This window comes from Microtus oregoni, unplaced genomic scaffold (assembly GCF_018167655.1).
Source record: "Microtus oregoni isolate MIOR12 unplaced genomic scaffold, Mior012 000082F_ref0000272, whole genome shotgun sequence".
Lineage (NCBI taxonomy): Eukaryota > Metazoa > Chordata > Mammalia > Rodentia > Cricetidae > Microtus > Microtus oregoni.
Window position 1 is genome coordinate 4,503,619 of NW_024544542.1, and position 72,089 is coordinate 4,575,707.

Genomic DNA, 72,089 nt, shown 5'->3' on the forward strand with positions numbered 1-72,089 from the left:
GATAAACTACTGGAAAGGGGGTGTTGGTCTTGACTGAAAGAAGAAAGATGAATTTTGCAAGACCTTGTAGATATCAGAGTTAAGACTGGAATATGCAGCTGAAACCTAAAAACCAGAGAGAGATCTGCAACAGATTTAGAGATGCTGGTCTCAGCATCCTGCCAAGACTTAAAGTTGGAGACTGGAGTGAGAAAACTGGGAACCATGATGTAGGAGCAGCACTAAGTCCCATAGCACTGAAATATTGAGAGGTCATACAAGAAAAGGCATCAATATGGGACGGAAAAACAGAAGTCAAGAGAAAGATATGTTTCAGTGATGGGTGGACCAGCTTCTCTTGCAGTTCAGATACTAGAGCAAAGCTGAAAACAGTCTGTTCCACTCAACATCACTTTATCCTTGGGATGGGGTAGAGCTGAGTAAGGGCTTCCTTGCTTTTCTTTTCTTTGGGGAGTAGAAAAAGGAAAGAATTATTTGTGAAAAATATGCTCAAATTGCTGTGAATTTGTCATTCACCCATTTGCTCATTTGTTCATTCATTCCACAAACATTTAATTGTCAGCTGTTTGGGAAGTGTGCTCATGTAGGAGATGTAGGGGTGAACCAAAACAAAATAAAGGCATAGAAGTTAAGTATAATCTTTGGTGAGGAAGAAATATTAATTAATTTATTTACAAATTCATCATGATGATTGTGACAAGTCTTCTGAACTAGTTAGTGAAGAGAGTTTTACATTGTTAGAGGATTAATGAAAGCTGATACACAGTGGACAGGAGTTAGTCTGCCCAGGGGTATAGAAGACATCTTCAAGAGAAAGAAATAACACACCATAGCACCTATAGCAAAAGACACCTGTGAATGCAGAGACCTAAGAAACACAGATGTGTGTGTGCATGTGTGTGTATGTGTGCATGTACGCACACATGTGCAACACCAACACTTAGAGTGTAGTGATACTTCCAAGTTAGATAAGGCACGAGGGCAGTCTATATCCAATCTGAAGAGAATACACAGGCACAGTCAACGAGAAAGAAGAGAACCTGAACAGATAATCTTGGCTTGTTTGGCCTGGGATTTATTCTCAGACACATTAACCAGTGGCTGCTATGTATATATTCCACTTCACTGGCACTGATTTTGAAAAGCAGGTTTAAAGAAGTATGTGCCACAGTAGAACACAAATAGTTTATTTAACAGAGAGGCAAAAACACTTTCCTTGTGTTACAAAAGAATTAAAATTGGCGCATATTTCTAAAAATACACAAACCTTATATAGTCTTATTTTAGCTTCATATAGTTAAGTAGTAGATGCCTGTGGAAGTCTTTGCTTGTGATTAAGAAGTGAAGGAAGGCTTAGAAGTGATGAGTGAATTTGCATTAGAACTGAGTCCTAGACCAAATGGACAGTCTCATTCCGAAGCAGTAGAAAAACAGGGGGCAGTCACAAGAATGAGATGGAGCATGTGATATAAGGGACAAGAGATGGGGTAGTACAGTTTGGAGAAGCGGGTGCCCATGATAACAGACCCTGAAGGAATTAAAGATCATTTATTCCGAGTTCATCATACACCGCATCATTTAATCTTTAGGAGAACTCTGGGCAGTGAAGAGGTGTGTCTTTGCTGTTATCACAGAGCTGGCTCCTTACATCCACCTCTGAGCTCTGTGCAGTGAGTTTCAATCTTGTTTTCTTTTCCACCTTTGATTTGTGTCATACTTGCTCCATTGTCAGTTCTGGGTAAGGGACACACCTTGGATAGCGTCCTCCTGAAAGCCACATTCATCTATGAGTTTCTTTCAGAGACCCTGGCAATTGTGGGACGTGGACATGGGGAATTACTGAGAATTAACTCGCTCAGTGACAGGTGACTTTGCGCACAAATCTGTGTAAGTGGGGTTTTTGTTTGTTTGCTTGTTTACTTCAGTGTATTTAGATTCTGGACTCTGAAACTAGAAGTCTGTGAAACTATTGGGTAGAGTTGGGCCCTGGAGTTAGGGTTGTACATTATTCCTCTATTTAGGGAGTCTTTGCTTCTGAAGGTCTGTGATATCTATGTAACTATCCTCTGCCTCCAACTGTCTCTTGGTAAGTCTTTCAGGAGCAGTCCAGCAGTTTAGTGTAGGTGGAGGAGGTGGCATGGGGTTACCTTTCTTATCAAATGTGAGTGCCGCTGCCCAAGGAGTTCTCGAAGCCGGGCAAGATGGACAAGAAACTGATTTGACTTTTGATTCACTGCTAGGGTAACACAGAGCTGGCATATGTCTGCTGAGTTAATGTTCACAGCCAATGACACTGTCAAAAAAAAAAAGAGTCACGTCTTCTACTCTCACACCTTCATGGTAGGATGTTTCAAAACTGGCTCAAGGAGGAATTCGCGAGGCTGACTTAGAATGTGTAAATTTTATCTAATACTTTGAGTAAATTTTCAAGAAGAAACAAATGAAAACTGCCCTTTTATGAGCTTTAGTTATCCGGCATCTGTGAGATGAATTGTTAGAGTGCTCTCTCACCCCTTTCTGGGATGAGAAAGAGCATGAGGCATCCCACAGGTATTGGAGGTTGAAGGTAGGCAAGAGTTTGGCAATGCCCTATTGTCAAGAGCTGTGATGCCGAAACCAGTTGGCTTCTGTGCTTTCTGGAAAGCTTGGAGCTGGACAATGTGATGTCATCACCAATGAGCTGATAGGCATTTATGAAATCATCATTGGGCAAACATGAAGTAAGTAAACAAAAGCATGACACTCAGACTCATGATCCAGGCTTATTTTACTAGCAATCGCTGATAATTTTATAGTTATGGAGACGACAGGACACTCACTTATGTAGCATTCATTAATAAAAATCAAGAGGTCAGGTGTTTACCATTAGACATCAGTGTTGAATTTAACATACGACTGCTGTTATCACCATTCCGGGTCTGCTCATCACAGGAAAACATTTCCATTATTAAAATGGCACTGAGTGATGTGCGCATCTCTTTAAACTTGTTTTCTGCGGCCATCTTTAAACCAGGTGAGGGAAGGGACACATTTGTCTTCCTGGTGGAACTCCCCTGGCATCTTAGAAAAGAGGCACAGAAGGGTGAGTCAGAAGCCCGTTCTGAGGAGTGCGCAGCACAGGGTTCTCAAGCTTAATCTTCCTGGCTAAGTGCTGCTGTAATTCCTAGGCTTAAGTGCATGTCAAGTCAGAGAACAAATTCTCCTGTTCTTCTTCACTTTCCACCATGAACTCTAATCCCGATGACAACATAAAAAAAAAATTGGTACCAGGATGTCCGGGACTCTCATGTGGGAGATGGCTCAGGAGAAAATCACAAGAAAACATGTTCACATACGACAAAGTTCTTAGAGAAAATCAGTAGCCCACATTTAGCTGATGGCTGGGCCTCAGTTGATGTGTTTTCTGTAGTAACTTCGGTTTTGTTATGTCCTCTTCCCTCCCTCCCTCCCTCCCTCCCTTCCTCCCTCCCTCCTTCTTCCCTCGCTCCCTCCCCCCCTCTCCTTTCTCCTCAACTTCCCTTCTTTCCTTTTTCTCCTTAAATTATAGAACCTGTGTCACTGTCAAATAGTGTAATTTCTGAACCTTGAAACCCTCTAGGATGGAACTCCTGTTGGAACTGTATTTACCCGTCTGTCTGTGGGATTTTGATTTACACAGTAGAATCTCCCTTGAGTCCACCTCTTATCAGTATGGCTTCAGGCAGCTGTGAGTAACTTCAGCCAGTTGATGCAGGGGAGTTGTGAGTCTGGGAGTTACCCCCAGGATAGGGTCCTCCACTGGCTGGGGGCAGTGCACTGGGCGGGGCCATGACCTGAGCTCCCCAGTGAGTCTTAGTATAGTCAGGGCTTCTGCTGGGCAGGGCCAGCTGCTAATCCTACCAGACGGTCACCTGGGCGGGGTGGGGGGGCGGTGGTGACAAGGGACATATAGGTGGCGTCTGCTGGTGAGAAACACATAGTACAGGTGAAAGGGTGGCTGTGAGAGGGAGTTCCAACCGGCTGAGTTCTTAAAGCCATGAAGACACAAGAAAAATAACGAGGAGTGGCCAACAGGAGTCTTTTGGACTTGCCTGGAGCTCCACCCTCGGCCAGAGGAAAAGTCCCTCGGGACTGAGGCGGGAGCATCAGACAAGCGCGAGAAAAGCGCCTGTGCGCGCTCCACCTCTACGCAGCGGGTGCGGGGCGGCGACCTGTCCTTTGGGCTGGTCATGGCGTCCGTAGGACCTGTGCGTTCCGGGAGCCCAGCCCTTGGCCTTCCGCACCTACTGACCCTAGCGGTGAGCTCCGGGGACCATTCGGGGAAAGGGACATCGGGGCCAGGGCGGCTGGCGTAGATAGGATCACCGGGCCTCGCGACCTCTTAAACTGAAGTTGTTGGAGGTGAGGGAGGGCAACAGGAAGCTAAGCGGCCGGCGCCAAGGTCCCGCAGGGGAGGGAGTGTGGCCGTGAGCCGTAATAGGCACGCGCAGCGGCTGGAGACGGGGGCGGGTTGCGAACGCCCAGCCAAAACCCTGGCCTGGGGGTTCCCTAGGCAGAGCGGGGTGCGCCGAGGTTGTGCTGGAGCTGGAGCACGGTCCTGGAGCCCTGGGTGCTGGCCATCCTGACTAAAGGCAGCTGCCCAGGAGCCGACAACCGAAAGCCAGTGTGGTGTCCTTGGGGGTCAAAAAAAGAGGACTTGTTGCTCTTGAGGGTTCTATGCTAGGGTTGGGATTTGAGAGCGAAATGAGAGGTGGAAGAAGAGAAGGAGAGAGAGAGAGATAGAGAGAGAGAGAGAGAGAGAGAGAGGGAGGGAGGGAGGGAGAGAGAAAAAGAGAGAGAGGCCTTTCTCTCAAAATTAGGAGATGGTGGAACAGAGATGACCATTGATCCCCTATAATCCTGGGAAGAGAACTTTCTGACCCTGAGATCTTGTCCTGGGAGGGGTTTGGATTCCTTATCTCAACTCTGCTCGGATTCATTCTCCTTTAAGTAGTAAAACAGCCAGGACCTCGAACCCTATCGAGGAACCAAAAAAATGGCTTTATTTGGACAGGACTGGATTTCTCTAGGAGCCAAAAGACTCCAGAATTCACCCCTTATAGGCCTTTGGGGAGTCTGGGGAGCCCCAGATTGTAGTTTTATATGGATCCCTTGGACAAGGAAAAAGTTGATTGTGCTAGGTGAACAACTTGATCGTGTTCTTTTACCCATGCAGTGTAGGCTCAAGCTGTCCCTGAAGGGAAGCCTGGCAGAACCCAAGGAACCAAGTGTTTGTGTGTGGTGGGGAGGGGCTGAAGGCGGGGGTTTCAAAAGGTTAGGACATCTTCCATTTCTCCTGGACTCTCTTTTCACAAGGGATTCCTGCATTTTTAGTTATTGAAAATGTAGTTGGTTACTGGTTAGAATGTCAGTTCCAAGGAATGAATGAACTTTAAACTTTTGATCACAATTCCCAGGGACTATTCACAAGCACAGGTAGGGACAGGTACCGCTGCACTCCAGATTTTGTGGCTGAAGAAACAGCCTAGGGCAAACAATGGTCACAAAATAAGCTGCTGGTGACAAAGACTGAACTTTGGCTGGTATCTAGTGGGGGGAAGTTGCCACTTCCTTTTATACCGCAGGACCTTATTCTTTGATAGGAGAAGCATCCTTAGTCTTTGTGACATAGCAGTGCCCAGTGCAGACCGCACACCTGGGTGCACACGCCTCAGATCCTTTTAAAAAGAGTGAATGCTGGGAGGAAGGAGGGGAAGTAGAATCCTCACTCCTTGACCTCTCTTAACTTCAGAATCCAGGAATGGGTGCTGGGGTGGGGGCAGGGAGGTTCTGGTTACTGGCAGTTTGCTTCCTAGCAGGAAAGTGTAGCAGGAGTCCCCTCAGGTTGTTCTAGACTCCAGTGTGGTGCGGGTGAACAGGGTTGTCGGGCCTCAAGGGCGTGGGAAGGTGTGAGGTCTACTGAAGAGGAATCACTCTTGGGGGAAGGGGTGCGGCTCCTCCACAGCTCCTGTTTCCCATACACTCAGGTAATCCCTCCCCCACATTCCACATGTCAGCTTCTCTCCCCTTCTTAGTTCTGCCCCACCCGGTAGTGGTAGTGTCTTAACCACTGGAGCTTTCTTCCTGAATGCCCCAATGGTGCTTTGTTCTCTACAGCCGTCTAGGATCTCCCGTGACTAGTTTAAGTGACATGTTCTACTCCGCACTTAGTCCTACCCTGACTGGTTCCTAATTCTGGATGTTATCACCTTAGAAAAAACTCTAACCCTCAGAATCTGACTTCTTACCCAGTTTCTCCACGCCCCCACCCTCCCTTTTTCCTGTGTATGATTTGAAGACGTAAGCATGAGATCTTCCCCTTTGACAGGGTTTTGAGTGCATAGTAATAGAAAATTAACCACAGGCACAGTGCTGTGCATCAGCTATTTGGACGTTTGTGCCTTCAGTGACAGAAACGGTATAACTGTTAAGCAGTGGATCATCTCTTTCTGTGCCTCGTGCCCTGACCACTCCTTCTGTTTGTTACTTTTGTCTTTTTGGCCCCTGTTATTCTCACTTGTAAACACTAATTGTCTGTGTGGCCTTGTTCTAAGTCCTGTTTCCTGGAGTGTGTGTGTGTGTGTTCTAGAGGCCATTCCATCTACTATATGCTTTAAAATATCTCATTATCCTAAATCAATACTGCTGTTTCAGACATCACCTTCAAACAAGCATTTATATTTCTGCAGCATACTGTTTTTTTTATGTTTCCAAACAGTGTTTTTCCTTTGGTGTCAGAGATTTCAATGTACAGATCTCCTGTGTACTTTGCTTCTCATGGAAAAGTCTAGACGCTTGTCTCCTCATTACCCTTCTTAATCCTCCATTATCACAATAAGTTTATCCTCAAAGATATTGCATGGGACTGTTTATTGGTATTGCTTCTGTTGCTAGCTTTTGCTCAGTGGATACACCTGGCTGTATACCGGTCGTATATGAGCAGGCATTCTTATGGGCGGGAGTAGCAAAATTGTATACAAAGTACAGAATTGAATACAAAGCCAATGATGGTGATTTTGGAGATGTCCTCTCAGGACGGGTTGTATATGATTAGACAGAAAGCTGTTTACTAGTTGACAGCGTGTTATATCAGTGCTTCTCAACCTGTGGGTCGTGAGCCCTAATCCAATTGGGAAATTTACATTTTGATTCACCAAATATTTACATTATGAGTCACCACAGTAGCAAAATTACAGTTAATAGTAGCAATGAAAATGACTTTGTGGTTGGGGGGGGTCACCACAACCTGCGAAGCTGTATTAAATGGTCACAGCGTTAGGAAGGCTGAGAACCACTGTCACATCTTGAAGGATAGCATCAGTATAAGAGTGGCTGAGATTGACCTTGAGGGTACTGGAGCTAGGCTGAAGTTTTGCAGACGGTAAAACTGAACCCACACTCTATGCAGAGCATCCCAGGAAACTCCAAGTAGATGAACTATTGAAACGTAAGACGACACCATGTGCAATTCAGGAGAAACATGATGAATCCTACAAATTTGCAGTTAAGAAAGCCTATGACCCAGATTTCAACTTTTTTCAAGTTGAGAAAAGCAATGGTATAAAAACAAACAGAATTTCCATAGTACAAACGCAAAAATAAAACCAAGCAAATCGAAACAGCTATATATTTGCCTCGTAACACAGATATTTTAAAGGTGAGTGTAATACATTAAAAAGTTCTTATAAGTTGTGAAGGAAAATTCTAGTATGAACAAGGAAAATACAAATTCTAGAAATTAAAACGTCATTAAAACATGAAGTATAAAAATAAGGAAAAGTGAAATGCCATTTCACACCTAAAGGTGTTTGTGCGCGTACTGTGTAGGTGAGGCTTTGATGAATGGAGAACTCGCACGCTGTTGGTGACAAACGTTGTGTATGTCATGTGTGGAGTGTGAATAGAGCAGGCGCAGGCAGGCTTGGCATTTTTCCTTTGTAAACCATGTAACTGATGCTTTTGTATCCACATACTGATAGAGGGCCCTGTTTTATTTAGTAGAACTTTGTATGATTTTAATATCTACATATCCCTTAGTTGCTCTTCTTTTTCATATTTTTCCATGACCTTTTGAATCAGATTGTTTAGATCCAGGAAATAGTGTTGAGATTTTATGGGGACCCTAAAGCCATAATTTAATTTTGGATTAATGTATGTATGTTGCTGATTTTTCTTACTGCAGACTAGGTCTACGTTTCTTTCTGTGTAAATCCACCTATCTGTTATGCATAAATGTGTTTAGGTTTTTCTGAAACAGGTGAGTCTTTCATGGTGAAGTCATGGAAGGATGAGAAAGAGGCGTTTGGCAGTCCCAATCAGGAAGTAGACAACGTGGTCTTGCCACTCAGCCTTGTAGGTGTCTTACTGAATTTACTCGCTGGCATTTCCACACATTTCACTGCCTTTTTAAAAATACTCTATGACTGGTTTCATTTATGGACAGGAAGAGTAGCGATAACCATATTTTAGTAGTAATTTAGTAGTTGATTGGTTTGCTTGAGTGTTGTAGGTAAAGTCAAAGCAAATAGAGATATTTCCCCCTCTCTGCAAGCCCTAGCTCTTTTGTCTAAGATCTCTTCAGTGTGTCCTGAAGTGCACGTGCTGACCTTAGAAAACTTATTATGTTTCTGGGTTTCGTGATGATGTCATCTACTTTTCTGGTGGCCGTGAACAAATACCTGACTAGAAGCAGCTGGAAAGGGAAGAGTTTATTTTGGCTCTAGTTGGAGGTCACAGTCTCCCTTGGTGGGAAAGTCGTTGCAGAAAAGTGAGGCATCTGGTCCCAGGTAAGGGGCAGTCAGGAAGTAGAGAGCATGGGTGTTGGCGCTCAGCTTGCTTCCTTCCTATTACTCAGTCCTGCACCCCTGCCCTTTGGAGAGTGTCACCACATTGGAAATGTCTTCATAGACACACTCAGAGCTGTGTTTGCACTAAGTCCATGGAGAGGAACCATCACTGCTTCCAGTGCTTTCCCTCTGACCCTGTGCTCATAATATACAACAAATTTTTTACACAAGCCATGCATTTGAACATGGATCCCAAACCCATGCAAAGACTGGATTAACCGTGGCTCTGTCTCATACTAACGGTATAATGGAGAGTAGCTCCCTGCATGTTATAGGTGTAACCTGCCTTTCATTTCCCTCCATTTCTATCGAGGCCAACAAGGCAGAGCCAGTCTTGGCAGGTCAGAAGTTATTTCTGGTTCTTCTTCCCTGCTGTCTGTGTTTCAGTTTTATGCACAGACCATGACCTTCGATTCCTTGCTGCTTTTGTTCTCTCATCTGTAGGATGTTTCAAAATGATGTTACTCATTGTTGCTAGTTAGTTTTCTCATGACATTCTCCAAGTTTTCTTATACGTCTCTATTGAAATGAAAGTTCTTTGCCCTGATTTATTTTTCCACAATGTTCAGACTTACCATACTCCACTATAAAAGCTACTTAGACAATAGATTTACTGGAGACAAATCTTTGCTTTTTTATTGGTCAGGTTTTTTTTTTTTTCAGTGCTTTGAGAAATACCAGAGAAAAAGATGTTAAAGGAGAGAAGAGGACTTAGAATTTTAAAAACGTTTGTCTGTGGTTAACTGATGCCGTTGCTTTTGGGCTCATGCAAGGCAGAAGCACCATGGGTGAAAGTCATAATGGAGGGAAGCTATTCATCTCACATCAGACAGTAAGCGAAAGGGAAAACAGGATGGAGGAAGGACAGGCTCCATCATCCACAGACTTCCCTCCTTACATGAATTAGGAGCCAGTACAAGCTTCCCACCACCTCCTAACAGTGCCATCAAATGAAGCATTCATTTACAGCCACTGATTAACTCACAGTCACACTATCTAGTTGCCTCCTAGTGACTGGATGTCGCATCCAGAAAACAGGCCTTGGGGTCCCAGCTTATTTTTAAGCCATAGCAGCCCTTATAATGTGTAAAAGAAAGTGCGCATGACCATTGACTTTATTCAGAAAGTGCTCCACACTTCTTCAGAGTCACTGGAATTGTTTTCTCCTTGTAGTGTACACATCAGTCACTATAGCAGTGGCTCTCAGCCTCCCCAGTGCGGTGACCCTTTAATATAGTCCTTCATGCTGTGGTGACTCCAACTATAAAATTATTTTCTCTGCTACTTCATAACTGTAATTTTGCTACTGTGATGAATCGCAGTGTAAATACCCATGTTTTCATCTATATCTATATAATTTATTATTTAGCTTTCTTTCTTGTGAATTGGTTTGAAGGTGTCAGATTTTTGGAACTAGAGTTACAGACAGTTGTGAGCTGCCATGTGGTATTAGGAACTGAACTTGGGTCCTCTGGTAGGCAGAGGACCTTAACCACTGAGCCCTCTCTCCTGCCCCAATATCTGTGCTTTCTGATCGTCCTGGGCGACCACTTTGGAAGGGTCTGAGAAGCACCGTGCGATGGATTTCTATCGCGGTTTCTGTCATCTGTCCTTCTGTGCACTTACGGTTTCAACCTTGCCTTTTTCCATCGTGACTGACTCATGGCCACTCCTCAGCCGACCTCATCTGGTTCCTGGGTGAGCTGGCTTTCCCTGCTCTCCTCTGCTCCTAGGTCAGCCTGTACTTCCCTGCCATGCCACTTCCACACCCTATTGAGCTTACAAATATGTCTATCCTGGGCTTCAGTTTTCATTCGTGTCGTGTTTGCTACTAGGTGTCTACTATACAGTAGGCATTCCTTGAAATGTGTTGTATGGATGCATGAATGGGTGAATGTCAGCAACATAGTTTCCAAAGGCGCTTGTCTTAATTGGGCCATTCAACACCTTTACCACTAAGACTTAGTACAAGTACCATGGCACTACCTGAGAACACTGCTACACCACTGCAGCTGCTATCCTGTCTCCTGTCCCCATGTGTCCACAGTCTTGGTGGCCACACCACTGTAGCTGCTATCCTGACTTCTGTCCCCATGTGTCCGCAGTCTTGGTGGCCACACCACTGCAGCTGCTATCCTGACTTCTGTCCCCATGTGTCCGCAGTCTTGGTGGCCACACCACTGCAGCTGCTATCCTGATTTCTGTCCCCATGTGTCCGCAGTCTTGGTGGCCACACCACTGCAGCTGCTATCCTGTCTCCTGTTCACATGTGTCTGCAGTCTTGCTGGCCACACCACTGCAGCTGCTATCCTGTCTCCTGTTCACATGTGTCTGCAGTCTTGGTGGCTATACCGTAGCAGTGGCTATCCTGACTCCCGTTCCCAGGTCTCTGCTGTCTTGTGCCATGTTGATTGACTGCCTGTGAACACCAGATAAGGCCACTTTGAAGCTTCATGCGTTGTTGCTTTTTTTGCACTCTGAACAAAACCTGCATTTCTCATCATGATATTATAGATCCTAAGCAATATGTTCCAGACTGTTCTTTAAGTATGGAACTGTTTTTCCCCCAGCTTATCTATCCTCCAGCCTTCTCTATCATCTTCCTCGGCTTTATTTCTCCCATAACTGTTATCTGTCTTGGTGGGATGTGACATTTGTGCACTTGTCTGTTTGCTCGTTGGTGCATTGGAACCTGATCTGTTGAGGGCAAGGTCTTTGCTTTGCTCGCTGTTGGAGCCTGTGACTCAGCTTGGCACCTCCTTACCCTGAGTGTTGGTTGAATGGATAAGTGTTGACTAAGTGAATGAGATATTCTTTGTCAGTCTCCTTGAGCCCCGATACTTAAAACATCTGACTGCTCCCCTGCTCCCTTGGCTATGCAGCCTATGAAAATTCTTTTGCTTTCAATTTAAAAGTCTTTTTTAAGGGAGTGATTTCAATTTTACAATTAAAAGATGATCTTTTCCTTATTAGATCCTTCCTATATGGCTTAAATTGAATAACTACAGGTGCTTTAAGATAGACTGAAAAAGAAAAATTTCAACTGATCTAGCTGATTTTAGTTCATACTAAAGGACTTCATCCTCGGCACAGGTGCTGGTTGGTTTCCCTGCTTTTGGCCAGTCATTTGATGAGCTGAAGAAAATGGAACACACATCTTTCAGAGGCATCCACCGAAAAAGTTCACAACATAATAAAATTTGGGTTTTCAAATGTATGACCAATGCTCACGGTTGACCACTAAATCATTTAAAATATTTGAAGTCAAGTGTTTTCTAACTGTGAGAAGCTGTGCCTTCCGAATAAGGTCCCATGCTTGCGTGAGCTGATATAGCCCGCCCCTCCCAAGCAGTCCCAGTGCCTTCCAGCAATGGTGTCCAGGTTTGGTTCAGCAGACTTCTGCTTTGCCTCTGTAGCTCCTGGGATGCTGAACATTCATGGAAACAGTGTGATGGGATGGCGGTTCTAGTTTTTCTCTTTCCCATGTGTGTTTGGTGCAGTCTCTCACATGTTGTGCTGGATCCTCGCTCTGCTGTCCCTGGCAGTGAAAATGCTAGTAAATTCATATTACAAAATGAAGTAAAAGCAGTTCTAAGAAAGAATGTGGTTTCCTGAGTATAAAGTGCCGTGTAAAAGAAGGGAGCCATGGGGACCTGTTATCCTGTGCCCATCTCCTTCTCGTATTTCAGGTTTCTTACCCTGGTACATATTTCTTATTTTATTTTGTTACTTTAAATCAAATGAATTTTGTGTAACTATACATATACTCAAGTATTTAATGTTTCTTTTATGTAATTAAGTGGATATTACTATGTAGTAGAGACTTAGGTAAACTCTCTATTCATTGGAAAGATTTTGTGAGTGTATGACACTGATTTGTTTGTTCTAGATCCTTACACTTGCCTCTGAAGCGTGTAAAGAAGTGATCCTTCGGGTTCCCTCTGAACTACCTGCTGAGAAATTTGTTGGCCGAGGTAAAGAGCAGCTGCAATGTGTGATGATCCCTAGTGTGGTATGCTTTGTGAAAAGTTACTGTGACTGTTAGAACCACGAGAGATCCATGATCAGGAGTTAAAAGCGAACAGTGCAATCAATTCTAATATATGTTATATCATATTTTTATTTAAGAATAGGATTACCCAAAGAAGGTAAGTAGATTAAGTTCAAATCATCACATATTTTTTGATATGTATATTACATGGGGGATATTGTATATGCTAAATATGTTTCTAAGCTTTTGAAGAATAATATTGAAGTTATTTCTTGATTTTGTTCTTGGATTGTCATCATTAAAAGTTCTATGTCTTGCTTCATTTTGCTTCCACTGTCTTTTGAGGTGTGCTGGCCCTCAAACCCAAGCCAATGCACGTGCTGGGCAAACAGCCTTCCCCGAGCTGCATCTGTAGCCCCATGCACTGCCTTACACCAATCAGTTCCTTACTCATGTAACTTATGAAATAAGTGTGTCTGTGCATGTGTGCGCATACACAAGAACACACACAGAGGGCAAGAGATTTACCCCCTGACATCTTACTGGCCTCTCAGTTCATTATAGGACTTAGGTGTATAAGGAAAAATGAAATCAACCCAATGTGGCCCACAGTAGGTTAACTAGTTTACACGTGGTGTAGACTTCAGTAGTATTCAGTTTAATAACTACTGACTTTAATTCAGGTAGTATATAGTCTCTAACAGCTAATTTTAGTTAAGAAAGAAAGCCCATTTTTAGTGTTGTATCAAATGTTCAAATACTAGAGTCCTCATGTCTCCTTTTCAGAAGAGATATCTCTTCAAACAGGTGTAAAACAAGCATTAGAAACAATATGGATGTTTAGGGAGGATCTTAACCATAGCGTCTCATGTAGCATTGTAGCAGTACTAAATATAATGGTGGGAATGTGTTTTTCATGTTTTGCTCCCCTTGCACATGCATACTGTATATACTGTTGAACGCTATGCTGCTCAGTTACTGCTGTGTGTATTTCCTCAGTGAACCTGAAGGCCTGCCTGAAATCGGCAAATCTCATTCATCTGAGTGATCCTGATTTTCAAGTCTTTGAAGACGGTTCTGTGTACACAACCAATTCTGTTGTTTTGTCTTCGGGCCAAAGAAGCTTTACGATATGGCTTTTCAACACGGACAGCCAAGAAGAAAGAGAGCTGTCTGTCCACTTAGAGGGCCCAGTAGAGGTAAATGAGATGACATGCGGGAGATGTAATGGCGTGGGCTCTTTGGGCTTGACTGACGCCACCAAGGAAGGTGTGGAACCAGAGAAGATTGGGTGGTTTGGGTGAGGGGAGAACAAAAGCCTCAACAGTGTTGAGTGAAGGAGGGTTGCTTGTGCAACACATGTCATTACAAGTTGTCACAGCTTTCATTTGGGATACGCTACCCTAAGAACTTGACATAGGACACAAATGACACTTCAATTTTTGGAATGAATTTCCAAAAACAAGTTTGGAAACTACCACACCTTGATTAAATTCTTTTCCCTCGTGCATATTAGTGTTAACAGGTTCTCTTGTTCTTGTCTTCTTGAAGAAATGAATTCAGCCAAACGACATAGGTAGTTTAAGCAGCTGTTTATTTAGACAGCCAAGACAAGGAAACAAACACCGAAAAGAGACAATGGACTGGGCTGCCCCAAGGCAGTCATCAGCCCAGTGAATTCTGGGATTTGGATCTTAAAAAGATTTATGAATATTTATGAGACAGGTGGCATACTCTGGGGGAAAGGTGGTCCATTTTTGGTCAAGTTATGATGGACCACATATATTTTTAGGAGTTTTCTTTCCATGATCCTCTAGGAAAGCCCACACAAAGAGTATGTGGCGGGGTTCTGGGAGGGTTAAGCTACAATGTAAGCAATAACATGATGATGTCTGGATATGGAGGATGCAGACCCTTTGCTAGGGACCTGTGGGGCAGAATGGTTTTTGCCTTAGTTTCTAATATACCAAGAACAAAACTCAAGCTGTGCCTTCAAGGTGCTTAGCCTCAAAGGGCTTCTGACTATCAGGAGGCTCAGCCTCGTGGACACAGCTGCAGCTTTCCTGCTCTGCCCCATGGTTACCATCCTGCCGTCTTGTATCATTAGCATGGCTGGAGTCTTAGAAGACTGAGAACAAGGAGAAGGTTTGGACCACATTATGTGCCTGCCTATTGACTGTGACACCAAAGGTCAAGGCAACCTCTCCTCAGTCCCTGGGCCTTATTCACTGAAACTGTCTCTGCTCTGTCACCATATTTATTTCTTCGTTCTGACAGATGTCTGTTGGTCTCCTGGCTCTGGCTAGTTGCTGGTGAGTGGACTCTGCTTATGCTACATATGGGAGTGAAGCCATCCCTGTCATTCTCATTGCGTCTCTTCCTCTTGCATTCTTGCATGGCAATGTGGCAGCAAGAATTTGCTTTCCAGTGTGGCATCTCTTCTTCTAGCCCATCTCTCTGCCTTCTGTATTTCCACCAAGGTATTTTTTTTAAGAGGATGGCTGGTATAACAGCAGAAACAACAACAGTCTTGCCTTTATTCTTATTATTTCCTGAGTATTGCAGATTTGTTGATTTTGACGCACTACTATGAGTTTACACCTTTCTACCCAACCTTCATGAGAAGAGACAACTATATCACTTCAGCTCTAATGTCTGGATATGAAGTCGTCATGGACTTTTACAACTAAGGTTTATCTTTCTTGTTTTCTAAATCAAGGCACTAAATAAAAGACTGCATGCAGAGAAAGTTCTCAGTCGTTCCAAGAGAAGATGGGCTCCTATCCCCTGTTCCATGATGGAGAATTCCTTGGGTCCCTTTCCACTTTTCCTTCAACAGGTATAGTTCACTTTGGCTGCTAAGATTCGTCATTTCCATTTTAAAAAAATAATTAATGGCTATTTAAAATTAATTCTGTGAGGGCTGGGAATGTATCCCAGAATGCTTGCCTGTCATGCTCAGGACCTTGGTTGAATCCTTACTAATTAAAAAGATGTAAAATAGTTGCATGTGACCATCTGAATGGAAAGTTTAAGTATCATGTTTCAAGATATATGTGTAAGTAATTCTTAACAGTCAGTCATGTACACAGTTTTCAGCTTTAGTCATGACAAAGCAATCTGTAAGAACTGTAAAGCTCACCATCAAGCACTCTAAAACATGTTTCTTTAATTTATTACCAGTCAACAGGGTATCACACAGGTGGGGCACAATCTATAAAGTCTAAAAATGTATGCTTCAATAAAGATTAAAATTGAGTTAGGATAAAGGCACGTGTGTGCGTGCACACTCTCTCTCTCACACACACAAATACATATGCATTTATATATATATATATACACACATATACATACACAAAAATATATACAGTCTAGATTTATAAACGAGGACAAATGTGATGTTTGTCTTTGGAGTTTGTCTTATCCACTTAGACATCAAGCTGACCTTACCTTCAGTTCTCCCATCTCTACTCTCCCTGTGCTGGAATGACAGGCATAGGCCACCATACCTGGTGAAACCAGTTTTTAAAATGCTTTGCCAAATACAGTTTAATCTCAGGAATTAACTAGAGTGGCCGCCGATAATCGTTCACGCTCGTATTGCTGCACTTTCTAATGCAGAGAAATCTCAAGCATTTGCTTCATGTGTATAACTTTCAGCTCTCACAATAGTCCTTGATTTAGAAGATAAGATTCTTCTAGAGGATTTTGCAAGTGTCTTGTTTTTTGAAAACTTTCAGTCATAATTCCTTATTCTATTGCTGCATTTTTCTAACACTGAATAAGACCGGGTACTATTGTTATTCTAGTAACCGGCAGTGTGATAGCATAAAATACCTGTGCAAATTCTGCTGAAATAAAGATATGTCTCATGCTTGGAATTTCTTCTCTCTAGATCCAATCTGATACAGCTCAAAACTACACCATATACTATTCCATCAGAGGCCCAGGAGTTGATAGAGAACCTCTAAACTTATTTTATGTGGAAAGAGATACGGGAAACCTGTATTGCACTGGTCCGGTGGATCGTGAGCAGTATGAGTCCTTTGAGGTAAGGTCTAAAAATCAAGTATTATATTAGCAGTTGTCGTAGTTTGGGTTTCTACTGCTGTGATGAAACACTGTGATCAAACAAGCTGGGAGGGAAAGGGTGTATTTGGTGTCTGTTTCCACACGATAGTCCATCATGGAAGGGAGTCAGGACAGGAGCTCAAACAGGACAAGAACCTGGAGGCAGGAGATGATGCAGAGACCATGGAGGGGTGCTGCTTACTGGCTTGCTCATCTTGGCTTGCTCAGCTTGCTTTCTTATAGAACCCAGGACACTGTCCCACCAAGATTGCTCCACCTACAATGGGCTGGGTCCCCCACCATCAATCATTATTTAAGAAAATGCTCAAAGGCTTGCCCACAACCCGATCTTTCTCACTCAAATGGGGTTTCCCTCTTTCCAGAGGACTCTACTGTGTCAAGTTGACATAAACCCGGCCAGCATAGCAGTTATTACCCTTGGCCACTGTGTCTTTCACTCTTAGTTTATTTACTTTTCTTATATTCCCTGAGGTTTTCACTGGTGTTCTGGCTACAGTCAATGACAGAATTGACTTAAAACAAACAAATATTCAACGGAATAAATAAAATTCAGTTCTGTTAGGTTATTCCTGGTTTTATGATTTTTTTTCCCCTGTTTTTCCTATTTTCCAATGGAGCAAACTTTGTCTGCTCATTTGTCTGTTAGAGAAGCTCTTTGTGGAGTGGGGATGATGCAGGAGCTGAGGAATCTCAGCAGCTGGCTTAACCTCAGTGCTTTGCAGTGGGAGAGATGATTACAGGGAGACCAGGAGGGCTGGGCAGCCCCTAATAAAGCTCAGTCAGTCTTTCAGGTGCTTCATGGATTTCCCCTGCGGGGTCCTCTTTCTTCTGGGCCTGTTGGCCACCAGGTCCAGAGGGAAAAGGGGCAGAAGGGACAACAAACCTTTGTATGTGGCCCATGAGCATGAAGGGAGATAGCCCTCTGGGAGACAGATTTTGGTGAATCAGCTCAACTTTGTTCCAGAGTATAAGGAATGTATAGGACTGGGGAACCTGGAGACAAGCCCTAATTTGCATTAAGTGGCAAGCTCCTATTATAAGGCTTAGTGTGTGGCAGTAGGGTCCTATAGCAGAGCTCCCTAACAGAAGCGTTGAGCAGGAATCTGTGCCAAGGGTCAGAATAAAGATGAGCTACCATCTAGTTTAGAGATAAGCAGCTGGTTTAGAGACAGCTTTTAGAAAAAGTCAGTCCTCCAGACCTAGGGACATTCCAGATAAGGGCAGGTAGAGAGCCGGAAACCTTTCTGTGGAGGAGGGAGGGAGTTTCCATATTGCTGAGCTTAGAGAAAGCGGCCAGGCTGTGGCAGACTGCTACCTATAACCAGCGAGCAATGTATTTCAACAGGAATCTGTGTTTTCCTCTAAAAACCTGACCTCATGCTGGCTTGATTTCCAAGCAGGACCTGCTCATCTTACTTATCTGATTTTTCGTTATTTTATACAATTTTTGATGAGTCATTCTTTATTCACGAGGAAAGCAAACTAACTGTATAGATACACAAACTATGAGTTTTGTGTTTAAGTTGGGGATTGCTACTGTGTGGCTTTCATAATGTTCTGCTGTGTCTACGACAGTTGTTATATAATGGTTAGATCTGGAATATAGATTATAAAATTATAAGGAATAGATTGTATGGGAGGGTGGTGCCCCTGAGTCCACCCAGGACATACCCAGACCCCATATTCTCAGCACAAAAGAGATTTATTACTCCTGAGGGCCAATCATGGGAGGCGGTGGTGGACTCTGGATTGGGCAGAGGCAGATAGCCAAGCAGCAGCAGCAAACAGCAAGCAGGTGGTTTTTGCAAGAGTAGGTGTTACGAAGAAGGGGGAGTCTGTGCTATGGTGATTGGTAAATCCTGATTGGACAGGTTAGCCAGATAATAAATTCTGACTGTTCTGTCTCAGGAATGAGTCAGTGATCAAATAAGGAAATGGACTTTGACAGCTAGCTTTAAGAATGTAGCCTAATAGCTTTTAGCAAAGAAGAGAGAAAGTAGGAAGAGAGCAAGACATGTTGGCACTGTGTTTGCCATGTTTGGACCTGTGTTTGCCATGCTCAGGCCTGCTAGTACCTTCATACAGTATCTGTAGCCACACATGTGTTCTCTTCCTAATTCCTGCTTTTCAAATAAAAACATTTGGGTAAAATATTATTTGTACATATAACTATGGTGGTACCTAAAATACTAACAGAAATTAAAATACTGTCTCAGTTAATTGTGTCCAAACTTTGTAGTGTAAATTAAGAAATATCTAAAAGTTGTACTTAAAGTCTATGTGTCTGAAATGGTCAGACAGAAAAAGAAATCAATATTTTTTGGTAAATAATAACAAATATTATACTTATGGATGACGTACAGTAGTGGTGAGGAATGCAAACTAAGCACATTAGTAGAGTAGATCAATATAAACATATTCTACTAACACAGGAAATCCGGGTCTCTTTCCACCTCACTGTCATGGCTGCATCCTGAAGTAATAACAGTGGAAGGCAAGTGCTCCAAGCCTCAGAAGTCTCCAGATGAAAGCCTCATTTGAGGGGTTGTTGAGGGTGTAACTCACTGGGGAAAGCATGCTTGACCTGTGTGAGGCCCTGAAATCTATCCCCAGCTCCACACTAGACGATTCACAGATGATTTTCTTTGGGTTACAAGCTCCACAAAAAATATGACATGGAGACTTATTATTATTATTATTATTATTTTTTAACATTTTTTTATTGAGAAAAGGAGAAAAAAAAACAAGTTTCCACCTCCTCCCAACCTCCCATTTCCCTCCCCCTCCTCCCACCCTTCTCTCCCTCCTCCCACCCTTCTCCCCCTCCCCCCACTCCTCTTCCCCTCCCTCTCTAGTCCAAAGAGCAGTCCGGGTTCCCTGCCCTGTGGTAAGTCCTAGGTCCTCCCGCCTCTGTCCATATCTAGGAAGGTGAACATCCAAACTGTCTAGGCTCCCACAAAGCCAGCACATTACGTAGGTTCAAAACCCCGTGCCATTGTCCTTGACTGGAGCACTGGACTGAGCTCCCAAGGTCCCAATGAGGAGCAGAAGGAGGGAGAACATGAGCAAAGAAGTCGGGACCACGAGGGGTGCACCCACCCACTGAGACAGTGGAGCTGATCTATTGGGAGCTCACCAAGGTCAGCAGGACTGTGACTGAAAAAGCATGGGATAAAACTGGACTCTCTGAACATGGCAAACAATGAGGGCTGATGAGAAGCCAAGGACAGGGACTTATTATTAATTATGAAAGCTTGGTCTTAGTTTAAGCTTGTTTCTAACTAACTTATAACTTAATCCATTTCTATCAGTCTACATGCAGTGATGTAACTCATGGCTTTTGCCTCTCCTCCTGCATGTCCTGTTTCCTCTGTGTCATGTTGATGGCTCCCTTTGCTTCTTCTCTGAGACGTCTCTGTCCCCCGAAGCCCTACATAACCTTTTCCTGTCTCGCTATTGACTATTCTACTCTTTATTAAACCAATCAGAAGGCATCTTGGCAAAGACACATCTTCATAGTGAACCAAAAGATTATTCCACAACAACTTGACTTTTTCCCGATTTTCCTCTGATCACAGCTGACGGCGTTTGCAACAACTCCAGATGGGTATACGCCTGAGTACCCGCTGACCCTCATCATTAAGATCGAGGATGAGAATGACAACCACCCGATTTTTACAAAGACAACATACAGTTTCACGGTTCTGGAAAACAGTGCAGTTGGTGAGTTCCTACACCAAGGATCCAGGGCAGCTTGGATGGACTTTGATTTATAAACTGAGAGTCTCTGTGGCCACAGGAAAGCCCTTCACACTGGTGGCAAGAAGATGGGTCCTGGGAGAAGGTTTCTTCTCCTTCACTAATTTCTTCATTTGGAAAGCTTCAATTTCTTAGTTTCTCATCCAGTAAATGGGTTGTCTGTAGACTAGATTATCAAACCGACTACGTGTATCCCGTTGCCTCAAGAAATAAATGACTTGAGTGGGCATTGAAATGTTTCTAAGGAGTCTATAAATGACATCATGCAGCACCTGGACACCTGTCTACTGAACTCCTAATGAGTAAATAGGATTCTGGGCATGATCAAGAGTCACTGAAAACAACACACAGAATTTCCTACTCTTATCCTCAGGACTGCATTGGTGCAATGTTAGGCTGAAGTTTTGGGTCTTACCCTAGAAAGACTTGACTGAACTGATTTTTAGAGAGAACTGGCTAATTCAAGAGCAGGCCTGCAAATGGCAAAAGAGATTTAGAATAATTAGAAAATATCAGTAGAAATTCAGAATTCACAGAGGGACAGTGTAGTCATTTATAGGAGCCCACACCAAAATACAGTGAAAATAAGTCCTGGGATCATCATTTCCAAAAATAGAACGTAAATGTATTTACAAGGAAGTGTTATTGTATGTAGATAGCAATTAACTTCTAAAAGCGGTGATCCTGGTCTGTAATAAGGTACTTCGGAAGGGTTCTGAGCTAGGCAGAAAAGAGCGAAATAAGAGACACGGAGCACTTAAGGATTTGGAAAGTCAATGGCAGCTTTTCCTCCGCAGGCTCTGTTGTGGGAGAGGTCCGTGCGACTGACAGCGACGAGCCTGATACGATGCACACTAGGCTGAAGTACTCCATCCTGGAGCAGTCGCCATCACCGCCCACTTTGTTTACCATGCATCCCACTACGGGTGTGATCACGACCACATCGTCTCAGCTGGACAGAGAGGTAACAAGTGCCAGTTGGGACAGCTGGATTAGAACAGCTGCATTTGTGTGGCTCTTCCGAGTGCACTGTCTCAGTTGGGCAGGGTGGTGACAAGGGTTAGCGGGTAAATCTGGGCATTTAAGAGCACACATATATTATCTCTAGTCAGAAATATCTCAAAGTGGAAATACCCCAACACATGAACTGTTTTGAGCAATGATTTGATGTCACAGATAGACAGTTCAGCAACCAACCTCTCATGGACAGATTTCAGCTAGGACACAGGCATGCTAAAAATATGGCGTAAAATTCCCTTTGAGCTTTGCTTGTCAGGCATGATTAGAAAACACAACAATTTCGTGTCTATTTGTGGGTCTGACACCGAGATATCCTATGTGGATTCAAGTGTTCTAAAATCTATAAACATCTGAAACACTTCTGGTCCCCAGACCCTTTAGATGAGGGATGCTTATGCCTGTCTATCTCAGAGCATTACCCGTCCGTGTGTTTCTGAAGTATGATCAGTTCCCAACTTTAGGAAATGTATCGTTTTTATTATGCAGAAGAAGGTCATTCAGTGGTTACTTAATGACATGCTAATTTAGAACACTGAGCTTATTCTCTCCTGACTTTTATCTTTTATGAAATCAAATTTTTCATAATAGTGTATTCGTAGTATTAAATGAGGAAGTTTCAAAAAAAAAAAGAGCAGACCTTCTCAAGATGGGCAGAAATGTGTTGTCTACAGAGAAAGAATTATATTAACACGGGTCTCTTCAGCACTCTTCTTTATGTCCTTCCCCCTTGCATAGGTAAAACTATCTACACACGTGTAGCCTCTGGCTTTCATCTCAACTAACTGCTCAGATTCTTACCTGTCTGGACATCTGAAATCCATCTTAGATGCAGTATATATAAGATGTGACTTGGCAGCAAACTCTCTTTCCCATATTTTCTTGGTAAAATGGCTTTAGTAAGTTCCCCTGTTGATGATTTTTCTAGTATCACCATGGAGTCATGTTCTCAGACTGTGTTAGATGTCATCCTTACATTCTAGTTTAAACTGTCCTAAGCATGTTAACATTCTCTATGAGAATATTTTGCATGGATGCTCTGTACTTGTGAATACCCTAAGCCAATTACTTAGTGCCAATAAACTATTGCATCCCCCAGCAAGTACTAGTCACCTAGATCCTTACAGCATTTTGGTGTGCTTATTTACCATCTATGATCTTTAATCTTGTAGAAGTACATGACTATTGGGTGTTACTTTGAATCTCAAAATTTCCAACAGGGGCTGGAGAGCTGGCTCATCAGTTCGATCTTTCTGCACTTTCTTCTGGGACCTGGGTTCAGTTCCCAGCACCACACTGGGTAGCTCATAATTGCTTGTAACTTTAGTTCCAGGGCATCTGACACCTTCTTCTGACTGCATGACCTCTGTGACATGTACATACTTGCACTCAGGCACATGCATAAAACTAAAATAAATAAAATAAAAATCTTTAAAAAATGACTCTTTCTATTAAGATATATATTTTCTGACTTAGTGCAAATTTCCAGATCTTGACAAATGATTAAACAATATCAAGCTATCATGTGTACACTTCCCTTCATACCTTAATGGTTGAAACAGTTCATCCAAAGTTATCTTTGCCAACAAATGGTTGTTTTTATTGAAGTGATTTAACAAAATGTTTTCTAAATATTCTCTGGACAGCTTCAGGTTCCTTTCGTGTGTAATTACTGCCCTTTGCAATAGAAACGGCAAGCAACCAAACGGCAGTAAAAAAAAAAAAATCATAATGGCTTGTTAAACTTCCAAACCAAACCTTTAAGTAAACACTTACGGGGTTGAGGAGTAGGCTGGGCAATTAAGAGTACATTCTCGTGTGTGTCGTGCCGGGAACCTTAGCCCATATCAACTGTACCACCAGCCCCAAGGGATTAATACTCTCTTTAGAAATCTCTGGTCACCCCTCTCCCCAAACACACACATATACGTGGTGACATATAATGAAAACATTTCAGAAAGTAAATGAATGTTCCTGGCAGAAACGGTTATAAACATTGAACATAGAAAGGAGTTTACTGGATAGTACTTGCCTGTAATTTGTTGATCTCGGTTTTCTAGTTTTCACTTGTTCAGCCTTCTTAAATGTTGCAGTTTCTCTTTCATCTGCACACAACACTAATCAGCCTTGTAGGAGAGTAAAAGCCTGGTTTGTTTTCCTTTCTCATTAACTGACTGTTTCTGATAAATCTCAATGCGTCTTGATGCAAAGGAAACATGCTCGCCTCCTGGCAGACAGCAGCATTAGGTTTGTAAGGACAGTCAGGGGAAGTGAGCTGCAGATGTAAGAAGAGGTTTGCTGGAGGGGACATTGGAGAGGTGCATGTGAGTAGCATAGCTACTGGGTGAAGACAGGGAAGATCAACAGGGACTGAAGCCATGGCATGAAGGTGGCTGGAGAGGAGAAGAGCACTCATTTTAGTTATTACTCATTTGAATGTAAAAATGTACTTTGGAGGGACATAGAACCTTTTCTGCATTGCTACGGAATATTGAATGCACTCATGACACCTATTTCCCTTTTGGAAGTTGGTAAAGCTTACTAATTATAGTTCCTTGAATTGATAGCACTTTCCACTTGAGAAGTGACTAGTTTTCATGTATTGATTGCATAGTACTAGAGCAAGGCACCTTCTCTGGCATGTAAATGCTGTTAAACATCACAACGTTCCCCTAAAGAAGAGCAGCAGAGCCAAGGTTCTACTTATAAAGATGCCGCGTTTGCCTAACAGTTACACTTTCTTTGTTTTCAGTTAATTGACAAATACCAGTTGAAAATCAAAGTGCAGGACATGGATGGCCAGTATTTTGGCTTGCAGGCAACAGCCACCTGCATCATCACTGTCGGAGATGTGAATGACAACCCTCCAACCTTCACTCGCACTGTGGTGAGTGTGTGCTGTTTGTTAGAGAGAAATGCATGGCTGGTAGCTTGAAGGTGTGCACATCTCTTTGTGTCCCATTGTTTGGCAGGAAATGCTCACAATGACATGAAAGTAGCTTGGGGTTAGTTTTAAACATGAGAACATGTGCTCTGGGATTTGTAAGAATGAGCTTATTTCCTGTGGTGATCTTGTTTTGTGATGATTAATTGATGAAGCTTTTCTCTTTTTTTTTCTTTTAGTATGAGACATCAGTGGAAGAAAATACAATTGATGTGGAAATCTTACGACTTTCTATCCAGGATAAAGATTTAGTTAACTCTCCTAACTGGAGAGCTAATTACAACATCTTAAAGGGCAATGAAAATGGAAACTTCAAAATTGAAACAGATCCCAAAACCAATGAAGGCATTCTGTGTGTGGTTAAGGTAAGGATTAATTAGTAAATTAGATATTTGTGATTTATAATAGAGAATCGCAGGCAAAGATTTAATGGGCAGAAAGATATTTTGGTTAATGGAAACATGAAATACATAATATAGCTAATTATACTATTTTATTCATATAGATTAAATGAAGTGAGCATGTTCACTGTGAGTAGCTGTTAGTTCGCTTTCTATAGCTGTGATAAACATCATGAACAAAAGTCAGCCGGGGAGGGAGGCTGCTTTTTCTCCAGGCTTCCACTTCCATGTTTTTATAGCCCATCACCAAGGAACTCAAGGCAGGACCTTGGAGGCAGGAGCTGGAGCAGAGACCGCGGAGGGACGCTGCTTATTGATTTCCTCTTTCTGTTTGCCTAGTTTGTCTTCTTAGATACTTCAAGAACACCTTCTCTGGTGGCCCCACCTACAGTGCGCTGGGCCCTCCCACATCAATCGTTAATCAAGAATATGCCTCATTGGTTTTCCTACAGGCTAGAGTGATGGAAGCATTTTCTCAGCTGAGGTTTTTTTCTTCCCAGATAACTCTAACTTGTAGGAAGTTGGAGAAACCAACCAACAGAGCCTTGACAAAGACATAATTTTAAAATGTGTTTATTTGTGTTTTATTCATGTGGCATAGTATGCATTTTCTTACATATATTTTAACACTTTAAAACTTAGCAGAGCGTTCACAGTAATGGACAGAGCCAGTCTTTTACAGACTATTCTTTCTGTTTTCAGGGCAAGGAGTAAGTATGTATTGAGTTTCTTAAATGAGTCAGAGCTGGTCAGACCCACAGGGAGACTATCACTGGGTCTATTGCTCTGTATCTTGTACATAGTACAGTCTTATCATGCAGGGTCTTAGCATGCAACTCAAGCAGTCTGTGACATACCCATTTCCAAAACATCTTTCGGATATTATTTTGCACATAAGAGTCAGTGAAGCAACCCAAGATGTTTCGACCTTAGATGCTTATATGGCAGCATTAAGTAGAACATAACTCCATCCTGGTCTGGAGCAGTGGTTCTCGACTTGTGGGTCAAACAACCCTTTCACTGTGGTCGCATAGCAGATATCCTGCATATCAGGTATTTATATTACAATTCATAACAGTAGCAAAACTACAGTTATGAAGGAACAATGAAACGGTTCTATGATTGGGGTCACCACAACATGAGGAACTGTATTCAAGGGTTACAGCTTTGGGAGGGTTGAGAACCACTTGTTTAGAGTGTTTTCCTTTTGTACACGTTCTCCAGGACTGTGGATCAAAGAGGATAAATCCATTTTCCTCGCAATGATACAAATTAGCTTCAGTTTCTGGGTCAGTTTCTGTTTCAAAACAACAAAGAAAGCCCTTTAAATCCCATGCCTTCTTTGACCCCACTGATGCCCAATCCCAATACCAGACTTTATCTCTGGGTCATTTCTGTCAACTGTTCCTGTTACCTCAGCAACCAGGCAGATTAAAGGATACTTGCTCTTGACTTTGGAGGAAGAGATTTCAAAAAGGAACAAATAATGTCTCTAAGCTTTCTTTACTCTTGTTTCTCCACTGTTGTGGTGTTCAACTCTGTTGGAAAAGACCAAAGACGTAGACTCAATTTAGATTGAGGTTAAATGAATTTATTCTTACTGATAGCAGGGCAGCAACCTTGGAGTCAAACAGCATGCCGTGCTGAAGGCCCAAAGGGAGGGCTTATAGGTGGATACTAAAGGTGTACATTATAATTATCTATGGAATCCACAGCTGGGCAAGAGGATTGTTTCACCGCCCTCAGTTGTTTCTCTTTCCCATTGTATAGTAATGAAAGGACCACTTCATCCCAGTCCTGCAGTGATAAGCAAGTTTACAGAAGCCAAAGGAAAGCAGTTCATATCTCGCAGCTGGAGCACCATTATCTAATTCTTATCCCATTTTAATATGGCACCATATCAATTTTCTTTAGTCCTCACAGGGGAGTTATGTGCAAATTATTACACAGGTCTGAGCATTCTGGGGCAAGTATCACTAAGGGCTGGGATACAACAGTTTATTTCTGAGCAGGCAATAACACAGTCCCACCAGCTTAGGGCTGGCTGTCACATCCCCACAACACTCCTAAACACTTTATAGGGCTGGGGCTGTAGTAGTGTGATGGTCTAGCATACCCAAGGTTTGGATTCAAATCCTAGACCAACATAAAGTGGGCATGGCGCCACATACCTATAAACCCAGCATTTGGGAAGGTGGAGCCAGGAGGATGAGAAGTTATTTTCATTCTTAGCCCTACAAGTGATTTCAAGGCCAATCTTGGATACAGGAGACAAAACAAAACTGAAACGAAAACCGAAAAACTTCTTTAAAATTTGACCCAGTTTTTCACTCCCAAATCTAGTATAAATAACTGTCCTTCTGAGGACTCGGAGACAAGCTTTCTAAAGTAACAAGTGTAAAATAACTTACAGTCCACACCCAAAATTGGAACTTGGTTAAGCGTCGTATCCAGATCTCTGATACCTTGTACTTTAAACTTTCAATTTTCAACTTTTTCAAGTTTCAAGGGAAAGTTAAATAATTTTTGTTTGTTGCCAGTCCCGCCCAAATTCTCGCTTGTTTGAAAGACTCCCCGCCCCCAGCCGCCATGCAAATGGTTCAAGCTTCTGTTTAATATTCTCATGATTATTCCAGCCTGGTACTTACCTATTTTCAACTCAGCAACTCCTGTGTGTAAGGAACTTCACCAGCTCTTCCAGGGATTAATCTGATTTTCAATGCATTTCCTACAGCCTCTGAACTATGAAGAACGAGAACAGGTGACCCTACAAATTGGTGTCGTTAATGAAGCCCCATACACTAGAGAGGCTACTGCAAGGTCACCCATGAGCACAGCTACAGTGACTGTCACCGTGAAAAATGTGGATGAGGGCCCTGAGTGTATCCCTCCAGTCCAAACTGTGCGGATTCGAGAAAATGTGCCAGTTGGAACCAGAAATAATGGGTATACAGCGTACGACCCTGAGACCAGAAGCAGCAGTGGCATCAGGTATGGTCTTACTCTTGTTCCTTTCACACTTACAATACTAGAAAAGTCCATAACTTCTTTTGTTATTGGCATTATGATTTGACTCATGATACTTCTTGCTGTGTTACTTCACCATGGTGAATAGGTACAGGAAGTTAAGTGACCCAAGAGGGTGGGTCATGATTAATGAAGACTCAGGATCGATCTCCATTTCCCGAACCTTGGATAGAGAGGCTGAGACTGTCCGAAATGGCATCTATAATATTACAGTTCTTGCATTAGATGCAGGTAAGAAATCTGTTTTTAAGACTACTGATGCATCTTTGATTGTATACTTCCTCAGTTTAAAGTCAATGACATATTTTATGTTTTAATCTCATGGTGCAAAGGATCAGACCTGGGTCTTCCAGTTGCTAGGCAAAACCCTTGACTACCTTAACCCAAGAGCACACTTCATTTTTGAGACAGGGTCTCACTGTGTAGCCTTGACAAGCCTGGACCTCTCTATGAAGACCATATTGGCTTTGAACTCACAGAGATGCGTCTGCAACTACTTCCAAGAGCTGCGATGGAAGGTGTTTGTCATGCCCTGCCTACCAAACATACATTTTTTTTTAAAACTGGCTCCATATATTCTCCGTTTATTTATCCCCAGTATAACATACAGAATAATTAATAAATTAAGTTTGCTGTCATTTATTAACTCTTGTCAGCTAATGGTATCTTTAGTATTAGATGCAGTTATAAGATAATGTGGCCTAGGATGAGGCCAGGGAGAGGGCTCTGCTGGTTAAGGTCCTTACTACCAAGCCTAATGACCTCAGTTTGGTCTTCAGGTGAAAGGAAATAATGGACTTCTAAACACTGTCTTTTTGACCTCCACTGTCATTCATTAAACAAATGCAATAAAAATTAAAAGAAAAGTTAATTTTGTCTAAGAAACAAAGTTATTGTATATTAATGATAGTCATCAAAACATGGGAAAACTACTATAGAAAATGTATTCATTTATCTTGCAACGTTCAGGAGAGTCATAAAAGGAAGAAGGTATTTAGTCTCTTAGTACATTTCTAGATAACATTTTACAGGAAGCTAACAGCAAACTTGGGGGCTAGAATCCCAACTAAGCACATTATACAAAATTAAACCACTCACAATTCATAGTGTGTTATAAAATGAGAGGATCAAAGTATGCGCTCACTTATACTACCCTTGTTTCTGTTGCTATGATGAAATTACCAGATAAAAAGCAACTTGGAGGAGAAAGGGTTTACCTCATGATTCCAGGTTATAGTTCATCATTTCAGGCAAGTGAAGGCGGGAACTTGAAGCAGATAGTTGTGTCCACAGTCAAGAGCAGAGAGAATGAGAGCACAGATGCTTAGGGCTCAGCTAGCTTTCTCCACTCCTGTATGGGCCAGGCTTTGCCACGACTGGATAGCTGGGTCTTCTCAGCTCAATTAAGGTAGTCAAGGCAACCTCCCAGACATGCCCACAGGCCACTCTGAATTATCTGCACCATGACAAGCTGACAATTAAAACTAAGCCTATACCATAGAAGAACATAAAATATGTTATATATTGTGCATCCTGAAAAATCATTAAAAATTTGGGTACAGTGATTATGTATATAAAACCCATACAGTATATAAAATATAATTTTGGTATATCTTTGTTTGGGCATGGTACATACTGAAAATTCCAGTATTTGGGTATTGGAAGCAACAGGATCAATTCAAGGCCAGCCTCAATTACATAATAAGTTTAAGGCTATCCTGAGATACCCAAGACACTGTTTCAAAAAAAAAAAAAAAAAAGGAAAGAAATAGAAACAAGAAAAAAAATCCTTGAAAACCAAAAGGTATAATTGAATTTTTTACATTTGTAAAATGAACATGCAATTAAATAAGCATAACTCATTATGCTCTAGCTTGCAGAATTAAATAGTATACATGATTTTAGTACCTGGAGGCATGGCATGCCTAGCCTGTGAGCCTGTGATGGCTCTAGAACTACCATGATCCAGCCACTGTGCCAGAGGGCCCTTGGTTAAGGTTCTGGTTGCCAGGCAAGCTTGGTTTCCATTGTCGTAGATTGACAGCTGCATGTAAGATGTGGCCACAGGCACTGAGTGGTGCAGTTTTTGTTTTTCCTTTTTCTCCATCTCTAGTGTCCAAATCCTCCTTATTAAGTAGACAGAACAAATGATTTCCAGACAGGAATCCTAGTTTCATGTTTTGCTTTAGACTTCATAACCTTCCGGACCTTCGTCTGCTTCATCTTTGTTTTCCCAATGCTGTACCTTGTATAGAGTTGTCAGGAAGATTTATATATGTATGACAGGCTAATTACAGAAGTTACACCCTCAGTCCTAAGTTCCATTTACTTAGATGACCTTCATGAGGTTACACCTGTAGCCATCATTTCTACATTTGGAAATACCCCTCCGCCCTTCAAACATGTCCATGAACCATTTTCTGTTAAAATCTTCCAAATACATCCCATCTACTATTCAACTTCCCTGTTTTAAACCCTTAAGCATTCTCTTCATGTATGCTAAACTCCAAGTTCTCTACTCTAGCTTTCAAAGGTCTTTATCTCTTGTCCATGTCAGCTCCCACCTGCCCACTTTCTCTATTTTCTTCCCCTCACAGGTGGGTGTGACATGCTGTCCACACCCTGAATTTGAAGTGTACTGTGTACCCTACTGTTCTCTCTTTTTGTCTCTTCAACATCAGATAAAACTTCTCTGTCTAGAATTTTCCATGCCTAATGTAATGACATAGTGAGTGGATGAAGTTTTTCCTTTGGTGTTCCCTGTGTCACTGCTCATGTCTGCATTTGATGTGGTAACTTATGCACTGTAATTAATTAATATAGATATTAATTTTCAGAGTGTGATTTTCCAGCAAAAAATAAAGGCACTAAAAATGTGTTCTTATTGCTCTGTGTCTAGCTGGGAGAAGCTGTACTGGAACTCTGGGAATTGTTCTTGAAGATGTGAATGACAATGGCCCCTTCATCCCCAAGCAGACGGTGGTAATTTGTAAGGCCACCATGTCCTCCGCTGAAATTGTTGCAGTTGATCCTGATGAGCCAGTGAACGGCCCACCATTTGATTTTAGTTTGGAGAGTACCGATTCAGAAGTACGGAGGATGTGGAGATTGACAAGGATTAACGGTGTGTGATTTCAAACACTGCCTTTCCTTTCTACAGCAGGCTGCTCTCCTCTCTCTCTCTCTCTCTCTCTCTCTCTCTCTCTCTCTCTCTGAAAATAAGAGAAAATTTCATTATATGAGAACCACTCAGGATAAAGATCTAAATTTTGGTGTAATAGGCCATGAGCCTCTCCAGTATTTGCTGTTGATATCAGGATTCTCTTAGGTTGTCTGGAGATTTTCATCAACATCCAAGAACCCACCTGCATGAGTGTTTTTTTTTTTTTTTGATTTTTCAAGACAGGGTTTCTCCGTAGCTTTTGGTTCCTGTCCTAGAACTAGCTCTTGTAGACCAGGCTGTCCTCGAACTCACAGAGATCCACCTGCCTCTGCCTCCCGAGTGCTGGGATTAAAGGCGTGTGCCACCACCGCCCCGCTTGCATGAGTGTTTTGTAACTGCTGTCAAGCAGCTGGGAAGTGAGCCCCTTCTTGCAGGGGTGTCTGTCCCTGACAATGTCCACCACCCCTCTGCTTCTGTCTGTCGCTGTGCTGACATCTCATTGTTTTGTTTCTAGTTCTTCTTGGGAATCTTTCTCGTTTTGGTTTGCAGTTGATGATAGCCCAGAAGGGTCCTGTGGTACAGGAATGGCTGAAGTTAAAATGGTTTTTCCCCAGTGCCACATTGCATCACACCTGTACCAGAACTTAATTCTTGCCTCCTGTCACGCTGCCATGGATTGTGACATCATGGCCTCATAGTTTTCTTAACTCAAGGACCTCAGTCACCTTTTGGGTGATTTGAAACTTGAAAACTCCAAAATATTTTCAACCTCAGCTCTCAATGGCTATGCCTCAGTTTCCTGCTATGACAAATTAAAAGGTTAAGAAAAAGTTGAATACAAGCAGAGCCTCAGATGGGGAAAGAAAAGCAAGGGTGTAGCCAAGCAAGTCAATACAACCTGTCTTGAACCCTAATAATCTACAGACTGATAAGATATACATGTTAAAACAATATTTTCCTGTGTGTCTTAGAGAAGAGGAGAGAGATTTTTATTTATTCTTTCTTAAGAAAAAAGAAAACTTTATTCTTGGATTTTATCCTTCCTATTTGTTTGAAGTCAGAGTGCTTTAGTTTAAATGATATTAAGAGAAAATGTGGGCTTTTAGACGTTTCTCCTCAACCAAGCAATGCTCTAGTCAGAAGCCTTGTGCCGTCTTGTCTGTGTGGCACAGGAAGTGAACCCATGCTGGGCATGAAGTCTCCTACTAAGCTGTAACCCAGCTCCAGAACTTTGTTATTTTATAAATACCAGTCCTTGATAACATATGAAAACTTGGGCGGTGCCAGGACAAGAAGAATGTACCCAGCAGAGGTCTTTGCGTTCCATGGTTTCATGTCAAGTGCCAGATCCACCAACTGTTACATAAATCTGACCATGCTATTTACTCTCTGGGAGAATCAGTTCATTCTTGTGTAAAATTGGATTATGTCTAGAAGTCAACAAGACAATGAAAGAAATAGACATGACTCACTCCTAGTTCTGTGTGTTGGCTCATGATTATGTCTTAGATAATACACTGAATATATAACTGTGGTTTCTATTAAAATCCCAGTTCTGTGGTTTCTTATCATAGGTAGCCTAATTCCCATTGGAAACTTCAAACACTATACTGATAGTGAGCAGGCCACATCAGGGAATTAAGTAATGGAGTGATTGCCCTGTTGCTTGTGTTAGTCTGCAGTGAGTGCAGTGAGAATCATTTTACAAATTGTGCTCTGAGCCTGGGATCTGGATTTTTGATCTGAATATTTCCTACTTTTAATCTAAAAAAAAATCCATGTAATCAAACCGCAACAAAAACATTCACTTGGTCCCAGTGACCCATAAGCATAGTGTGCTTGTGTTCCTGTGGTGTGCGCATGACCTGCTCATGGAGTACATTTCCTCCGAGCTGTCAGAACACGTTCTTGCTGATAAACCACAAGTATTCATGTCCACTTGGCAGAATTTATGAAAACAAATGAGAGATACCAAATTTTCAGCCCTCCAAGTCCCCGATGAATGGAAATCTAATATGACAGGTTTAATTGAATATGTTAATGATAGGACAGAAACTAACCTCTTACCACATCTATTAGTTATGATAGGAAGGATTTGTTTATGAATGGATAAAATACTTTATTCCAAGAGCCAAGCACTGCCATAGGCAGTGTACTAATTTCTTTCCTCAGTGCTGAGACAAAATAGCAGGCGGCAGACGCGTGATCCAGCTGCTCACATTCCGTCCACTGTCAGGAAGCAGTGAGCGAGGAAAGCTCATGTTCCACTCTTTTCTCTCTCTTTCTCTCTCGTCCAGGAGCTCAGCCCACAGGATAGTGCCACCTGCATTCATCACTTCAACCTCTCTGGAAATGCCCTCAGGAGCGTCACCTAGGGGACTTTAAAATCCTGTCAGGCAGTGCACGCTAACCATTGCGGGCAGCATTAGACTAACTAACCACAGTGCGTTTGCGGTGGCTGTGGACCAGAGGCAGTCAGTCCAGCCACAGCCAGGATTGCAGTATTTATGATAACCCACGAGTGTCCATTTTCAGGGAAATGGCTATCTGTTTGATAACTGAATGATTTTGCTGAAGAGATGTTGGTGGCTTTTGTATCACCTGGTTTTATTGTTTATTCAGATACAGCGGCTCGTCTGTCTTATCAGAATGACCCTTCATTCGGATCCTACGTAGTTCCTATCCGAGTCACGGACAGACTTGGTCTGTCCTCAGTCACTTCACTGAATGTCCTCATTTGTGACTGCATCACTGAAAGTGACTGCACAGCCCGCTCAGGAGAAAGGACCGGCTATGCCGACGTGAGACTTGGACCATGGGCTATTCTTGCTATACTGTTGGGCATAGCCTTGCTGTTTTGTAAGTCCTTTCTTGAATCTATTCCAGAACCTTTAAAACAATGCTAAAACATATTTTTAGAATGAATGTTAATACTTTTTGGGTGATGATTTGGACATAGATATATTTCTATATGTTTAACATATGTAACACAATATATTTAACATTTATTTAAAAATTTTGCATATATCTCTTTTATTTTAGTGGAAATATGCCCTATGTGAAGTCAGAGAACAATTTTCAGGAGCTTATTCTCTCCTTCCACCTGTGGAATTCTGGGAGGGAACATAGGTCATCTGTCTTGGTGGCATGCACTTTTTCCTAGCGGGCCACCTCAGCAGCTCATATATTTAATGCGTATGTTTAAATGTACTTATGTGTCTACTCAGCCGAATATACAGCTCACTGGAGAAACATACCATGTGGTATGTGTTTGTAGCATTTCTGTTAAGGACACACATGCTTTGACACATGCAATCATATGTTCTTGAAGGTGTTTTAAACCTTTTGATCCATGATTTATTCATATCAGATGCTGTCAACACAGTTTTCCATTATGGATGAGAGACTTAAGGGAGCTCCTGACTTTTCTTCCTTTCTCCAGGTATCCTGTTTACGTTAGTCTGTAGTGTCTCCCAGGCAACGAAGCAGCAGAAAGTTATTCCTGATGATTTAGCGCAGCAGAACCTAATTGTATCCAACACCGAGGCTCCTGGAGATGACAAAGTTGTAAGTCACTCATCTGTCCCTTTAAACCAAGTACAGAGGACAATTTAATCTATACTATGTGTTCATTCTAAAACCAGTTTTGTTTGGTTGTTTGTTTGGTTGGGTATTTTTTCTCAACAAACTTCTTTTGGTGTCTGGGGACTTAGCAGCAAATGTCATCCATCCCAGGGAATCAATAAAACACATATGGGTCCCATGGATGTGCGGTATTTCAATTTGACCATCCAATGCTGCTTAATATTAAAAATCCTTTAGTATGCATTTTTTCCCATTTCATGTGTCTCATGGGTTCAACACTAGGCCTGTATTTCTTACAAATCTATTTAAACTGATGTTTATGCTTTAAAATATCGCATTTAATTATGAACAGTTCACCAGTATAATTGTTTTTTTTTTTTTAAACCTGGCTCCAGCAATAAAGTCTCTACAGACTTTGATCATGGTGGGAAAAGGTTTATTGGATTCTTCCTGACTATAATGTGGGTTAGAAATGAGCCCGAGGCAGGCAGTCCAAAGCAGCAGCCAAACAAAAGGCTGCTGAGTGGCACTGATTTTCTATTCTAATATGTGAAGAAAGAACAAGTAAATATCTCCCAAAAAGCACAGCTGGTGATCAGAGCAGGGAAGGTCTAGAACCACAGACAAACAAACTACAAAAACAAAACAAAAACCGGACCATATCTGAAAAAAAGACTGAGGGGAAAAATTTAAATTATATTTCAGGATGTAAACACATAACCTAGAAGAGGAATGTTGGCATTTTTGGTATTTTTTTCTGCCTAGTTCATTCCTTGATTTATGTAGATCTGAAGGGATTTCATGTTTATTGCAAATTTTCTTTGTATTTGAGTTGGAAGGAACTGACTTCGTATAGACCAAGAAAGCTTATCATTACTTCTGTCTCTTATCTTGCCTGTAAAGGTGAATGGGATGGGTTTAGCTGAGACAGAAGTCCCTGTGACACAGGAATGCTGCTTCGAAAGCATTGGAAAGCTGTACTGGAACCTGCCCAGCATGCTAAGGAGTGTTTAAAGGCGGAACCTACATCAAGCTTTGGGATTTGTGCCTGCAATTTCTTTCTTGTGTTAGACATGGCATTTAGTACAGGGCGCATGCTAGAGGTACTCACGGTTGCAAAGACAGACAGCCGATCCAGTCCGTGTGTTTGGAAAGATTGCCTTGTAATGCACCTAAGCCAGGGCGTCGTCTGCACCTGCCTACTTCTACTGTGTTTGCTCCTCTGTATATTTAACTGATGCTTGCCATTATCTTTTCAGTATTCCACAAACGGCTTCACAACTCAAATGGTCGGAGCTTCTGGGCAGGCAGCTTTGGGAATGTCGGGAGCAGGAGCCAAAAGTGGAGGGCAAGAGACCATTGAGATGGTGAAAGGAGGACACCAGACCTTAGACTCCTGCCGCATGGCCGGCCATCACCACACCCTGGATCCCTGTAGAGGAGGACACGTGGAGGTGGACAACTACAGATACACTTACTCCGAGTGGCACAATTTCACGCAGCCCCGACTTGGTGAAGTGAGTTTCTGAGCTGTTCCCCAAACTTTTGTTGCTATAATTTAAATTTTACAAAAGGTTCCAACTTAGTGTTTGGGTAGACAGCTACTTTTAGTTAATGACGAATATACTTATTGGAAGGTTACTATTTTTAATTAATTTGGGCTTAATTATGTTCATATTAATGTGGTCATTCACTTTCCTGAATATTTTATTGATTTTATTACTCTTTTTGTTGCTGCTTTTTGCTCTTCTGAGACATGGTTTCTCTGTGTTGCCCTGGTTGACCTGGAACTTGCTCTGTAGACCAGACTCGAATCAAACTCAGATCCGCCTCCCTTTGCCTCCTGAGTGCTGGGATTAAAGTTATGCACCATCACCACCCAATAGCTTTTATTACTATTTAAGTAAATAATTTTGTGCTATGATTTTGTTTCTGACAAATGTTGTTTTAACAGCCCAACATCTAACACAAGGCAATATGTACCATCACTTTGCTGTTGAGAGAGAATGGTGCCCACATCAGTTTGGGTTCAGTTTATTGAGTGTGCTTTCACTTTTATCATTGTTTGGAGAGTGGGAAGCAATGGCCACTTAAAATGAACACTTGGTTACTTACTGCCATTCAGGACTTTTAGAGGCATGCTAAGACTGACTTTCTGGTGTAATTTTATGATACAGACCAATCATGTGCATTTTCTACACATAGGAAACCATTAGAGGACACAGTCTCATTAAAAATTAAACAATGAAAGGTAAATCAAAGAAATTCTTTTTCTGTAAGTACATTTTGGTGCTTAAAATAATAAAAATAAAATGTGTTGTGTTTTCTCCCTGGCAGAAGGTGCAGTTGTGCCATGAGGATGACAATCAGACGCTCGCTCAAGACTACGTCCTCACGTACAGCTATGAAGGAACAGGCTCAACCGCTGGCTCTGTAGGTTGCTGCAGTGAGCAACCGGAAGAAGACAGACTTGAGTTTTTGGACCATTTGGGGCCTAAATTTAGGACATTAGCAGAAGTATGCACAAAGAGGTGAAGAACGCCTACCAGGGTAACCAAACTAATGGATTTATTACTTTTTCCTACCTGCTTTTAAATATAAACTAGGCTTTTTCAAAAAAGAAGATATTGTATTTGGGGCTCCCCCCACAGCCTGCCTTGGTGTGCAGAATCTCCAGAGATGCACATTTTCAGAAAGACCTTGGACTTCAGTACATTTGAACTTGAAAACCATTCTGCATGGGTTGTAATTGATCCTTATTACCCAGGTGTCACCTACAGGTGGAACTTTAAGGAAATTTGCATTATTGTTTACATTGGGCATAGTGACATCAACCAACTTATTGTACAGTAAAATTTAATGGATCTGAGTCTATTTATGGACTACTTGACCTATATCCCAATTGGAGACTGTAGAAACTGTTATTTCCAGCTAATGGGTTAATTGATTTTTCATATGGTGCTTGGAAACTGTTGTTTTCCCAAACATTCTAAACTGTATATACTGTGTGTTACATTGTTGTATTCTCGTAGCATGGCTTGACTTCTTAGTATAAAAGTAGACTGCCAGGGAGTTATTGAGTGTGTTTATCGTTCCATTCCAGTGGGGTTTGCTTTTAGGTTCTATTCTGGGTGAAATCCTACACTGCATCTACATCTCCTTTGTATTGACTTTGTTAGTTAAATTTAGATTTCAAAATTTCTTTAAAATATATTTTTATTACTCTTACAAGTTCTTTTGTTTTTGTTTTTCCTGTGAAATACCAAATGGTCTACATTCCCATCCCCTTTCCACTTCCTTTTTTTCCCCTCTCCTGTCAGTTCTGAAACTTGTACTTGGAGAATCCAATAGTTCTCAAAAGTTGTCTCTTTTCATAAAATAGTTTTTCTGTGGTATGTAAGCATGTGCATTGTCAGTTTTCTTAAGGTCAATGTAATAGCAACTTTGCTTTGGAATTTTTGGTAATTGCTTCATTCTTAGTGAAGAAGTTTTAATTTTTTCATCGAAACTAAGGCTCTTTCATGATCTGTTAGAAGCAACATTCTATATAACAGAAACAACAATAATGTAGTTAGAAGCAGGATGTGGCTATCTAGTGTAGAAAGGCTCATTTATGATTTCTATCTTTAATTCAGGGACACTGGAAATGGGAAATAGTGATGGTCTCTGAAATAAACATCTTGGAATAAGAATTTCAATTCATCTCTAGGATGACAACTTAATAACTTTTTAGATGCTATAGCTAGTCATAATTACATGACTGTAAAATTATTTTTAAAATAGTTTGTAATTACAGCTTTTACCAAATATAGGAATGGGCCAAATGATCTAAAACTGTTAAGAATTTATACATGAGTAAACTTCATAGCCAACCATAGATCAGAGGTCACATCTCCTTCCGTGAGCTCAGCACTTACATTCGGTGCACGGATATTCTAGGTGCACTTGTGATGTGTGTGATTGTTCTGGTGTGTCTGGCTTGAATTCATCAGGCTGGCTTATGACAATTATTTTTCAGAACAAAGATTTGGAAAATTTTGGAATACCAGTTATGTTTGCAGTAGAGTCATTAATATTTTGTCAAAAATATTGCCAGTTATTTTTAATAAATTATGTACAAAACGATTGTGTGCTAGTAGTGATGAAAATATAAATGATGCAACTTCAAGCAGCTGGGTGGGTTTGTTACCCTTGGGTCTCATAGGAGTGGATATAATACAGGGAAGCGCCTTGCCTTTCTCAGCTGTGGTTACAGATCATAGAGTTAGCCAGATTCACAGATGTTACCCTCACACCCATTCCTGTGCTGTGGCCTTGGCCAATTCGCATACTCTCTGTTTCTTTATTTTTATCATCTTAAGATGGAAGATAATTTTATAAGTTTTAGCTAATATGTTTTAAAGACAGTTGAATTAAAAGAAAAATGTGTGGCTGTGTTTTAGTTAGGGTTCTTCTTGCTGTGTTGAAGCATCATGATCAAAACAACTATTGACTTATATAGATGAATTTTTAAAAAGGGACAGAGTAAGGAATAAAAGTCATACAAAATGGTCTACCTAAACTTACCCCTAATAATAAAAAATGTTTTTAAATAAATCATACATAAACCCCTTTTATATCAATAAGAATCAATTAAGAAAATGGGACAATGGAGACTGTTTTGAGTTGACATTTGCCGCTTGAGAATGTGTATCTTCAGAATGATCAACTGATGACTGGATCTCATATGTGCTGTTGTTCAGAACACATCTGCAGACATTGTGGCACATGCACAGGCCTGCTTAGTTTGTCATGCTATGGATGGACATGGTAGGTCCAGGAAGATGAACAGAAGAGTATCCACTTCTTATACGGTTGATAATTCAGAAGCCCTCTGAATTAAAGCTTTACCTGGAAAGCCCTTTCTCAGCAGCACCCCTACTTGCCCCACCAGAAATCAGCAATGGGTTGCTGCAAGTTTGTAGTTCCTTCCAGTCAACACAGCAATCTTCAATACACAGGCTCCAGAGTGGATTCCCTAATGCAAATCCCATTGCTCTCCTTACTGGGCACGGGTGCCATCTAAACTCTCTGGACCTGCTTTTGTGCCTTGTGTTGAGAGGGGAGATGACTTCTCAAAAGGACGAGTTGATTGATGAAGACTTGCGGCAGAATTGCCCTGAGTATGCCTGGACGGCCACTGCTGATGTGGAGAATACTTCCTCTGGGGCAGTCACCACAGCTGCAGTCTCCTTTCTGTGGCTTTCTGCCACCTGCCCCTGTCCATCTAGCCCAGAAGCCTGACCAGCGTTTACCAGGGATGGATTTGAGACTTCATGGCTCAGAATCATTTGTCCATCTCGTTCTTACGGTTGCGTATTTTCCTTCTTTAGTGGATCTGGAGTTGAATTGGAAAGCTGCTGTTTACCACTAAGAATAGTGTGCTACTACAGCATCCCCAGGGTTATTATGCCACGCTGGCCATTTATTTATGGTAATCATGGGTAGGTAAGACTGCTGGTGGCTTTCCTCCTTTGTGAGATTTCATGGCACCTTCTGGCACTATGAAAGCTAGTCCTCAAGGAGTCAGGTCGGTGACCTCCAGGCCCTATTTCTGATGTGGTTGGTGTCTTCAGCAATTGGGACTTACTCTCCTCCTTTGGGGGACAGTCAAGTACAATAGCAGTAGCCTCTAATGCTTGGGGGACCTCCTGAGCAGCATTGATCAGCAACTCATGCATGGTGTTGGGTTTTTGTTATATGATCTTCAGCTCTTGGAGGGAGCATTATTAACCCAGATGAAGAAAATTTTGTTTAAACTATGTATGTACTCACACTTCGTTGTAATACAGTTTGGGGGAAGATAGTTAATAGTATAATCTCCTATGAATTTTTAGATGTCTTTACTGTTATTTTATCCTCCTCCCTCTTCCTCCTGTTTGCACCTTCCCCTCCTCCCTAGTTAGAGTCCCCTCCTTTTCTCCATTTTTGTGATCATATCACTTGAACCCTGTTATTCCTTTTTCTCTATTGCTCCCCTATCCCTCTACTCCAATAATAGTCCCCTTTTTACTTTCCTGGTTTGGGCAGCCAATCTCAGATTAGACATGGTTTTTTAATCTTGGGTACTGATTCTCTCATGTAAAATCTGACCTTAGCCTTTCTTATTAGTCCCATTGCTAGCCCTTTTTCTTGGATCCAGATAAAAATTCCTTCTGTTGTTATTTTCCATTGTGGGGACTTGAACTTAGGGCCTCTCACATGTAAGGCAAGTGTGTACCACCAAACTATATTTTCAGCCCCAAGCTGATACCATGGCACCTGATTTCAATCTGGCCAGCCACTCTTGTGACTTCCTGGAGTAAAATGTTCTTTCCTTCTGTGCCCTTCAAGCCTCCTTAAACAACAGAGCCCTGAGAGAAGACTTGGTGTCTATGGAGCTTATAGGTTGTGCTTAATTCTGAGAACTTCCTGATAATACTCTAACATTATTCACTGTGTAAAAAAATGAAATACATTTGCTACCCTATCAGATGAGGCCTTCCCATGCTCTTTATCTCCACAGTGTCCTTCCAGTTACATAGACTTGAAACCTTTGATTCCCCGGTCTCCTGCCTAGCACATCTTTGTTGTTTGCATTGTCAAACTTTCTGAGAAGTTTTTTTTAAACAATCTTATTCATGACACCAGCAGCCATTTGATACCTTTCTTGTGCAGTCACCCATGGCCTTCTATGACGTGCACACAAGAACTGCTCCCCATGAGAAAGGACAGGATGAGTCAGCTCATCAACCCTCCCACATCCCCTTCTGCAAGTCGGGACATGCAGGGTGTGGATAAGGTATGGGCACAAGCCTGTAAAACGCATATGACGCCTAGAATCTGGTAAACACTCAACGCATGTAAAACAACTCCAAATAGTGCAAGCAGAAGCTGTAGTCAAGGAAGTTATCCTCTCTCCAGTTCTTAAAGAATTACATACATACATACACATATATAGGTATTATTTTTTAATTATGCATGAATGTACGTGGGATGGCAAAGTATGTGTGAGCGCAGGTGTCTTTGAAAGCCAGGGGAGAGCTTCAGATTCCTGAGAGCTGCAGTTACAGACAGAGGTGCACTTCACTGCGTGTTCCCGAAAACTGAACTATGGTCCTCCTCAAGGGCGGGGCTCACTCTTAGCTGATGAGCTGTCTCTCCAGAACCCCTGCTCCCAACTATAGCCTTTTCATCAATACGTGCTCATTCAAGAATATTGATACCTAGAAAGTGAGCATATCTACCTCTGCCTTCTTCCAACTGCCACTGAAGAGCAGACCTGACATTTCCTCCCATGGGTCTGACATGTAGAATCACATGGAGCTACTGATCTCTATCCTCTACATGATCTCTGCTGTGTAAATGCTTGTGCAATTCCTCCAGGTGGGAGGTGTTGACCTGACCTAGATCATTATGAACAGACAGTTCTGCCACAAACCCGTCTTGCTCATGGTAGGCCTCACTCACTCTCTATTTCTTCCTTTGTTAAAATAGGACTCTGGCCCGGGCAGTGGTGGCGCACGTCTTTAAGCCCAGCACTCGGGAGGCAGAGGCAGGCGGATCTCTGTGAGTTCTAGGCCAGCCTGGTCTACAAGAGCTAGTGCCAGGACAGGCTCCAAAGCTACAGAGAAACCTTGTCTCGAAAAACTAAAAAAAAAGGACTCTGATGGAAAAGAGTTCAAATACCATCTCCTCCAAAAGGGAAGACATCTGCATGTTTAGAGCACAGCACTATAGATTTCACTCTTAGATTTGTATATATGTACGTGTTTTATGTTTCTTGTCATGTGAGAGATTCATGAAGAACAGGATGCTATTCACATTTTTATGTCCCTAGAATGTTGCTCTCAGCACATTTTAATAAGATCAAATTGTATAGTCCAGGTCACAAAGAGCAAAGACATCAAAAATGGCACATTAGAGGTTTGGTTTGCTCATTGCTTTCTCTTGGTATAGATTTTTGTTTTGTTTTGTTTTTGGACAGACATAGCGCATGCACTATTCTTTCTTTCCTCATATCGGGACATTTAAAAAAATAGAACATCTGGCATTTGCATTTGCCATGCATCACGGGAAAGAGACACATTGGGATTTGGGCTTTCCATCCTGCTTCTTTGTTGTGTGGTGTGGGTGACAGAGAGCAGGACTTCTAACCAGCATGACTCCGAGTATTGTGGCTTCCGGTCACCTGCACTCCCATCACCATTAATCACACAAGCCACACCAGTGAGTTGTGACCTACAGCGATCTTGCCTGTTTTCTCCACTGTTCTCCAGCACCTAAGTAGTTAGAAAGTGTTGATAGATGAAAGGATGAATGAAGGCGTTCATGATGGTTAAGTACTTGACTAAGACTGACTGAGATGACTTAAGATTCTTTGTCCCCTTACTTTGAAACCCATTTATCAACATGAGCATTACATCTGAGACTATCTCTATTGTTATACATTCCAACATGCCAGTGTTTTCTTTTATTAAATGGAACCAGCACCTCCTGGAGAAATATAACTAAGAACACCTTGTGTTGAAGAATTCTTGAAAGTTTTTCTATAAGTTTGTTGAAGTCTATTTATGAATTGCTGTAAGTCAGACCTCAACTCCAGAGAAACCATGGAACAAGAAAGCAGTGTCGGGGTTACAGGTCTGAGCCCAGCCTCTGGTGAGACTGGAGGAGTGCTGTGTAAAGCACTGTAGTGCTCACACACACTGAGAAGAAAAGCCACAGAGAAGGCCCAAGATCAGGAAAAGAAATGGATGGCCATGAGCCTCCAAGGCTCGTGTATGCACAAATAGGAAATACATGTGCATGCAAGTGTGTGTGCGTGTATATGTGTAGACATAGGGCATGGGGTCCTTCTCTGTCACGCTTCACCTATTCCTTTGAAGCAGTATCATCTCTCTGAATCCTCCTTCTCCACCTGTTTCAGAGCTGAGATTAAAGGTGTGCACAGGCTACCTAGCTTGTTGCATGGATGCTGGAGTAGGATTCCAGAGGTCACGCAAACACTTTTAACTGCTGAGTTATCTCTCCAGTGTCCCCCTGGGTCCTGGGGTGGTGGTGTTTTAAAGTTCAAGGGTCAGTAGTGGTGACTTAGCTATTGGGTTTCTGTATTATTGGGGGGATTTATGAAACAAGTAACTGTTGTAGGAGCTGAGGGCTGAATTCCTGCTGCCCAGCTCGGCCGCCTGGCTAGCTTATGCCCCAAAATAACGACACACAAATTGTATTCTTTTAAACACTGCCTGGCCCATTATATCTAGCCTCTTCTCGGCTAACTCTCGCACCTGGACTAGCCCATTTCTAATAATATGTATAGCACCCCAAGGTGCGCTTACCCGGAAGATTCTAGCCTACGTCCATCCTGGGTCAGAGCTTCATCGAGCTTCATCTGCCCCAGAGAGCAGAGCTAAGGCGTATTAGCTCACTTTCCTCTTCCTCCCAGCATTCTGTTCTGTTTACTCCACCCACCTAAAGGCGGCCTATCAAATGGGCTGAGGCAGTTTCTTTATTAGCCAATGACCGTCCTCCATCAAGTAACTTACAAAATGTAAAGTATAAACACTGTAAATCCAACACTTGGTTGGAACAGAAGGATTGTCCAAGTAAATAAATGAATAAATAGGCCAATGAAAAATTTCAAGAGACTTATTAATAATAATAATAATAATAATGCAGAAATCAAAGCACATCTGTTAAAACATGCTCCAGTTTCAGTAAATTAAGCATCTTAGAAGATAAACTCATTTTCATGGCTCCTACACATCCCAGGGATATAAATTGGTGGTGCAGTAGTGTGACTGGAAAGAACATGGACGAGACTACATAAAAAACACTTGACAAAAGGAAGTGGTTAGCCCCACATCTGCTGCTAGGCAGTAAGATGTACATGCATTAGGCTGTATGTATGCCAGAGACAAAGAGGGGAATCCAGGTCTTCAAACATAAGTTCACCTGGTGGAGCAGATGACTACCTAGGAGGTGGCAATGATTTGGTGGCTCTGTGCAATTACGTGGAGGGTGTGTTGTGAAGGTTTAGGTAATCCTTATTGGATGCTCATGTAGGCCCAGACCTGCACTAAGAAACATGAATGGGGCAATGTGCAGAGCCACAACTTTGCAATGTAAACTCCCCACAAGAAGGGGAAAATTAGAAATTTCCAAAAACCAAGGCCTCGAAGCTAACCTTTAAAGAATGAGAAACCAAGCAAGCCAAAGCTGAAAGGATCTGAAGCTGTTAATGTGCAGAGTTCTGATACAAAATTGAAAGTCAGATTAGATAAAGAGTTTTATCAGAAGACGTAAGAGAATGATGGAAATAGTTTACTCACTCTCAATATTGGCTCTCTATGAGTCATTAACCAGCAGTAGTCAGCGAAATTAAAGGCACCATGCAGGGAAAAATGAACGATATGTTGTTGTGAGACAGTGACCATAATGGGGCAATAGATACAAACATCATGGCCACTCACTATAGTCAGAAAGATAGATCCAAATTACAGCTTTGTCAAGTTCATAAGCCTCCATTTTTTACAAAAAAAGAGTAGAATAACAAGTAATAGAGTAACAAAAGAATAGAGTAACAAACGAGAGTCAGTTAAAGATCTCTCTTAGCATTCCCCCGTGCATTGAGAAGCACTGGCTTTTATTACTGGAATAATTGGTGATGGAGAACCATGTGATGGTCCCAATTTGAAGTGAATTAAGTGGAGAAAGTCACTAACATTCCCAATAAGAAATGAGAGGGCTGGGGATGGTGCTAAGTACTGGTCTAGCATGGACAAAGAAGTCCTGAGCCTAATCTCTAGCATACTAGGGTAAAAAAGGAGGAAAAGTTTCCAGATCAATAGAATTCAAAATATAAATAAATATGAGGCCATGGATGCTAACATATTTGGTGATAATCTCTTAATGATAGAAATATTCACTAAACATTTCCCTATTTTTATTTTATAATGAACATATATTACTTAGAAATTTGAGGAGAGGAGGTTATTGTAAGTGAAACATGGAATAATAAAAGTTCACAGGCTTGCCGGGCGGTGGTGGCACACGCCTTCAATCCCAGCACTCGGGAGGCAGAGGCAGGCGGATCTCTGTGAGTTCGAGACCAGCCTGGTCTACAGAGCTAGTTCCAGGACAGGCTCCAAAGCCACAGAGAAACCCTGTCTCGAAAAACCAAAAAAAAAAAAAAAAAAAAAAAAAAAGTTCACAGGCTTTTAGCGTTTTCAAGTTTGGGGGCCAAGAAGATGGCTCAGAGGTTAAAACACTTGCCACACAAGCATGAAGTCCAGAGTTTATATCTTCATATTCTACACAAATGCCCCATAGGGTCTGCAGACCTACCTGTAATACGGTGTTTGAAGGCAGAGCCTGGATTGGCAGCGCAAGCTGGCTCACTGGACTAGCCATATTAGACGGCTCTTCTTTCAACGGGGGGCAGGGGGAAATTCTGCCTCAGTGTAGAGATAAAGGGTGATGTAGAAAGACTCCAGACATTAGCCTCCACATCCACAAATATGAACACACTCCTGCACCCATAAGCACGTCCACATACTTTCACAGAACATAAATACATGTATGCTACACACATGAGGGAAAGAAAAGGTTTTCAAGTTGTACATGGAAGGCAGATATTTTTATCTCCACATGCAAGGTCCCTGCTAACACATACAGTAAACGACCACACTGAAGTTAGAAAAAGAAGATGTTTCCTCCTCCAATGTTGTAATTGAGCATGTTCACATATTTTTTGGTTTGAAATATACTTTAATATACTTAATAGGTGTGATTTGTAACTTCATAGACCCCCACACTTCTTACTAAGTAAATAATTTATTAGAAAATTCATGTTACGTGAAATGATCTCAGAGTATTTGAATAATGAATATAATTTTAAACCAATTCAGTTGGTCATTGTAGAATGCCTGGGTCCTTACCATGCTGAATCTCAGTAAGCTTATGCCAGTGTATCAGTATCTGAAATTTGAACTCCAAGAATTTTGGACTGGAGCGGATCCCAGATAAGAGCTCTGATACAAGCCACCAAGGAAAATCTAATTTCTTTGGTCTTCAGTTTTCTCTTTTGTAAAATGAATAATTTAATCCTCATAGAAAAGTGTAAGAAACGTGTGATCTATACAGAAATATTTTAAACTCTGAGCAAAATCTCATATGTGTGAGACATTGGAGTTTATTTAGGGCACACTATCAACATGTATGACTTTTGCACTCATGATGTGTATTGACTGTTAATCAGAGCCATAGAAACATTTGTAAGAACATTCTTGCAAATATTTGGGGTGTGTATGTGTGTTTATCAAAAGGCCTATATACTTACCCCTTACATCCAGTATGAGACTCCTTCGGAATCGGCTGTGGCTTTCTCCCAGTTGGAGGATAGATGGGTGTCCTGTAAGTGTCCCCATCTTTTTAGAGAAAGAGAAAGTTACTAGAAGAACCTTCTTGTTTTAAGATTTTAACAGTTATGTTGACCATTAAAACTTCTAGTTGGGAAGTATTCACCTGACTCTTCGCTCTGAATGTTTGGTACCTTTAGTCTACGAAATAAACAGACAGTAGACAGATTCCAGGATGTAGAAGATTCAAATTATGTTAGACATCAATCACAGAAGCATGAGACTCAGAAGAGGCAGGTGGCTGGGCTCTCCGTAGAGGGATCCTGATAACCAACCAGGCAAGAGCTGGACTGCTGGGCAGGAAGGGAGGTTGCATAGGCAAGGAACCAGTCATAAAGTTGGGAGACAAGCATGGAGAGGCATCAAGCATCTTCCAAAGCCAACTGTCAGATCCCCAATGCCTTCTTCAGTTTGAAATTCCTTCCTGGGCAGAAATGAAAGGCTTTAGGGAGGGAGACAGTGATGGAAAGCCCTCTGCTATATCCGCTGTGCATTGATGTCAGAGAATTTTCTTTGCAAAACAATGGCCTTTCAGAATCATTTCTGTGTCACAGAGGCACATGGAAAGATGTGCTTCCCCACAGACTATAATGCTGTGTGTGTGCCATGGTGACGGGTGTTTGTTATGCATTTGGATGGAGCACATCCCTTAGATTCTCGTTCTTAGAACGTTTGGGGTAGATTTTACCTTAAGACTTAACTATAATCCTAACTAATGTGTGACTCTGTGTCTAGTGTCCAGAAGAGCTTAATGTGGAAAATTTCTCTTTTTATGTATTCAAACTCCAATAAATATGTAACTCACCAAACTTCCCTTCTGTGCATGGGACTTCCTGAGGGAACCAGGGAACAGAGGTGGTGTTTTTCCTACCTGGGTGACATAGACAGAACATCAGTACCCTCTACCACAACAGTGACCCTGAAGGGTTTGGAGTGAGCTGATGGGTTTCCACCCTATCACTCTCCCTTTAGTTGAAAGGTGTTTCCTTGGTATAGTTGGTGACTTCAAGGCTGCTGGTTTAACTTTAATGGAACACCTAGGCCTTAAGTGGAACCCAAGGGCCAACCTTAATTAGGTGTGATCTGTAAAAGAGTCATAAATCTAAACCTATGATGCTTGACTTTAATGGATGACCCAGAGCTACCTGGGAAGAAGGTCTTAGTAAGTCATTGTCTGCTTTGGGTTGGCCTGTGGGGGAGGGCTGAATAGAGTTAATTGATGTGAGAAGATCCTGTGTGGGCAGCACCCATCCATAGGCAGGGATCCCGAACTATGAAAGAATGGAAGAGCTAAGCTCCACACGAGCAAGTGGGGTGTGTGTGTGTGTGTGTGTGTGTGTGTGTGTGTGTCTGTCTGTCTTCACTTCCCCACAGTGATAGGCTGTAACCTGGTATAGTAAACTGAAGCAAACTCCCTTCTCTTTTCAGCTGTTTCTTGTCAGAGTATTTTCAACACAGGAATAGAAATTAAACTAGAAAACCCAAAAGTCTTATGAACATAATGTGGTCATCAGATTTCCTTCTTCTCTCTCGAGGAAGGAGGGAACATAGAGATTTCATTGCAAAGCCAGCTAACAGTTCTACATCCTAGCAATAGAAGGAAATCCTGGCTTCTGGAGGTGGGGGAGGGGCTGGGGTGAAACAGCACCCAGAGTCCAAAGGGTTGGTAGCTATTGAAACCTTAAGTCAGAAAAGGTAGAGGTTGTCTTATCAGGAAGACACTGCTGGCTATCTCTTGTGATAGCCACATTACTCATATTTCCCAAGAAAAAGAATATGAACTATGGTCATTATTTTGCATTATTAGCATATCCTTATGGAAGTCTCATAATGTGGTCCTGGCTGGCCTTGAAGTGATCTTCATACTCTAGGTGCCTGAGTGTTGGAATGATGGGTGTGTACCACCATGCTTGACTGAGCAATCATTTCTAACTCTGTTGATCTATCTCTTATCTCACAGAAGCTTTTGTATAATCATCAGTCAGTTCAAACTCCTTACATAGCACACCACACACAAACTTTGTGATACTAGAGACCATACTATGAACACATCTGTGTAATACAAATACTGCTGAATCTCTCTCTCCCTCTCTCTCTCTCTCTCTCTCTCTCTCTCTTTCTCGCTCCCTCTCTCTCTCTCTGGCTTAGTGATCTCGCATAAGCCTTCAAAACAACAAATTATAGAACAATAAAAATTCTGGATAATTTCCTAGAGACCAGAACAGGATTTAACTTGCAAGTATTGCTTCAGTTTCTACTATTATAATTAGGTATTCTGTTTCTCCCAAGAGTGGCATTAGTAATTTAAACTTTGCCAAGTCCTTTTTAGTTTAAAGTACAAATGAAGAAAATGATACTATCACTTTGGTTTTGATTGACAGATTAATTTATATTTCAAGACTTCTTTAAGAGATTGGAGTAGGACTAAGATTCTACATTTTATCTCAGCATCTCTCTCTCCCTTTCTTCCTTTCTTTTACTTTTTTTACAATGACTCCAGTATCCCAGGCTGACCTTGAACTTCCTATGTGGCTGAGAATGACCTTGGATTTTTTTACCCCCACCTCTACTTGAACACTGTGCCCTCGTAGTTGTATAGCCCCATGCTGAGCATTGAACCCAGGGCCTAGTGAATGCTAGGCAAGAGCTCTACTAAATGACCTACATTGTCCCAATTCAATCCTGCCTTTCTTTAATCTGCTGTATATTTAGGTAAATCACATAACCCCTTCTTGGGGCATTTCTTTCTTTCTTTCTTTCTTTCTTTCTTTCTTTCTTTTTTTTTACTTGCTTAACTACTTGATTTTTATTTTATTTCATAGTTGTCCATATTCTGTATTTCCTTTAAAAAGAAAAGTAAGGACAGGTAGTGGTGGCACGAACCTTTAATCCCAGCACTCAGGAAGCAGAAGCAAGCAGATATTTATGAGTTCAATGCCAGCCCGGTCCACAGAGTGAGCTCCAGGACAGCCAGAGCTATGTATAGAAACCCTGTCTCAAAAAACCATAAATAGATAGATAATAAAGTAAATAGATGACAGATAGATAATAGATTAGAAAGATAGATAGATGATAGATAATAGATTAGATAGATAGATGATGATAGATAGATATAGAAAGATAATAGATTAGATAGATAGATAGATAGATAGATAGATAGATAGATAGATAGATAAATCTGATATGTTGCTTGACACTGAATTTAGTCAAGGCTAGCAAGATGGCTTAGAGGATAAAGGTGCTTGCTACTAAGCCTGAGGACCTGAGTTTAGACTCCTGGAAGCATATGGTGGAAGGGGAGAGGCTTAAGTTGTACTTTAAAATTCCCATCTGCACTGTGGCCTAAGCAGGCCCATATCCACACACACATATTCCCACAAAATAAGTAAGCAAATATGCAATTGAAAGTTTAAATAAGGACTTAGATCAGACTAAATATAAAGTTACTTTCAAGTGTTTTTATAAGTCTATGTTAATTAAATATGAAAGAAATAGCATTCAAATATCATATTAACAAAATATTGATTTTCTACATTCTTCTACTTACTATCATACTTCACACATCTGTGGTGTGTGTGTGTGTGTGTGTGTGTGTGTGTGTGTGTAGAGAGAGAGAGAGAGAGAGAGAGAGAGAGAGAGAGAGATTGATTTTGCGTCCAGTGGATGTCAGGGTTGCTGAGTAGCTTTAGTGTTGGTTTTATACCTCAAAGAAGCTGGCAAGAGGCTCTGATGATAGGCCACAGGCTTGGGTTCAGCGCTCCTCTGACCCCTTCTGTACCATTTGTCTGGGTATTCTCCCAAAGGCTGTTACTTAGGAAATCCCCCTTTACTTTCTTTTTTTTTTTTAAAATTTAATTAACATTTCTTTCATTTATTTTTCATACCAACCACAGTTTCCCCTCCCTCTTCTCCTCCTGTTCCCTCCTCCTGACTCCCTTTAACCCCTTCCCCATCCACTTCTCCTCCTCCTCCATTCAGAAAGGGGCCGGCCTTCCATGGGCTTGAACAAAGCATGGCACATCAAGTTGAGGTCCTTGAGCCCCTCCCCCTGCATCAAGGCTTGGCAAGGCAATTCAGCCGGAGAGCAGGTTCCCAAAAGCCAGCTAAGCACCAGGGACAGGTCCTGATCCATGGCTAGGAGCCTTGCAAACAGACCAAGCAACACAACTGTTACAAATATGCAGAGGGCCTAGGTCTGTCCCATGCAGACTTCTGGACTCCAGAGTCCGTGAATTCCCATGAGCTCAGGTCAGCTGTCTCTGTGGGTTCCCCCATCATGATCTTGACTTGTACATTCCCTCTTCCCTTTTTTTCAGAAGGACACTCAGAATTCAACCCAGTGCTTGGCTATGGATCTCTGTATCTGCTTCCATCTGTTATTGGATAAAGGCTTTCTGATGACAATTAGGGTAGCCACCAATCTGATGATAGTAGGTGACCAGTTCAGGCACCCTCTCAGCTATTCCTAGCAGTCTTAGCTCAGGTCTTCCTTGAGGATTCCTGAGAGATTCCCTGGCACTAAGTTTCTCCTTAACCTCAAAATTCCCCCTATTAAGAAGTCTCCTTTGTTACTCTCACACTCTGTCCAGCCCTCAACCCGCCTCCCAGCCTTCACCCACCCAACCCATTTTCTCAAGTTTCTATCCCCCCATCCCCACCTCTACCCCCAGTTTAGTGATCTCTTCTATTTCCCTTCTCAGGGAAATCCATGCATCATTCTTTGGATCCTCTTTGTTATCTAGCCTCCCTGGAACTGTGGATTATAGTTTTGTTATACTATACTTTACTTGTAATATTCACTTATGAGTGAGTGTATACCATGTTTGTCTTTCTGGGTGTGGGTTACCTCATTCAGAATGAATTTTTCCAGTTCCATGCACTTGGCCTGCAGATTTCATGAGGTCATTGCTTTTAACAGTCAAGCAATCTACAGATTCAGTGTAATCCCCATCAAAATCTCAACACAATTCTTCACAGACCTCAAAAAAAAAAGAGTACTCAACTTCATATGGAAACACAAAAGATCCGGGATAGCAAGAAATAATCTTATATAACAAAGGGACATCTGGAGGTATCACCATACCTGACTTCAAGCTCTACAATAGAGCTATAGCAATAAATACAGCTTGAAATTGACATAAAAACAGACATGTGGATCAATGGAATAGAATTAAAGACCTTAGCATAAATCTACACATGATTTTCAACAAAGAAGCCAAAATTATACAGTGGAAGAAAGAAAGTATATTAAAGAAATGGTGCTGACATGACTAGATGTCGGCATGTAGAGAAATGTAAATAGATCCATATCTGTCACCCCATACAAAACCCAATTCCAAGTGGATATGTCCCCACCATAAATCCAGTCACACTGAACTTGATAGAAGAGAAAGTGGAAAGTAGTCCTGAATGCATTGACACAAGAGATTACTTCCTGGCTATAACACCAGTAGCACAAACACTGATATTGACAATTAATAAATGGGACCTCCTGAAACTAAAAAGCTTCTAAAGATCTAAACGAGAATTCTTAATAGAGGAATGTCAAATGGCCAAAAGACACTTAAAGAATTGTTCAACATCCTTAGTCATCAGGAAAATGCAAATCAAAGCACTCCTGAGCTACCATCTTACTCCTGTCAGAATGGCTAAGATGAAAAACACTGATGGCAGCTTATGCTGGAAAGGATGTGGAGTAAGGAGAACACTCATCCATTGCTGGTGGGAGTGCAAACTGTACAATTGCTTTGGAAATATAAATAACCATTTCTCAGAAAAATGGGAATCAATCTACCTCCAGACCAAGCTATAAAAATCTTGGGCATATGCCCAAAAGGATACTCAATCATATCACGAGTTCACTTGCTCAGCTATGTTCATAATAGCATTATTTGTAATAGTCAGAACCTGGAAATGACCTAGATACCCCTTAACCGAAGAATGGATGAGGAAAATGTGATACATTGACCTCCTTTTACTTTCACAGTAGATTGATAGATGCTTTTCTAAAAATCCTTTTTTTTTTTTTTTTGTCTCTTGTAGTTTGGACAAAATTCCCTCCTTGACTTTTGGAGTTTTCATAGAAAATTTAAATTGCTATAAATTGTAATATGTTATCTTCTAATTTTCCTTAAAGATATTTAAAAAGGACGGCAAAATTGCAAAATAAGACTCCCTACTATAGAGAGAGAGTACTTCCATATTAAAACTCATAGTACTTGACATGAAATGGAGGTCAGACGTTTATGCCTTGTGACGTGATTACCTGTGATTACCATGTCAGACTTCTTTAGAGTCTCATTGGCATCCCTGCCTCTTTTCCTCAGAGTCTTTTCTATCTTGGGAAATCCTTCTTAACCTCTTCCTGCCTAGCTATCTATGCTGAGACATTCCTCAATCATTACATCTATCAACAGCTGCATTTTTACATAGGCTATTTATGGGCTTGAATAGGTGTTCAGATTTCTTCAAAATCTAACCATTCTTTTGATAGCTCAATTTCAAATACTCATTTGTGTCATACTTCTTCTATCTGCTCTGTTGCTATGGTTTTAATAACCTCATCAAAAATGTAAATTTCAAGTATAATTGTGAACATATTCTCTCAAGTTGTCTAATTCTCTTATTTCAGTATTTTCAGCACAATCAAAAGACTAGAAAGCAATGCTACTATATCCTTTACTTATTCATCTTCCTATTTCCTTTATTGCTTAGTTTAAATTTATTTACTCATTGCTTAGTCTGTTGTCCCACACCCCTTAACTCCTGTTTTTATCTCTCTCCCCTTGTACTCACTAAGCAAACACTTATTATTGGTGAACCCATTTGCTACCTACATCATAACTTTTACTTCTGGTCTGGAACAGAGACCCCAGAAAGTTGTAACTCTGTATAGTTGGTTTGGTTTTTTGAGACAGAGTTTCACTGTGTAGTTCTGGCTGTCCTGGAACTCACTCTGTAGACCAGGTTGTCATCAAACTAAGAGATCTGCTCACTTCTGCCTCCCAAGTGTTAGGATTAAAGGTGTGTGCCCCCATAGACGTTGTAACTCTGTATTGTTCCCTATGTTCAACGCTCTTATAAATACTGAGACAAAACTTGGCTTGAAAAGGGGCATTATCAATTACCAGTGTATTAGAAGACAATGAAGGGGAATAGCATATTAGGAAGGTATAGTATCCATTGTTCATGAAGCTTTTGTTCCAGATTATATATATTAATTACACACCAGTATTCAACAGTAGAAAATTTATTTGCTTATTTGTCTATTATTAGTAATACTAAGGACCAAACCCAGTTCCTTGTGTATTGTAAACCAACATTCTGCTGCTGAGTTACACACCCATCACTGAAAATGTTTTTTAAAGTATATTAAATTCAACAATTCAAAACGCTGAATGTGTCAGTCATTTACTTCATATCTAGTCTGTCTTCAAATCTGTATCCCACACTTTAAAATTCACATTTAGCTTAAATTATGAACCAGAAGCAGAAGAGAAGTACTTTACCTTCCCATTGTCATCTGCCCAGCATCTGCCAGCATCCCACCATGAACTCTGACTAGCATCCTTACAATAAATGATCTCTCTCTATGTCTTTGATGCTGTGCCTTTGTTACTACACTGGTTTCCCATGCTCTTTGCTTCCTCAAGAACTCTCTCTGTTCTTCAAATTTCTAACTCTTACTTGTCACTTACTCACTCTTGCCTGCATGGTTTCTAACAATAAACGGAAGTGATTAATGAAAAAGTACATCTCAAGTATAGAGCAGCTAGCATGCACCATTTCCTGTTGTAGAAATGGCATGCCTCTCAATTCTTTTTGTCCTCACCTTGAAAAGAAGTTGTTATTCCCATTTTTATTCTGCCAAAAGTATTAATGAGGGTAGAGGTGTATTCTTTCCTCTTTGACCCTCTAGATGAAACTCCATGTTTGAAAACTTCAATAGCAAACCAAGAAAATTCTAATGCAGTTGACTTAGTGAATTTAGGTGCACACTTCTGACATGAAACAGCGGAAATTAATTATAAATGGATTCTATAAAATAGTCCCACACTAGCTCAGAATTGAGTATAATAAAGTGTTCTTTATTTTGGGGTGGACTCACAGATCACAGTCTTCTGTACGAGTGGGGAACTGGAACTGAATCCAGCAGCCGAGAGAGAGAGAGAGAGAGAGAGAGAGAGAGAGAGAGAGAGAGAGAGAGAATTTTTAACTTGATCCAGCATCTCAAAGTCCATTGACTGAAGAAGTTTCCTCAGCATTTTCTCCTTTTGTCTAAATAAAAGAGTTCCAAACCCAATACAAAACTATATACAATAAGAACAGGTATCAAGTATAAAATTAGAATCACAACCAGCATAAACAATATTAAGCAAGAAACATATGCTAAATGTTTCAATAATTATTCTATCCTAAGGAGTCTAAGTCTTGTATTAGAAATGGCCTGGCTAAGTCATTAGAGGAAAGCAACTACAATTCTCTAATCTTCAACTCCATCAAAGACCTGAGAAGGAAATAATATTATTTGAGTACACATGAAGTACAATCAATCAACTTCCAAAATGTGCAATAAATGACTGAGACATCTAGCTACCTGGGCAATCACCCAAAGTCTTATGTGCAACGTTGAAGTAACCAACTTTGACTAAGGCCTAGAGTAACTGAAAGACCATTTTCAGAGGCAGAAATTTTTCAAAAATGTCTTACTGTCTTGGCAAGGTTTGGCAGTATTTTTCTGGTGATTTGGGATTCTTCTCTGTATGTTGTGAATATGTTTTATTACTATTAGTTAATAAAGAAGCTTCTTTGAGCCTCTGGCAGGGGAGAAAAGAGCAAGGTAAGCATTCCAAACAGAGATAGTGGAGAGAAGTAGGCAGAGTCAAGGAGACACCTTATAGCCACCAATGGAGAAAGACACTAGCCGCCAGCTGGAACCTTGTCAATAAACCACAAGCCTTTTGGTAATACACAGAATTATAGAATTGGGTTAATTTAAATTTAGCTAGAAATACATTTATGTTATTCTCTAAAGAGTGTTGTAATTATTATAGTTTCTGTGTAATTATTTCAGATCTGGGTGGTCGGGTAACAATCAGCCTCCTTCTACAATTAACGTATGTCATTTTGAGTCTGTGAACTTGGAGGTACTTAATAGTGTTTTTTGTAAAGATAATATGTGTCTGAAATGCATTCCATCTGTTTCTCAAAGGATTTATCAATAATTTTCCTCCTTGCTGTAATCCAATACTTGAAAAAAATTCAATGGAGCCAAGATTTACTGTGGCTCATGATTCAGGGGTCCAGCTTGTCACAGTAACAGAAGGGTGAAGCTGATGGTTCCATCTGAGCAGATGAGACAGACAAAGGGGAATTCCAGGGCTCACTTGACCTTATCCTTTTCTCAGTTATATTCTGTCCAAGACTCTAGCTCTTGAGATGGCTAAGGTTTTCAGACTGCACCTTCTTCCTTTAACTAATCCTCTCTGGAAACACCCTTGTAGACACACCTAATGGCATATGTCCTCAATTACACCTCATTAGGTGTTTTTACTTCCAATCAAGCTGACAATCAAAATTAGCCATTGAGGAGTAACCATAACTGGGGAGGTTAAGCCCATTGCACTGATCACCTCAGGATCACACCCTTTGTTAAATCTACATCTTCTCTCTCTATCTCTGGGCTTACCTCTAGACAAACTAGTTTCTCTTAATCCACATTTCTGGTTCATCTTTCAGGAGAACTAATGGGGCAGAAGAGAGGAGTGACCAAAGAAAGATTAGCTATGATTCTATTTTCTTATTACCTCATTCAGTCTGTCTTTGACTCACTACTACTGAGTTCTCACCATCACCAGACCAATGAATCTGATCTTCTTGTTACCAATGATTTATTTATGCCCAATTCAACAGTCAGTTATTTTTTTTTTTTAGCTCCAATCTCGCTTGACTTCTCAAATGCTTACTCTCATAGTTAATTACTTCCTTCTGGTTGACAAACTTTCCTCCCTGACTGATGGGACACATATACACAAGCTATTCCTCCTAGGCATTATTCTAGAAGAAGTTATTTCCTATTTCTATGTATCTGGTAGCTGATGTTTATCTTTGCTCGTTCCTTAGACATTCTGTTTTGGTCTCAAAGTTTTTAATAATACAACTCTACTTGTACATCTGATACTAATCTCAAACTTCTCAGTCATATAAGTGTCCTTGATACTTTAATCCAAACCACTTTCTTTCCTTGACTTCATCATTTCTTCATTCTACTCAAACTCTTGCTTAGTCCCAAGTCCCCAGGTAGCATCATTATGTTTTCCCTTTTTCCCATACTCCATCTCTAATCTATAAATGAGTTCTGTAAGGTCTAATGTCAAGTCATCACAAGCCCAAATTATTGCCTTTATCATCTTTTATCTTTTATCCTACAGTAATCTTAGTTACTTTTAAAATGAAAATCTAACCCTTTCCCATATATTGCAGTAAGAGTCTTCTTTAGTAGCTTTGTGAGTGGAGTTAAAGCCCACACCTTTTAAAACATGCTGTGAGACCACTGGTTTATCATCCCTGCTTCTTTTAAGCACTCCCTGTTCTTTCCCAGTTGTTACCACTACTACCTACTCATTCCTCTTTGTTCTGTGAGCTTGTCCTTGACAGAAGTTTCTATCCCACCTGGTCCAACAGCCATTCAGTCCCAAAGAAACACACAGAGGCCTACATTAATTATAAACTGGTTGTCTTATTACCTCAGGCTTCTTATTAACTAACTCTCACATCTTACATTAACCCATAATTCTTGTCTGTATTAGCCATGTGGCTTGGTACCTTGGTGATGGAGAAGGTCATTGGCTAATAAAGGCACTGCCCTGGCCAATTTTATTGGTTAGAGGATAGGTGGGAGGAGTAAACAGAACAAAATGCTGGGAGGAAGAGGAAGTGACGTCAGAGACTTGACAGCTCTCCTCTAGGGAGCAGACGCCGGAGAGAGACGCCATGCCCCGCTCCCGGGATGAAGCTCCGACCCAGGATGGACTAGGCTAGAATCTTCCCGGTAAGACCGGTTCTCACAGATTATTAGAGATGGGTTGATCGGGATAACAGAATTAGCCTGTAAGTGCTAGAGCTAAAGGGCCAAGCGGTGTCTAAAAGAATACAGTGTCCATGTAATTATTTCGGGGCATAAGCTAGCCGGGCAGGCAGCTGGGGTGTTGGGGACACAGCCCCGCAGTTGCCCATATTACTTCACCTTGGTACCTTTTACTAATGAGGCATTATCATCTTGCTTCCTCTGTGTCTGGGTGGCGACTGGAGACTGAGCTATTCCTTTTCCCAGAATTCTTCTATTCTTGTCGCCCTATATTTCCTGTCTGACTGTTAGCCAATCAGCATTTTATTAAACCAACACAAATGACAAATCTTTTTTTTTCTTCTTTTTTTTATTGAGAAAAGGAGAAAAAAAAAACAAGTTTCCACCTCCTCCCAGCCTCCCATTTCCCTCCCCCTCCTCCCCCCCTACGCCCCCTCCTCCCACCCTTCTCCCCCTCCCCCCACTCCTTTCCCCCTCCCTCTCCAGTCCAAAGAGCAGTCAGGGTTCCCTGCCCTGTGGTAAGTCCTAGGACCTCCCACCTCCGTCCATATCTAGGAAGGTGAACATCCAAACTGGCTGGGCTCCCACAAAGCCATCACATTACGTAGGATCAAACCCCCGTGCCATTGTCCTTTGCGTCTCATCAGCCCTCATAGTTCGCCATGTTCAGAGAGTCCAGTTTTATCCCATGCTTTTTCAGTCACAGTCCAGCTGGTCTTGGTGAGCTCTCAATAGATCAGCTCCACTGTCTCAGTGGGTGGGTGCATCCCTCGTGGTCCCGACTTCTTTGCTCATGTTCTCCCTCCTTCTGCTCCTCATTGGGACTTTGGGAGCTCAGTCCAGTGCTCCAGTGTGGGTCTCTGTCTCTATCTCCATCCATCACCAGATGAAGGTTCTATGATGATATGCAAGATATTCGTCAGTATTGCTCAAGGATAGGGTCATTTCAGGTTCCCTATTCTCAACTGCCCAAGGAACTAACTGGGGACCTCAGCTTGGGCACCTGGGAGCCCCTCTAGAGTCAGGTCTCTTGCCAACCCTAAAGTGGTTCCCTTAACTAAGAATTGTGGTTCCGTGCTCCCCTGTCCGACCTTCCTTTATCCCAATCCTCCTGCTTTCCCAAGGCCCGACCTCCTTCCCTTCTACCTTTTCTCTCCCCATCTCCCCTTACCCCCAACCCACCCCACCCCAAGATCCCAATTTTCTCCCCGGCATTTTTGTCTACTTCCCTTAGGCAAGAGGATAACTATATGTTTTTCCTTGGGTTCCCCTTCTTACTTAGCTTCTTTAGATTCACCTATTGTAGACTCCGTGACCCTTATTTATGGCTAGAAACCAATTATGAGTGAGTACATCCCATGTTCATCTTTTTGGGTCTGGGATACCTCACTCAGGATAGTGTTTTCTATTTCCATCCATTTGCATGCAAAATTCGAGAAGTCATTGTTTTTTACCGCTGAGTAGTACTCTAATGTGTAGATATTCCATACTTTCTTCATCCATTCCTCCATTGAAGGGCATCTAGGTTGTTTCCAGGTTCTGGCTATTACAAATAATACTGCTATGAATATAGTTGAACAAATGCTTTTGTCATATGATAGGGTATTTCTTGGGTATATTCCCAAGAGTGGTATTGCTGGGTCCAGGGGTAGGTTGATCCCGAATTTCCTAAGAAACCGAAACACTGACTTCCATAGTGGTTGCACAAGATTGCATTCCCACCAGCAATGGATGAGGGTACCCCTTCCTCCACAACCTCTCCAGCAAAGGTTATCGTTGGTGTTTTTGACTTTAGCCATTCTCACAGGTGTAAGATGATATCTCAAAGTTGTTTTGATTTGCATTTCCCTGATTGCTAAGGAGGTTGAGCATGACCTTAAGTGTCTTTTGGCCATTTGAACTTCCTCTGCTGAGAATTCTCTGTTCAGATCAGTGCCCCATTTTTTAATTGGGTTAATTAGCATTTTAAAGTCTAGTTTCTTGAGTTCTCTATATATTTTGGAGATCAGACCTTTGTCTGTTGCGGGGTTGGTGAAGATCTTCTCCCAGTCAGTAGGTTGCCTTTGTGTCTTAGTGACAGTGTCCTTTGCTTTGCAGAAGCTTCTCAGTTTTAGTAGGTCCCATTTATTCAATGTTGCCCTTAATGTCTGTGCTTCTGGGGTTATACATAGGAAGCGATCTCCTGTGCCCATCTGTTGTAGGGTATTTCCCACTTTCTCTTCTATCCTTTTCAGTGTGTTCAGGCTGATATTGAGGTCTTTAATCCATTTGGACTTGAGTTTTGTGCACGGTGAAAGATGTGGGTCTATTTTCATTCTTCTACAGGTTGACATCCAGTTGTGCCAGCACCATTTGTTGAAGATGCTTTCTTTCTTCCACTGTATACTTTTAGCTCCTTTATCAAAAATGAGGTGTTCATAGGTTTGTGGGTTAAAATCCGGGTCTTCTATACGATTCCATTGGTCGACTTCTCTGTTTTTATGCCAGTACCACACTGTTTTCATTACTGTAGCTCTGTAATAGAGTTTGAAGTCAGGGATGGTAATGCCTCCAGAAGATCCTTTATTGTATAGGATTGTTTTGGCTATCCTGGGTTTTTTGTTTTTCCATATAAAGTTGATTATTGTCCTCTCCAGATCTGTGAAGAATTTTGATGGGATCTTGATGGGGATTGCATTGAATCTATAAATTGCCTTAGGTAGAATTGCCATTTTTACTATGTTGATCCTCCCAATCCAAGAGCAAGGTAGATCCATCCATTTTTTTGGTATCCTCTTTAATTTCTTTCTTCAATGCCTTAAAGTTCTTGTCAAATAGATCTTTCACTTCCTTGGTTAGATTTACCCCAAGATATTTAATGCTGTTTGTGGCTATCGTGAATGGTGAAGCTTCTCTGATTTCCCTCTCTGCTTCCCTATCCTTTGTGTATAAGAGGGCGACTGATTTTTTGGAGTTGATCTTGTATCCTGCCACATTACTAAAGCTGTTTATCAGCTGTAAAAGTTCTTTGGTGGAGTTTTGGGGGTCGCTTAAGTACACTATCATATCATCTGCGAATAACGAAAGTTAAACTTCTTCCTTTCCAATTCGAATCCCCTTGATCCCATTATGTTGTCTTATTGCTATTGCTAGAACTTCAAGTACTATATTGAAGAGGTATGGAGAGAGTGGACATCCTTGTCGTGTTCCTGAGTTAAGCGGGATAGCTTTGAGTTTCTCTCCGTTTAATTGTTGTTAGCTGTCGGCTTGCTGTATATAGCTTTTATTATATTTAGGTATGACCCTTGTATCCCTAATCTCTCCAAGACTTTTAACATAAATGGATGTTGAATTTTGTCGAATGCTTTTTCAGCATCTAATGAGATGATCATATGGTTATTTTCCTTCAGTTTATTTATATGCTGGATTACATTGATAGATTTTCGTATGTTGAACCAGCCCTGCATCTCAGGAATGAAGCCTATTTGATCATAATGGATAATTTTCCTAATGTGTTCTTGGATTCGGTTTGCCAGTATTTTGTTGAGGATTTTTGCGTCGATGTTCATGAGTGAGATTGGCCTGTAATTCTCTTTCCTGGTTGAGTCTTTGTGTGGTTTTGGTATCAGAGTAACTGTAGCTTCATAAAAGGAATTAGGTAATGACCCTTCTGTTTCTATATTGTGGAATACATTAAGGAGTATGGGTATTAGCTCTTCTTGGAAGTTCTGGTAGAATTCCGCATTGAAACCATCTGGTCCTGGGCTTTTTTTGGTAGGGAGGCTTTTGATAACAGCTTCTAATTCTTCGCGACCAACAGGTCTGTTTAGATTGTTCACCTGGTCCTGGTGTAACTTTGGTATATGGTATTTATCTAAAAAAGTGTCCATTTCTTTTACATTTTCCAGTTTTGTGTTATACAGGCTTTTGTAATATGATCTGATGATTCTCTGAATTTCCTCTGTGTCTGTGGTTATGTCCCCCTTTTCATTTCTGATCTTATTAATTTGCGTATTCTCTCTCTGCCGTTTGATTAGTTTGGATAGGGGTTTATCAATCTTGTTGATTTTCTCCAGGAACCAGCTTTTTGTTTCATTGATTCTTTGGATTGTTTTCTGTGTTTCTATTTTGTTGATTTCAGCCCTCAGTTTGATTATTTCCAATCTTCTACTCCTCCTAGGTGAGTCTGCTTCTTTTTTTTCTAGAGCTTTCAGGTGGGCTGTTAAGTCTTCAATATGTGCTTTCTCTGTTTTCTTTAAGTGGGCACTTAGTGCGATGAACTTTCCTCTTAGCACTGCTTTCATAGTGTCCCATAAGTTCGAGTATGTTGTTTCTTTATTTTCATTGAATTCAAGGAAGACTTTAATTTCTTTCTTTATTTCTTCCTTAATCCAGGTATGGTTCAGAAGTTGACTGTTCAGTTTCCATGAGTTTGTAGGCTTTCTGGGGGTAGCATTGTTGTTGAATTCTAACTTTAATCCATGGTGATCTGATAAGACACAGGTGGTTACTAATATTTTTTGTAACTGTGTAAGTTAGCTTTGTTACCGAGTATGTGGTCAATTTTCGAGAAGGTTCCATGAGCTGCAGAGAAGAAGGTATATTCTTTCCTCTTCGGGTGGAATAATCTATAGATGTCTGTTAAGTCCATTTGCTTCATTACCTCCATTAATTCTCTAATTTCTCTGTTAGGTTTCTGTTTGATTGACCTGTCCATTGGTGAGAGAGGAGTGTTGAAGTCTCCTACTATTAGTGTGTGTGGTTTGATGGCTGCCTTGAGTTTTAGTAATGTTTCTTTTACATACGTGGGCGCTTTTATATTCGGGGCATAGATATTCATGATTGAGACTTCATCCTGATGAATTGTTCCTGTTATGAGTATAAAATGTCCCTCTCCATCTCTTCTGATTGATTTAAGTTTGAAGTCAACTTTGTTAGAAATTAGTATGGCCACACCTGCTTGTTTCTTAGGACCATTTGCTTGATAAGCCTTTTCCCAGCCCTTTACTCTGAGTAGGTGCCTGTCTTTGTGGTTGAGGTGTGTTTCTTGTAGACAGCAGAACGTTGGATCCTGTTTTCGTATCCAATCCCTTAGCCTGTGCCTTTTTATAGGTGAGTTGAGCCCATTGACATTAAGTGATATTAATGACCAGTGATTGTTAACTCCGGTCACTTTTTTAGTAGTAGGGTTTGTGTGTTTCCCTTCTTTGAGTTGCGCTGGTGAAAGGTCTCTAGATGACCGAGTTATTGTGGGCATTGTTGGACTCCTTGGTTAGTGATTTTCCTTCTATAATTTTCTGTAAGGCTGGATTTGAGGCTACGTATTGTTTGAATTTGTTTTTATCCTGGAAAATTTTGTTTTCTCCATTTATAGTGAACGAAAGCTTGTCTGGATATAGTAGTCTGGGCTTGCATCCATGATCTCTTTGTTTTTGCAGTACATCTATCCAGGACCTTCTGGCTTTCATGGTTTCCATAGAGAAGTCAGGTGTAAGTCTGAAAGGTTTACCTTTATAAGTAACTTGGCCTTTTTCCTTTGCGGCTCTTAATATTCTTTCTTTATTCTGTGTATTTTGTGTTTTGATTATTATATGGCGAGGGGATGTTTTTTTTTGATCCAGCCTATTTGGTGTTCTGTATGCTTCTTGAACCTTCATAGGTACCTCTTTCTTCAGGTTGGGAACGTTTTCTTCTATAATTTTATTAAGTATATTTTCTGTACCGTTGAGCTGCACTTCTTCTCTTTCTTCTACTCCAATTATTCTTAGGTTTGGTCTTTTTATTGTGTCCCAAATTTCCTGAATGTTTTGTGATGAGAATTTGTTGGTTTTGCTGTTTTCTTTGATCAGTGTGTTTATTTTTTCTATGGTATCTTCAGTGTCTGATATTCTTTCTTCTATCTCTTGTAATCTGTTGTTAGTACTTGTTTCTGTCATTCCTGTTCGTTTACCCAGATTTTCCATCTCCATTCTTCCCTCGGTTTGTGCTTTCTTCATTGCTTCCATTTCATTCTTCATGTCTTGAACCGCTTCCCTAACCTGTTTGATTGCTTTTTCTTGTTTCTCTTGGTTTTCTTGCGTGTCTTTGAGCGATTTATTCATTTCCTCTACCTTTTTGTTTGTAATCTCTAATTGTTTATGGCAGTTTTTCACCTCCTGTTTAAGGTCCTCTATTATTTTCATATAGTTCACTTTTGAGTCGATTTCTTCTATTTCTTCAGGAGTAGGGTGTACAATTCTTCTTATTTCGGGATCCCTGTTTTCTGGTGGTGTCATGTTGCCTTTCAGATTGTTGGAGGAATTCTTGTATTGGCGCCTTCCCATCTCTTCCTTCAAATGGAGCCAGGAGAGGCCTGGTCTCTTGGTCCAGATTTTGCTGTGATTGACTCTCACGGTATATCTCTTCAGTGTAGAAGCAGGAACCGTTCCCGTCCAGATGGGATTCCTCCGCAACCGTCCTGATGGGATTCCTCAGCAACTTAACAGGGCCGCCGGTAGCCCAATGATCCAGGGCCAACAGGATGAATGGAGCAAGTGGGGGGGGGTGGTATCCAGGAGCGCACAGGAAGCCTGGCGCCTGAGCTGGAGGTGCCCGGCTCCCTTACAGGGGACCCTGAGGCCTGCCCGGCTGGCAGGCACTCACCGCTCTGGGTGGGTCGCCTTAGTTTAGGAGCTTAAGACTGTCCAAATGACAAATCTTTACAGGGTACAAGAACATTGCCCCACAGTAACCCAAAGCTCTATCAAGTGAAAATGCTTTTCTTCCCACTCACTGGTCACTTCTGAAATCTGAGTGTTGAGTCAAACTTTGTATTTCAGTCTTTCATTGGAAACCTCTTTAAAATAACCCTCCCCTTCTTTTTAAACTAGTACAGATGTCAGGGAGTTTGGACCTTCCTGACAAGATAGCAGTAAAATTGTGGTTTCTGGAATCATGCTGCCATTACTGTCAGATGTCTGTTACCTGAGAGTTCTTACCATTCCAGTTCAGAGAAAGATGCTAAGATGAAAGGTAGGAAGAACAAGAGACAAATGAGTCTTACTCTCTTGTTGGAGATGAAAGAGTTATTTCAAAGAGAAGCAGCGTTTGCTTGTAGGACTGTACTAAACCCCTGATTAGTAATGGTATTGTACTTTAGTAGTTAGTGTATATAAACTAAATATGTTTGCAGTGTATTTAGTTACCTGTATGTACCAAATGCTGACAGCATTATATGGGGCTTTAGCTAGACAAGACAGAATACAATGTGAAAATAATGTGGTGGTTCCTTTCGATGGCTTCAGACATCAAAGTAAATTTTAAAAATCTTGTCTGCTGTTAACAGAGGAAATTTTAAAGGGAATTGTATGAAACAATGAGCCATGTTAGAATATGTTTTTCCCCTGGGTATAGGAGATAGAACCACTGGGGGTTTTGCAGTAGTGAGTATTTCTCTGAGTGCAGGAAACATCTGGATTTGAATCGCTATGATTGAGAAATTCCTCCTTATTATGGCTCTCTATTTGAACTTCCTTAAATCAGTGGAGAGACTTTCAATATAAGAGTAAGACAGTATAGACAAAAGAAAGGCAGAAACTATTCAGTCTCATCCATCATGAAAGGGCCTGGTCCTTTACAAAGTCATCAATTCTTTCTTATAAAAACACAGATCGCTTTGAGGTATATATCCAAAGGATGCTCAATTGTGCCACAAGGACATGTGTTCAACTATGTTCCATAGTACCATTGTTTGTCATAGCCAGAACCTGGAAACAACCTAAATATTCCTTGACTGAAGAATGGATAAGGAAAATGTGGTACATTTACACAATGGAGTACTACATAGAAAAAACAATGACATCTTGAATTTTGCAGGAAAAATAAAGCTTCTAAACATTATTTTGAGTGAAGTAACCCAGACACAGAAAGACAATTATCACATGTATTCACTCATAGGTGGTTTTTAAACACATAGCAAAGAAAACCAGCCTACAAAACACAATCCCAAAGAACTTAGACAACAATGAAGAGAGACTTACATAGATCTAATCTACATGGGAAGAAGAAAAAGACAAGATCTCCTGAGTAAATTGGAAGCATGGGGACCTTGGGGGAGGGTTGAAGGGGAGAAGGGAGAGGTAGGGAGGGGAGCAGAGAAAAATGTAGAGCTCAATAAAAAATCAATAAATAACCCCACAGATCAAATGCATAGTAGAGGTTCTGTAAAGTGGACCAAGGCTTAGGAAATAAAAACATTACTTTGAATTAAAAATAAAACTGATTTTACAGAAGAGCCACTGGAGAACCTACCTCCTAAAGCTCCATATACTCCATGGGATAACTGAAGTGAGTAAACTCTTCCAGATATGTCCTAGTCACTTTCTGGGTTCTGTATTTCTATCATTCTCTTTCAGTGTTAGCAAAGGGATCTCTATTCCTACTGATACTACTGAGGGAAGAACCATAATTAGAGGACTGCAGATCTAAAGCAAGAATTGTGTCCTCCACCTTCACAGTACAGCACCTTGGGAAGTTGTCAAATAGCACAGAACAATACAAAATTCAATCTACTCCCGAAGATGCTATGCAGTTTGTCTGAGATGGGGATGGTATTGGTGTTTATTAAAATTTCACCAAGAGACATATGTGCACAACTAAGGCTCAGAATGACCTTTCTTGTTGAAAGTCCCCTAAACTTAGAGTGTCACTGGGGAAGAAACAGACCTTTGTCTTGGCCCAGCTACAGCTAAAATTCCTTTGTATTCTAGTCATGTTCAGACCCGAGTTTCTTCTGTGATGATAGATTTCATCTATGTAGATAAAGAGTTTTAAACTTTCTATTTGATTTTTTCTGAATTTTTTGGAAACACTAAGTTTTCCCCCTGAAAAATGTCCTTCTTCTTCCCAGTCTTCTACTCTAGTCCAGGAGCCCCATGTATCTCCATTTAAGATCATCTCAACATGGCATCAAAAAATTGCATATGGGTTAATCTCTATGAGATCTATGACACTTCATGAGTTTTCTCTATTCACCTTTTTCAATGACCAGAGAATCTATATCAAAATCCTTAAGTTTTTCATAACTTTGAATTTTCAAACTCAGCCCTTTTTTTGACCTAAGGACTCTGATGCCATGCACCACTGTGGATGCTTGGAATAAGTAGCAGCTACTCCATGGCAGTGCCAGCACAGCTCTCATCCACTCTTGAGTATTTGATGCCTTTGATACAAATGCCCTCATGACCCAGGTCCCTTCACAGGTGTTCTTCAAGTCAATAAGATTGGTGTTGCAGGAGCTCCTTCCACTCCTTCAGCCAATAGCCGCTGAGATACCAGCCCATTAGGGTGTGGTCTCTCTCCCTTTAAAAAGCGACCACTTCCCTCTCCTCTCTCTGGCTTCCAGCTCCACTTCCAGCGACTAGGCTCCTTTCCTGACTATGCAGAGGGCTGTTGTCTGGGACGGTGATCTGTAAGTTTTCCCATTTAAATAAATAACCATTCTATTAAGCATAATTCCAAACTGGTGTGGGATTGTTTGTGACTTATGGCTTCAGATTGGAATCTCTGATTTACCTGGGTTCCTGAGAATTCCTGGGTCAAGAGAAGAATCAGCCATCTTCACAGATCAGCTCAGTCTGATCACAGGGAGAAGACTGAGCAAAAAAGAAGTGTGTGTGTTTGTGTGTGTCTGTATGTGTGTCTTTAGTGTTTGTGTGTGTGCATAAGTGTGTTTGAATGTGTGTGTCTGTGTATGTTGGAATGTGTGTGTATATGTGTGTGTGTGTATGAGAGATAGATAGATAGATAGATAGATAGATAGATAGATAGATAGATAGAGAGTATTTTCATAAGTGTGCTTGTATGTGGAAGTCAGAGTTCATCAAAGGTCAACATTGCATTTTGCTCCTCAGGACATCATTCATTGTGTGTGTTTGAGCCATGGTCTCTCATTTTTAACTGGAACTTACTGATGTATCTATGTTGATTGACTCATGAATCCTGGGGACCCATCTATCTCTACCTACATAGCATGGGATGATAACCATTGCTGCTATGTCTGTAAGATGTAAGAATGTAATTTGTAAAAAATAGTTAATAAGAAGCCTGAGATAATAGGCCAACAAGTTTATAATTAATGTAGACCTCTGTGTGTTTATTTGGGATTGAACAGCTGCGGGACCCAGCAGGACAGAAACCTCTGTCAATAAATGGTGCCAAAGTGGACAACTAAATCTACTTAAAACCTGAGAGAGCTTGGGAAGTAATTCTAGACACCAAAGAAGAGTTAAGCACGGATTATTGTAGCAACTTTTTCTCAGGTGGGTCTGTTTGCAAGAGGCAAGCACATCTCATTTAAAAGAGATTTCCTGACTTAGCTTTAGCTGCAAAAACCTTGCAGGTGTTTTAAGAGGACCCACCAGAAAATACATAAATGGTGTTTATAAATTTCCAACAGTGTGCTTCTTAGTGGTGGCAGGGACCTTGAAACTCCATAGAGTTGTGGCAATAAACATGGCTCTGGCTGGTACCTTTGCCATGAAGCTAGATTCTCAGAAAGCTAAGGAATGGACTGGATTCAGTTGTCAAGGTCACAGCTTTAATCCTTTTAATTTGCTTAGCAAATTAAAGACTCATGGTCAGAAAAAGATATTCAGTAAAGATAGATTCAGATGAAGAATCTAATGTCTAAATTATTTACAGTGTGTTAAAAATATATGTAGTCTTGTGAGAGAAAAGAAAAAGGATAAAGTCATTCAAATATAAAAGAAAGAGAATAGTTGGCTGTGGTGGCACACATCTTTAATCCCAACACTTGAGAAGCAGAGGCAAGCAGATCTCTCTGAGTTCAAGGTGTGGTGGTGCATACCTGTAATCCCAACACTTGGGAGGCGAAGGCAGGCAGATCTCTGTGAGTTCAAGGACAACCTGATCTATAGAATAAGTGCCATGGCAGCCAAAGATACAGAGAGAAACCTAGTCTCAAGAAAACAAAAATTAAAAATAAAAATAAAAGAAATAGAGTTTAAAATAAAGTTTAAAATAAAGATAGAAAATACACAGAGAGTCTGGTACTGTATATTATTGTGTTATCCTTAAATTGTTTGGTGGCTGAGGAAGGAGCAAAAGCTGCTAAAAGATATTTGATTATAAATGCCGCTGGATTAATCCAACATATATATTTTGAAAATGCCTTGACTTCAAAATTTAAGTCAAAAGGTATGTTACTTTGGAGACAAGGTTTTGCTTTTGTTTCCACAGGAAATGAGAGGCTGTGGATTCATTCTGGGCTAAGAGAAATCAGGTTTGATCAAGGAAGACTCCCTGAAGAATCTCCAATAGGAGCAGATGATCTAGATGATCCAACATTTCAGAGGACTTCTGTTGGAGTTTCCTCTGAGTTCTGCATCCAAAACAGTTTCAAGACTGCAGGATGAGATGATCAAGCCTCACACAATATTCCATTCAGGACTTGATCATATTTCAAAATCTTCTTTAGGTCTCCATAAAATTTTCAGTGCCCCCAGTCAGCAGGAAGTAGCCTGGAAAACATCATCCACATTCCCCAAAAAATGGATTTTGAATGTTTGCCTTGTTTAGAGTGTTGGTTACAAGTTGTTTTGGCTAATGGTTAGGATAAAACTAAATGAAGGAGATTCAACTCAGAGTTCTTGTTTTAAAAAAAAGGTTGGGGGAGTGCAGTGCTGTGGAACAATGGTCTATACTCTGTGACTTGTATTTTAATAAAACACTGATTGGCCAGGAGTCAGGCAGGAAGAATAGGCAGAGTGATGAGAAAAAAGAGAATTCTGGGAAGAGGAAAGTTTCAGTCTTCAGTCATCACCAGAATGCAGAAGAAGCAAGATGAGAATGCCTCACTGATAAAGGTACCAAGTCATATGGCTAACACAGACAATATGGGTTACTATAGGATGTAAGAATTAGTTAATAAGAAATCTGAGCTATTAGGTCAACCAGTTTATAATTCATGTTGACCTCTGTGTGTTTATTTGGGACTGAATTACTGTGGGACTGGGCAGGACATAAACCTCTGTCAACACCATGCCTGACTTTATTAGGTGGTTTTGGGGATTGAACTCAGGTCTTTTGGTTTCACAGCAAGCCAAGTAAGCTTTAACCCTAGCCTCCATCCAAGAAGAAACTTTAAAATGGTATATTGATCCCAATTTTAGTCACTGAATAAGATGGTTTTGCCTCTTTCTTTCTACCACAAATTCAACCTATGGAACAGAAAAATAAGCAGTTCCTATGAAAAGGAAGAGAAAGAAGGAATAAGGTTAGGTTTACAGCAAATAAAAAATACTTTTGTCAGTATACAAAATTTTAATTTTTAACTAAATATTTAAGTGGTTGATACCATTTTCATATAGTATACATAATTATGTATTCAAAAATATTTGCCAAATATTAACATATAAGATATTATCACCCTGAAAAGCAAGCCCGTTGAACTTACAACTGATAAACAAGCTCCCACAAAATTGCTCAACTCCATTAGTCATTAGCGCAATGCAAACATAAGCACAAAGAACCAGAACTCATCAAAGGAATGCAATTTAAGTCATAATGATGTCCCTGGCTGAAGTTCTCAGGCCTGTAAAGAAATGTTGAGAAGGACAGAAAATAGCTAGACTCACAGAAACAAATGAAAAGAAATAAAAATAAAAAATAAAAAGCAGAAATAAATATACTTATGCACACAGACAGAAATGTGCATAATGTTCATGGCTTGATACAATACAAACAGGAAATATTTAACATCTTCTAACATTTTCATAAAATACAGTTCTGTGGGACAAGAGATGGAGCGAGCTGCTGCCACACTTGACCATAGACAGTGGTTCAAAGCAAGTGGACTAAACTAGAGCAGACATTGGACTGCCAGGCCTTGTGACAGGTGGTGAACCTCTAAGATGCTGGGCAGTAGGTTCTGCCCTTTGGTATTCACAGACTTGTGTGGTGTGCACATGCTTTCCTAGATGAAGGATCGCCTAATGACTTGCCCCTAGTTAATAGAAATCATAGAAGTGATGGCTACTCCTGATATTGAGTCTCTGACTTCTGTTTGGGTATCTTTTCTTCCTTGCTTTCTCTGAAGGCCAGGTGTCTGCTGCCTCAGAAAGGCTCCACATTAGCCATGCACGGTGATGATGCCCCTCCAATCCTAGCATTCAGGAGGCAGAATCAGAAAAACGAGTCTGAAACTTAAGCTACTTATGGAGACCTTGTCTCAAACAAACAAACAAACAAACAAACAAACAAAAACAAAGTCCATAGTGTCTCCAGATGCTGATCACCAGGAACCTGAGGCCTGCCATCTGACACACTATTGAATTTCAGGCCAGGACTACATTGAAACTTGAATTAAGAGTAAACTGTGACTCCATGCTTGGTGGAGGTACCCAGGCAGAGACAGATCAGAAAGCCATGCTCTGGTTTCCTCCTATATATGGGATGAGAAGCCCTTGTTTAAGGCATTAAAGTCTGCAGCAATGTCGAAGTGATATCCAACATACTGGCATAGATATATCCTAGGTCACCATTAAAGTCTAGGGTTTCCTTTATGAGAACCTCTAGGGAGCTTAGAACTCATCTAGGCATGGAACCAAAACAACAGTTGTCACCCCAGGCTAGGGCTGGTATTGATGGGAGTGAAGGAAATGTGAATACGACACGAGCGTATACATTTACGCTCTGAATTTTATCATATTCAATGCAACTCGTAAAGAAAAATGAATGACCAAGA

The 72,089-nt window shown here is 41.2% G+C and overlaps 1 protein-coding gene across 2 annotated transcripts; it reads left to right on the plus strand.

Moving 5' to 3' along the window:
• The first annotated feature begins 3,946 nt into the window (after nt 1-3,946).
• Nucleotides 3,947-38,074, plus strand: LOC121441874 (desmocollin-2). Of its 2 annotated transcripts, XM_041643211.1 has the most exons (17): nt 3,947-4,277; nt 12,754-12,838; nt 13,855-14,054; nt 15,575-15,694; nt 16,751-16,906; nt 20,526-20,670; nt 21,504-21,670; nt 24,476-24,610; nt 24,847-25,032; nt 27,803-28,059; nt 28,184-28,326; nt 30,995-31,219; nt 33,881-34,117; nt 34,701-34,825; nt 36,103-36,360; nt 37,049-37,094; nt 37,181-37,318. In XM_041643211.1, exons 1-16 carry the CDS (start codon nt 4,209-4,211, stop codon nt 37,082-37,084), a joined length of 2,544 nt encoding a protein of 847 aa, XP_041499145.1. In that variant the 5' UTR covers nt 3,947-4,208; the 3' UTR covers nt 37,085-37,094; nt 37,181-37,318. The 2 variants fall into 2 exon arrangements, with proteins under 2 accessions (XP_041499145.1, XP_041499144.1); XM_041643210.1 differs by lacking the exon at nt 37,049-37,094 and having other exon boundaries at nt 3,948-4,277; nt 37,181-38,074.
• Nucleotides 38,075-72,089: the final 34,015 nt, after the last annotated feature.

What these genes read in the sequence shown, in the direction of transcription:
- LOC121441874 (XM_041643210.1), top strand. Translation starts at nt 4,209, where the DNA reads ATGGCGTCCGTAGGACCTGTGCGTTCCGGGAGCCCAGCCCTTGGCCTT. An exon ending in TTCCACTTTTCCTTCAACAG is followed by an intron (nt 15,695 to 16,750) that starts GTATAGTTCACT and finishes TCTTCTCTCTAG; the next exon opens with ATCCAATCTGATACAGCTCA. An exon ending in GCATTCTGTGTGTGGTTAAG is followed by an intron (nt 25,033 to 27,802) that starts GTAAGGATTAAT and finishes CATTTCCTACAG; the next exon opens with CCTCTGAACTATGAAGAACG.